The sequence below is a fragment of the Paramisgurnus dabryanus genome, chromosome 23 (genome assembly GCF_030506205.2).
Source record: "Paramisgurnus dabryanus chromosome 23, PD_genome_1.1, whole genome shotgun sequence".
Lineage (NCBI taxonomy): Eukaryota > Metazoa > Chordata > Actinopteri > Cypriniformes > Cobitidae > Paramisgurnus > Paramisgurnus dabryanus.
The window spans coordinates 20,438,638-20,509,544 of record NC_133359.1 but is presented as its reverse complement, the minus strand read 5'-3'; the positions used below and the strand labels follow the sequence as shown (position 1 = coordinate 20,509,544).

At 38.4% G+C, this 70,907-nt stretch overlaps 1 protein-coding gene across 1 annotated transcript; it reads left to right on the top strand.

Moving 5' to 3' along the window:
• The first annotated feature begins 10,203 nt into the window (after positions 1–10,203).
• On the top strand, positions 10,204–60,521 carry LOC135787783 (GTPase IMAP family member 8-like). The gene is made up of 6 exons (XM_073813407.1): positions 10,204–10,276; positions 24,966–25,670; positions 49,141–49,845; positions 54,467–55,078; positions 57,358–57,429; positions 59,992–60,521. Exons 1-6 carry the CDS (start codon positions 10,258–10,260, stop codon positions 60,519–60,521), a joined length of 2,643 nt encoding a protein of 880 aa, XP_073669508.1. The 5' UTR covers positions 10,204–10,257.
• The last annotated feature ends 10,386 nt before the right edge of the window (positions 60,522–70,907 follow it).

Genomic DNA, 70,907 nt, shown 5'->3' with positions numbered 1-70,907 from the left:
TGGGAAAAATTTCTTCTGAGAGGAATCGAGCGAAAAAACTACAACCACATATAAACAGACCCATTTCTGTTTCCCGGCGGCGGAGTGATATATCAGCGAGCATTGAGTCTTCCAAGAAAAGTCAATGGAATTTTACAAAATGCCAAATAAAACAGGACAGAAACTGTATTTCGCTACACAACTTGTTTTTAATCATCAACGAACACCACGAACCACTCGGTGAGTAGCACAGTTTTGAAAATGAACGTTAAGTGTTGTTTTAATGACATGTTTGTGCATGGCCATTGACTTCCATTCTAAAGCAGTCAAGAGACGCTTCTAAATGAGTCAAAAACTCAAGACACGACCTATTGTCAAAATTTCTGTGTCCATCACTGTAGTTCATCCAAAACAAACCAGAAATGAGACTCAAAGTGTTAAATACCGGAATTATCCTTTAAGTCTCTCCACCCTTAATTCAATGTGTTGTTTAGCAAATATTGCCTAATAATACATCTTACATGCTGGCTCTCCCCTTCAATAATCATCTTTATTTCATTTCTCAACAAATAATTGAAGCTGCTCCATGCTTTCTCTGGTGTTCTGACGACACACCTGGTTCACTGCTATTCACATACTACAGGGGTACCTATATTGTAATATAATGTGGTATGTAGAACTTACTGTAGTAGGAAACAATCTATTGGTAATATGGGGAATAATGTATTGATTTTATCTTATATTTTTTAATATATGATACCTGATGAAAGTGTATATGTAGCCTATACAGTCGATGTCTGTCAGCAAAAATATAAATATAACACATCACTTTAATTTCATTATACATACTGTATAACTGATAAGATTTTAATTGCAAAAGTGCAGCTGATTTAATTTGGTTATCCTATGTTTTAAAGGAAGCAAAATAATCTCTGTAATTACAGGGGAAAAATATCCATTTGTTTCATAGGGTAACTAACATTGGCGTTCTGTAATTTTAAGAAATGCTTGAGACCCTCTTGTTCTGTGTAGTTACTGAAGAAGTGTAACATTGTGGGCTGTAAATTAAAAAGGTGCTTTGTTACACCCTTGTTATATATAGTTATAGCCAAGGTAAATACAATAAATATACACACATTTTATTTAGACTCTGTGACCTTTATTTTAAAAACAACTTATTTCAAGGTAAATACAATAAATATACACACATTTTATTTAGACTCTGTGACCTTTATTTTAAAAACAACGTATTTCAGATAAAAAGTCATGACAATGCATTAGCACATTTTCTCTTCTCACACTCTCACAAATTCAGTTGTTCTGCATGATATATTAAAAACATAAGTTTCTTCACTATAACTTGACAATAACTGAGTTTTAAAGGCCAGTTGTATTGTTAACTTTAAGCTATATGATGTAGCTAACCTAACCTGATAGTTGGCATCCTTCTTAACAAAACTGTATTTAAAATGCATGGGTCACAATATAACAAAACCTGTTACCTTATCCAGCATGCTGATTCTGCTCATATTTACAGCTGGACTACACAGTGTAGTGTTATTATTAAACCCTCTTTATAAAGTAAAGATATTTCACAGCATAGACAGCATCACAACAAGTCTCTTGCATGGATACTACAAGTGTTATTAAATGCCATCATGTCACCTTTCTCTTTAGGTCCATTATAAAGAATGACCCCAGAGATATTTTTCTTTTCATGCATTCTGCTCTTTACCTCCTTTATTGGTCTTTCACACATGGCCTGTGGAACAATAGAGATGTAATCAGGAAAATAACCTTATATGTAAGAAGTGAATAAAAAATGAGTAACAGTGGGGACAGGGTTTAGCTTAATACCTTACAAAAAACAATACTGGTGTGCAACTTGAAATAAAACAATGCCACTTATATATGTATGCTATTTAAACGATTTTAAATTAAGGCAGCTCAAATGTATTTTAGTCTGGGACTCGGGTCCGGGAAACCTCCCTGTTCACAGAGCTATTCTGAAAGTGTTGTATGGTTTGGTTTAATAATTAAAACAAAAGAAACAAGCTGCCACCTTACCTTTGCAAGTATGACCATGCTTTCAAAGTCTGAGCCTTAACAGATGTTATGCTCAGCAACTTGTTTGCCAGCGTCTAGGAATTTCCAGCATTTGAATTCATGTAGAACTTATTCCAAAACGAGATTGTGTGAGGATAAATCCCCTCATTTGAATCAATGCATTTGTCTTCATTTGTCCATATAACATTGTTTCCCTTTGACATTCCGTTTGTCCCTGTTCAGCACACTTTAAGTTTATCCCATTACATATGTGACCAGTCACGGAAAGTAATGACACAAGTCGGATCTGGGCCATTTTGAGTTATTCACAGATTCTGAAAGTGCAGTTTCTAAGCTTTCCAAATATGTGTAACACGTGGAAATTTGAATATAGGAACTCAGAAATACTCAAACCGAGAAAATCGAGACAAAAGGGACTCTTCTTTCCAACTGGGGGAGACAATAGGGCTCATTTACATCTCATTTAGCTAAGCCATACCCCCTGTAAAGCCGTTTTGAGATACAGATGTTCTTGCATCATATGTAGTATTTTATGACAGATGTCCAAATGACAACATGCAAAAATAAACATGACTCTTTTTACCTTTGTGGGGATCACAAGTCGAATCCAGTCTGTTTCAGATTATCCAATGACCATATTTGTCCACAAATGCGTATAATCCGTTAAATATAGATGTATAGTCTATTGTTTACATCAGATTTTGCATGAACATCTGGTAATACAATATAATAAACAATCTGAGGACTATTTACATCGTAACATGTAAGGGTATATCAGATTACACTTCGGTATTTACGTTCTGTCAAACACATGAACCCGCCTTCAAATTTTGTATTTAAAATAGGGGGGTAGTATAATAGGTAATCCAAACAGCGCCGTCGAAAATGTGACGTCCTTTAGAGATGTTACCAATCGCTCGCTCGTTCCTCCATCAGCCAATGACTTCATGGAAAATATTGATAGACAAAACATGTAGCCAATTATATAAAGAATACAAAGATCTCTGTGTAACTTCTGTGTGTTTGGACTCATGCTGCGCTGCAAGAACTGACAGAGAGATGATGACAAAGTACCACGAGAGCTAGTCCATATTAAACTACTCCGTAAGATTTCTTGAAGAGCTCTCGCGGTACTTTGACGGCATCCGACTGCGGCGCTGCATAAAGTCAGTGACGCGGCTGACGTACGATGCGGCGACTGTTATTTGTTCCACCCCAGCTTCTTTTATTTTTCTTTTGTTTTGTGCGCTCGAGCTTTACAGTCTGGGGAGACGCACGCTATAAGTTTGAAAAAAAAAAAACTTAGCAAACATGTCTGAGGGACAGGTCAGCCGCGTCACTACAGTCACGTGACTTCACGCTTGAGCCGGAAGAGAAGACAATGCTGAAAAAAGTCGTAATTCTTGCTATTTTTGGACCAAACTGTATTTTCGATGCTTCAACACATTCTTACTGACCCACTGATGTCACATGGACTACTTTGATGATGTTTTTATTACCTTTCTGGACATGGAAACCGTACATAGATTTTCAATGAAGGAGACAGAAAGCTCTCGGACTAAATCTTACGTTAAAACATCTTAAACTGTGTTCCGAAGATGAACGGAGGTCTTCTGAGTTTAGAACGACATAAGGGTGAGTCATTACTTACATTATTTTCATTTTTGGGTGAACTATCCTTATTTAGTCGTCATGCTGTTCCCTTTGGGGGCGGAGGCGAAAACACAAGCTTATACAGTATGTAAATATACACACAGACAATGACGCCGCCCGCTGCACGCTAGAATCTCCGGAAAAACAAGCCTATTTGAACCGCAAAATGTACGCTTTTAAATATACAAAAACTGCTATCTCAAAGATTGAAAGGCTTCTTCGTGATCTCAACTATCAGATTGTGCAATAAAACTAAAATCACAAATTTTGAAAAAAAAACTTTGTTTCTCATTTTCTCAAAACTTGTGCTGCCGACTTGTGTCACTGGTTTCCGTGACGGGTCACATATTTTTCTTTCTCCATCAAGATTATTTAAATACGTTATATATAAAAAACATTAGAAAGACAGACAGACCGACAGCAATCAAAACAACAACACTAGCAGAACGCGACCTTCCTAATATGGCGTCAACGTGAAGCATTTTTATGCCAAAAGCGCCCCTTAGTGGTAAGGAGCATATCCGTTGACGCTTGTTTCCGTTGTGTTGTGGCTTTATTTCATTGTATTGTGGCTTAATTTCGTTTTGTTGTGGCTTTATTTCATTTTGTTGTGAGCTTACATTTGCTTTTCAAATATTGCGGTACTTGCCTGAATGGGCCACCGTATTATATAGCCTAGATTAGAGTTTATTTTTCAGTTTGCACTGTTTTTACAAAAACGCCCTATTTTTATTCCTGAATTAATGTAGTTGTTATTAGATTTACTGTGTTGGACTGCATTGGAGCCTTGAACTTGAAAACGTGACCCGCATCACGCTTCACACCCACCGACAGTGCATGCACAGATGAGTTCATGTTCGCATCTTTTTGGCTTAAACCGAAAAATCCTTGAAGGTCAAAATAGCTGTAGTGAGTAATTCATGTATGTTATGTCTTAAAGGAGCATTTCACCCGTAGAAACATTAATCTTTATTGAAAGTGTGTTATATTTGTAGTCGAAATGTAACATACATTTAGAATTTGGTGCCTATTTGACCGAGAAAAGGGGTGTTTGTAGTCTCACTCCCTCAACAAAGATATTGGACTTCCTTCTTTCAATGATGCAAAATGATGATTTTTACATCATTGAAAGAAGGAAGTGCAACACTGAAATCTGTATTTCAAATCCAAATCCACTTTATTTATATAGCACATTTTATAAACACAAAGTTTCCAAAGTGCTGCACACAAAAATCAGAATGTACGAAACAATTTATAAATATAAAATACAGAAGATAAAAATAACAAATACCACAAAAAGGACCACATGACTCAAACGCAGTTAAAAGCTAACGAATAAAAGTGAGTCTTTAGACGAGACTTAAAACACTCAACTGTAGGAGCAGTTCGGACATGGAGGGGCAGAGCATTCCATAGTTTAGGTCCTATGACAGAAAAAGCCCTGTCCCCCCGAGTTTTAAGTCTTGTCTTAGGGACTGCAAGCTGTAGCTGGCCTTCTGACCTCAGTGTCCGCGCTGGCGTATAAATTTGAATGAGGTCCGAGATATACATTGGGGCAAGTCCATGTATAGCTTTAAAAACAAACAATAAAATCTTAAAATCAATTCTAAAATGAACAGGAAGCCAGTGCAATGAGGCAAGGATTGGAGTTATATGGGTGCGCTTTTTTGTTCCTGTTAAAAGACGTGCTGCAGAATTTTGGACTAACTGTAAGCGTGAAAGTGCATTTTGATTTATACCAGTATAAATAGCATTACAGTAGTCTAAACGAGAAGAAATAAAAGCATGAGTAACTTGTTCAAAATTTTTAAAAGACAAAAACGGTTTTACTTTGGCTAAAAGACGAAGATGATAAAAACTAGATTTCACTACTGCATTTATTTGTTTGTTTATCATGGGGTTTGTGGGGCCAAACTGCATAATCTCTGTTTTACTCTCATTTAGTTTAAAAAAAATTTGGGCCAACCATGCTTTGACATCATTTAAACATTCAAGAATGGGTGTCAGGGGGCTGCCTTCATGCTATCTGATTGGCATGTAAATTTGACAGTCATCAGCATACAAATGATAGGAGATGCCATGCTTTTTAAAAATCATTCCAAGTGGAAGAAGGTACAATGAAAAAAGAATTGGACCGAGAATTGATCCCTGGGGAACCCCACAATTTAAAGGTGCAGTTGATGATGTATAGTCCCCCATTTTAACAAAAAAGCATCTCCCTGAAAGATAAGACTGAAACCACTTCAGGGCAGTGCCCTTGACACCCACACAGTTTTCCAAACGTGATAAAAGAATTTTGTGGTCAACTGTGTCAAAAGCAGCAGTGAGATCTAAAAGCACTAAAATGGCTGAAGCACCAGAATCTGTCATTAAAAACAAATCATTAAAAACCTTTAAAAGTGCAGACTCAGTGCTATGATATACTTTAAAACCTGACTGGAAAATATCTTGGATGCCATGTAAATCCAGAAAAGACTGTAACTGCAAAAATACACATTTTTCCAAAATTTTCGATAAAAAAGGAAGCTTTGAAATAGGACGATAATTTGAAACATTTGTTGAGTCAAGTCCAGCTTTCTTAATTAGTGGCTCAATCACAGCTTTTTTACAAAAAGCAGGCACAACTCCGGAAGACAGGCTACTATTTATAATTTCCTCAACATAAGAGCCAATCGTTTCCCATACATCCTTAAAAAAGTGTGGAGGGACAGGGTCTGTAGAGGATGTAGAGGGTTTCATTTGATTGATAATCTTTGTAAGAGATAACAATGAAACTGGCTGAAACTGACAAAGAGTAGTGGAACATTGCATGTTTAATGATAGGTTTAAAGGAAGGGGCAATATATTGTCTCTAATATTCAAAACTTTACTGTTAAAGAAGGCCAAAAAATTCTCACAAATATCGGGTGAAGATTCAATAGAAATGGAGTGTGGAGGGTTCAACACAGACCCAATAGTTTTAAAAAGAACTCGTGGATTTTTTACATTTTGAGAAACTATTTCTGTAAAATATTTTATTTGTTGGACTTTAACAATTTTTTGATAGTTTCTCCAGCTGTCCTGTAAAATCTGATAGAACACCTGCAACCCTTCCTTTTTCCACCGACGCTCTGCCCTTCTACACTCTCGCCTGGCTGCGCGCGTGACTTCACCGTGCCATGGCTCAGGCTTAGGTCTAGAGCTGATTGCTCTTATTGGAGCTACAGTGTCCAGGACCTCAGAACAGGTTGACAGAAAAACATTTGTTAATTGTTCTGTATCATAGGCAGCGGAGCTGTTGTTTCCTTGCACATGAGCAGCAAAACAGAAAGAAAAGCATGAGAAGGTGTCGGACTTAAAGATGCGGCCATAACGCACAGGGGCAGGTGATTTTGTTAAATTGTTTAAAACAAAATCAAACATTACAGGACAGTGATCCGAAAAAATAGCATCAGACACTAATACATTATCAATAGGCAACCCATAGGACAATACAAGATCCAATAAATGGCCATGTATTTGTGTAGATCCTGCAACATGTTGAATTAAATTAAAACCATCAATCAAATCTAAAAACTCTTTCGCCATAGCTTTTGAAGGGCAACATACGTGCACATTAAAGTCACCGACAATTAAAATCTTATCATAATTTGTCCGTATAACAGCAATAAAATCAGAAAATTCCTTAATAAAGTCCTGATTAGGCTTTGGCGGCCGATACATCACCGCGCACAGAACAGGATATTTAAAAGCTCTATACGATCATACGTTAGCAGAGAGTCATTGGTCTTAATGATATTCAAAAAACAGTACAAAACTTGCAACAGTCAGGAGAGCCAAACGGCGAGCCAGCCATGCCGGCGCCATTTTTATTTTTTTTTCTCCTGTCTCAGCGGCAACTGAGGAAATGATGCATGACCATTCAAAAACATGACTGGGGTTCTAACTATACAAAGCTTGATGCAAATGGGTGAAGTGTCCCTTTAAACGAATGTAAACATTTTACTGCATTCGGTCTTATGTCAAATAAACAGTAGGCTAGCCTACCTGTTGAGGTCTCTGTCATTAAAGTTAATTATAAATAACAAAAGAAGAAGAAAAAATAACTCCTGACTGACTGACTATGACTAATGTGGGAACATTAATTTAAACACTTTTACTTATCATTTAACACTTTTTGTAACATAATTTTAAAAAATTAGTCCAAAAAAATCTCATTACCGCAACAGTCAGAAAACATCAACACTGACATATTTTCAAAATGACATGACAAACCTGAAAGAACGTAATTTGGAGATTCTGCACATGCATTTAAAATAAAATATTATGCTTCTATTAATTAAATTAACATTTAATAAGCATCTGTTGCGGTAATGATAATCAAAATGTTGTGTAAGCATTCTGACAAGACAATATTTCAAATTAACTGTAAAAAAAATGATCTTACCTGGTAGCCATCTTGAAGTAACTGGTCCATGTGCAAAATCAAACTTTATTAAAATTCTGTATGTGTGCTTAAACTGTTCTCAAAAAGTGTTGCGGAGGATGAGAACATTAGGCATGGACACATCATTTTCCTAATTTTTCTTCATTATTATTATACATGAATATTCAGTAAATATTTTTTCTGTCATCTAAAGTAGTCTAGCAAAACATCCATTTATTTTTTTTTTCTAAATATTTTTGTGTTAATTTGATTAAATTACAACATAACGCATGTTCAAACACAGCCGGACACATTGCGGTAATGAGAATTTCACCAGAAAATGAGATAAAATTGACAAATTATAAATTCTTATGTTGAAATCACACATTGTGCAAGGTAGAACACAGTTTTGTGTTAATTCTGATGCTTTTTAATATTACTATATTACACATTTTATAGCTAAAATCATTAGTGCCGTGGTGTTTCAATGGTTTCGTGAGAATCACCCATTAACTATTAAATAAGTTTATCATATATTTCCTAAACAACTTATGTGCTGGTAATGCATGCATATTTATCTAATTGGGTAATGTAAAGTAATCAGCAATCATGAGATTAATTCATGTTTTTTTTTTTTGTTACAGAGGTTCATTACACGTTATATTGATACCGAGCTGCATTATGCATTGGAAAAGTGCCATAAAAGTATGTACTGAGAAGTTCTCAGTAACATACAGGTGAAAAATTAAAACGAGTACAAAGTCTCCAATGGGCTATCAAGTAATAGTTTGTGTAGATAAGAGTGCAACAGTCTCAACAAATGTTTACACATGCAAGACTGGAAAATTGAGCGGACAATATAAATAACATTTCTCATAGTTTACACAAATTCATAGCATCAAGTGTGGAGAATCAGCTTTAAAAATGTCAAACATAATTGAAATGTATTTAATGCACAGATGTGTTTTCACAGGACATTGGTTCATTCAGTTTTCATTCAGTGGACTTAGATATGGATGGGATCTCTATTATTCGGATGAGCTCTGAACTTGATTCACTAACACAAACACATCATCAACAGACAACATAAATCTACGTCTGTGCCACCTACTGTAAATATTAAACTGATATTAATTCTGTCATTTTTTTTTTTTCATTTTTTGTGTATTTCTTAAATACAGTACAGTTTAACATTGATAATTATAATGTTTCACAAAAACAAAAAATATATATTTAAACATTGCACAATATCATCTCTACCAATGTTTCTTTGTATTAAATGTGAAAGAATTGGGCATAAAATATTTTTCTGTTATTTTCAGGGTGTTTTAGTTTTGGCTTCTGCATGTACCATCTTTTAATCATAACTTTTAGTATATTATAACAGATAATAATCTGCCCCAGCCTTCTTTGAAAATCTGTTTTTAATCTGCTTACTTTGCTGCTTTTTTAATATTGCGATCAACTTTAAAAACAAATATAATAACTAGTAGCTTTGTTGTTAATGTTACCACAATTATGACTAAATCTTGACATTTTATTTTTGTTTAAATGAGTTTCAGAAATTTTAACATAACATACAAGAAAAAAATTTTGGGGGGAGGGGGGTTACAGCAATGACCTGTAAACAATACTGTATAAGAATCGTCACAGATGTTGCTTCGTTCTATGTCAGAAAAGCTGAAAATCTGATGCTATAAAACAGACCTCTGTACAAGCAATTTTTAATTGAATTATAGACATATATTTATCTTATATACATTTTATTTTTTGATGCATGTCGTTCAGTATTTATATGATTAATATGACTTCTCAGTAATGAGAAGTCATCTTTATTACAGAGGCTGCTGCCTTTTACATATTGCAATGAATTCAAAAACCTGAATATCTGCTTTAAAACAATTACATATTTATTAATTTCTAGTCATCGATTTATTGTTCTTTTATCATTACCTCAGTCAGATCTGATATGCTTTCTGATGTTTTATTAAGTCATAGAGTTTTAAACATGTAATAAACATTCAGACACACCCTTCTGTACACCTGTAAACCAGATTAGAAGCGACTTCAGCCATTTATGTAACTAAAAAACTGAAAGTAAAAACTGCCGGTGGGTGAAACTGGATTTACTCTGAAACTTTTACTGGGATAAGATGTCTAAAACGGACTCAGGTAAGCAATATAACTAAAACAATTTACATTATTACTTATCATAACACCATCAATGGCTTAAAAATGCACTAAAGCGCAAAAAACTAAACTTTGAGGGCAAAGTTGATGATGACAGACAGTATGACTGGCTTCTCTTCTGATATTTGTGACGCAAACGCGATAAAGTATACTGAATAATAAATTAATAAAGTTACTTTAACCTAAGTGGAAAATAATATGACAGCTAAAATATGAACACTCGTCTTAAATGTAATAGAAATACTTTAACTACATTTTTGCATATAAGCCTGACATCTTCAGAAGTTAAGTTTAAGTCAATAATGTATCAATACATACAAGCAAACACATTTAGCCTACGTTAACATTGTGTGTTCAGTTTTACTTTTGCAGTGTTTTCATCATATACTATAATGTAATATTACGTTGTTCATATTTGAACAAATTTATCAATTTAAAGGGTCACGTGTTTTTCAAACATCTGCTTCTTGTGGTGTTAAACGCGTAAATTCTGTAAAGTGACACTCTTCTTTGGGCAAAAACGCATATTTTAGCTTATATACTTGTGGTGTAAGTAAAACGAATAAAAATGGGAACCAACACAAAAGCTATTAAATGCCAGATTAGCATTACAATATAATAATAAATTAAATATGACATTCTAGCACGTCCCTTTTGCTTATTACACATAATGTTTACATTTCCTATAGGGATAGAAAATTCTGTCATTTACTCACATTTCTGATGAACATGAAGGAAGATAGTTTAAGGATCGTTTGTAACCAAGCAGTTTAGAGGCCTCATTGACTTCCATAATAGGAATAAAGGATACTAATGAAGTCAATGGGGCCTCTGATCGGTTTGATTACAAACAATCCTCAAAATGTCTTCCTTCGTGTTCATCAGAACAAAGAAATTTATACCGGTTATACATGTCTATGCTCCACTGTCCATTCTAACACATGCCACTTTGTGTTTCATTGCACACAGTGTTTACCAGTGTTAGGGGTTACGCATTAAAAGTAATGTGCATTACGTAATTGTGGAGGCCAACCTCTAAGCCTCAGCATAGTGTTCTCAACACGTAGCAGAAAGAAGTCCAGACTCTTTAGCTCTCTTTGGGTGGTGTTCTCGTTTATTATAAATATATCAAAAGAGGTATCATAAAATAGTTCTTTGCTCAGTGTTGATTGATAAAGTGCTGTTGTGCTAATAAATAAATTATTGTGGCAGACTCACGGCTATGGTAAGAACCATGTGTTCCCACCATCCACACCTTTCTCACTAATTACCACACCTGTAGATATATCTACTTTCCAGTGACGTGCTACACCATAGCTGCCAACTTCTGAGTTCAGCTTGGAGTGAGATTTTTTTTTTTGGGGGGGGGGGGGGTTGTGGTAATAATTTTTAAGTCCTTAACCAATTGATAATAGTGTGGATTTTAGCTATTTCTGTATAAAATAGTTGGAAAAACTGCATAAAAATGGATTACAATACAAATCTAATCATATTTTACAAATTAAATTGAAATAAAAGCTTTTACTGAGTTTATATGACTGAAATTAGAGTCTTTATTATTATTTCATACACTTCTATTATGCTTTCCTTCTGATAAAAGTGCCAAAAAAGTTCTTAAAATCTAATGAATAGGCTACTGGTCTCTGTAAAATGTATAACTGCAGATAACAGCAGCTTTGATTCAGTTTATCCACTGAGAAAGAGAAGCGTAAAGTGATGATTTGTGATTGATTGGTGATAGAGGGACTGTCACAATCAAATAAACCAAATGAGTACTTTATATTAAACTAAAGCAACAGATAATGTGCATGTCAAGACCATATAATTATATTTCGTATATATTATTGTTTATAGATGTCAAATATCAATTGACTTTTTTCTCTTTTATTAAAAACTGTCACAGCAAACATCACACAGGCTTGTACTGATTACAGACATGCACACGCGGGTGAGGGTTGATTAAAATAGCTGTTTTCTGAGGGTATCTGTGTGCGTGGAATCCGGGCAGGTCTCTGCTTCTCATCGAGACCTTGACGCTTTGTGTGTTCGACTGGTGCGGCGCTGACTGATCGGCTTATGACATCAGAGTAACGCGAGAGCAAAGGTAAAGGCGGACCCTTTTGTAACATTTCAAATGGCTCTCGCGGTACTCTGATGTCCTCGCTGCCGAACTTCCTGCGCAGCGCCACATAAAGTGAAATGCTCTTTGACTTTTTGCAGCAAAGTACCAGCAACATGAGAAGTGGTGGCACGCAAAAGACAGTAGGAAGGTACGCTTAAATATAAAAGTGTCAGTACTGCGAGCACTGGTTTAGCTACTTACATCGTGCGTTGCTCTTTCACCATCGCGCAGCCGCGCACTCGCTCTGTAGTTTGTAGCTGGCGCTCAGGCATCTGTAAACAATAACTCCACCTTCTTTGATTTGATTGGCCTTCGCATCATTTTGACTTTGACGAGCGCTTTATGTTGATTGAGGCAGGCCAGATAGAGATAGCTAGGCGTTTTACAGTAAGTACAATTAGGTATATTAGGCAATTATTTCATGACTTTTATTAAACTCAATGGGAATGTCAATGGTGGGCACGAGCCTGCGTGAGAAAATGGATGTGTGGCGTGAGAGCGTGAGAATGGGGTCAATTGCGGGTGTCTCACGGTGAATGCGTGAGAGTTGGCAGCTATGTGCTACACACAGTCAAAATAAGCAATAACTAAATTAACCAAACTAAGGGTGAATATAAATGGCTCCTACACCCCGGCCCCATAATTGTGACTATTTACTTTAACCACAATTACCCAAATCCTCTAATTTAAGCTAAAGGAGCCATTTTGCAGAGCCAAAAAAAATCTTCTCTTAAGCCTAGGACATCTGTATTCAGGTCATCTAGTGAGGTCCTCATCTATGACACTTCGGCTTCCATCAATAAGCTTTTGACTTTAAAAGCAAGATGTAATTGGGTGTAAGTGCTTCAAGGTAATTCGCATCATCAGAGGCCTTTGTGATGGGACGACTATTAAGAATGGCTTCAACTTCGCAAAGAATAGTATGAAAGCCCTCATCATCCAATGTTTGAAGTCTGAGTGTGGAAGAGAGGACCTTTTTCACAAGACGAATAAGCCGTTCCCCATCTTTCCTTGGAGGCGGCGACACACTACACACTCAGAGATGACCTTCCTACAGGCAGAATTGGCATGGGTAATCCAGCAATGCTTCCTAAAAGAAGACAGCATGCGATTTCTACCTGCATGACCCAGCTGTTGATGGAAATGCTTCAAGCGGAGTTTGGACACATGTTGCTCTTTAGAAAAAATGACAGGATGTTTCTCCACTTCAGGCATAGCAGCCCTACTGAGCCTTCCTCCCACCTGCAGCAATCCGCCCTCCAACACTGGATCCAGCTTGTAGAGATCGCTGTTTCGTTTAATAGTTCCTCCATCTTTCAAAACCGCAATCTCATCAGAAAACCTCTCTTGCTGGAAAAAGCCGATAATGGCACTTTCTGCCCTCTCAAGGTCACCTGTTGTCAGTGACGGGCCACGAAGTGCCAATTTTTCCTGTTGCATCTCTGCATAAAGGTGATTGTTTCTTCGGCCTCCATTGTTATGGCCAATGCTTTCAGAGGATTCAATAACCTTTCTCCTTTGGGACAATGTTAAAAGTACATCTCTAAGTCTAAGCATCCATGCCACAGACATTCTCAGCTTCTTAAAATCTGAAAACTGACTTAAAAACACCTTTGTTGTATTCAGTGGACTATGGGAGACAAAGGCATTCACCAGCAGGTCTTTCTTCACCTCAGGGTCATCCACAGGAATCAAAGGTTGTTCCATGATAGTCTTAGGCCATTCGGCTTCCCTCCTCAAGAGAAATTCTGTTCCCTTCAGCCACCGCTGACATGCAAGGAATTCTTCAACACTTAAACCTCTGGATGCCTCATCTGCTGGATTCAGTCTTGTACCAATGTGTCTCCACTGTGCAACATATGTTTCATTTCTGATTACAGTCACCCTATTAGCCACGAACATATGAAATCTCCTGGTCTCATTTCCAATATACTTCAAAACAGTTGTGCTACCTGTCCAGAACACTGATGGGCGTAGATCCAGCTGCATCTCCTTCTTCAGCATCTTGTCCACTCGGACAGCCAGGACAGCAGCAGTCAACTCAAGACAAGGAATTGTTTTTTGCTTTAAAGGAGTGACCCTTGGCTCTTTAATATTTCCCATGGTTCCATGAGCTTTGGCGCATTGGTGCCTATTAATAATTCCACCTCTGCCTCAAGACTGGGAACATTAATGCCTTCAAGGTATTTCCATCCCTCTAGGTCCTGTCGGGTGAGAATATTATATTATTAGAGTAAAGACTTCAGGTAAGTCCAGGAAGTTTTCTTCATTCAAGCTAGAAACCTTAACACTCTGGGGTCGGCTGCAGCGCGGGCGCCGCAAACTCTTTATTTTTCGATCACTCCCCAAAGAGACTTGGATAACTCTGCTGATTTTTGACATACAGATATGATTTATACATCATTTAAAACGTTAAATTGTCTAGTTTTTTTCTGTCCACTCCCAATAAAAACAGCATGTTGTGCTTTTCGCAAAATTAAGAAAATAAACATGATGCGCGTTTTGTTCTCTCTCCCTCAGTGAAGTCTTTTCAGAAACACGTCAGAAAAATGAACTGTAACTTAACGAATATTTGTCATATAAACAAAAGATAAATGTCTACATAATGCTTGGAATGTCTGCTTTTGGAAGATGTAAGTGAAATCGAAAACAAATATTGTAATTCGTTGTTAACTGTATTAGAAGAGAGAGATGTACCGTCTTTCTTCTGTTGCTTCATTATCTATAGTGAGCCACGCCCCGCTCCATTGAAGAAAAGAGCAGAGATCATCCATATTCATTAGTCAACCCCACAGTCAATGGACATTCCATTCCGTCTCTGCAGCCATTCACTGCTGTGTTGAGTTTTAATCCGAGTGCTGGAAACATGACATCTACTTGTTTACTCGTGACTGTAACTAAAGTTATCTCCAGACGCGAGTGTGACTCGATCGACGTCCAAACGCACACACAAACACACAATACCTCATATTTGAAGCGCTTTGTGGTATCATTATAAAAGATGCTTGCACACATCACATACTTGTTTACTCGCGCCTAAATCTCCAGACAGACGCGAGTGTGTGTGCTTTGTCAGTGTGACGGGATCGATGTCCGACATATAAATCCTTATTTACTTGCTTTCATGATCAACACGTGAGGTGGCGGCGGCTGTAAACAAACATTGATAAGTTTATTACGCGTGTCCACGCGTGGTTGTGTTTCTACTATTATGATTACAAAAACACAAATAGGAGTCCAGACAACGATAGGCAGTTGTTCTTTTGAGCTTTTTACTGCACAAAAGTAAACCTCTCGCTGGCCAACCAAACACAAACCCTGTGTTCACTTTATGATGGCCAAACAGTACCTTTACCATGATTAGGCTACTATGGTTTTTAAAAGGTAACTTATACTTGTGATATTAATAGAAAATATTTCTATATATATATATATATATATATATATATATATATATATATATATATATATATATATATATATATATATATATATATATATATATATATATATATATATATATAAATACATATAATGTGTGTGTGTGTGTGTGTGTGTTTACATTATATTGAAAAGTAAACCTTATCATGGTTTTACTACAGAGAAAGTTGCATTCCTGTTGAACATCCCCACAAGGCTTATTATGTGGCTCATTATTCAACTCTTTTGTCTCTCAGCTGTCAATCACTGATTATTCAGGAGCTTTCCCGCCTCCACGCATACAGCCTTTCCCAAGCAAAAGTGTCTTAGAAATTGTAAATCAATGTATTGCTTTATGTGATTGAGTAGGCCATATGATTTTCACATCATTTTGAAGAAAAAACTCTAGACTACTAGATCCAGTTTGGAAAGTCTTGGGAAAACATGTTTAGAATGAGTTTTGTGGTGTTATATCAGTGACTTAAAAATTTTGCTTTTTCAAAAACCACGCATAAACATTTTTCTCTCAAAAATACAAACATGTACATACATGTTGATTATATGATATTGTAGCCCAGTTTGTGATGAACACAGTGTTATGAGACTTTTGCCATTAATATGTTTTCAAGCAACTGAAAAAAGCACAAATGTCAGTGCATGTCAAAACTTCCCCAGGGCCCTAAAAACCCCTTAGACCCCAGAGGGTTAAGACCACTAAGCAATAATGTGTTTACAGACCTCTCTTGACCAAGGGTATGAAGAAGAATGTTAGTCTTGACTCCTGATAGATTTTGAGGACAGAAAGAGGCTGAACTTCCAGGGTCTAGAAAGGCATAGGTGTTCACAACCGTGCTTCCGGACTTAGCCTTCACCTGTACAGGCACAATAGAGAGAACACTTTCTTCACTTCCGGCCCCAGTATGGCCACATGTCTCCACTGTATGTTGGCTCTTACACACACAGCATAATTCTTCGTTGTTTTTCTGTGAAGCTGGCCCTCTGCCCTGTTGGTGCCAAGCTGCTGATGTAGTTGGTCCTGAGGCAGTATTAATAGCAGCAATGGCAGCTTGACCTCTTCCAGTATGTCTGCCCTTAGATTTAAAGTAAGGTTCTGACGGCATACCCTGTAGGTCACCAAAGAGAGGGTCAGACAGAATCTTTACCTGACGCTCAATGAAGGCCACAAAGTCTGGGAACATAGCTCTGTAACCACGAAGCTCCTGTCGCTCGCAGACAACAGATCTCCATTTTTCCCTCAGTTTATATGGCAACTTCATCATCATAAGGCGAAGATTAGATGGAACGTTCATCTCCTCCATATGCTGTAAATCTTCCATAACATTGCAACAATCCCTTAAAAAGAGTGAGAAAGACTGCAGAGCATTAGTGTCATCAACCCTCATCGTTGGCCACTTCATAGCCTTCTCTATATAAGATACAGCAATTTTCATTTCGTTGCCAAAGTGTTCCTTTAATAGATTCTTTGCTCTCTCATAGCCCTGGCCAGAAACCATGTTATAGCAACTCCAAACATGTTCTCTTGGCTGCCCTCTGGTGTATTGATCGAGATAATAAAGACATTCTTGTTTATCTGTAGTTTTCTTTTCAATAGCTTGTTCAAAAGCTCTAATGAAGGCAGCATTTTTTAATGGATCTTTGTCAAACTCTGGGATAGCCCGTGGAGGAAGAGAAGCTAAAGCTTGGTTCTGAACTAGCTGAGCAGTGATGTTAGTTTGCTGTTGCATAAGGTCATACAGAGCAGGATGTTGAACATTGTCCAGACAGGAATGAGGACGCAGATGTAATTACATACGTGTGCTCCCTAGTGAAGTCGACGGCTGAAGTCCTGGTGCAGCGTTGGTGGATCTAGGTCCCGGAGCATTCCCCTGCACTCTGGACCTGTAACAAGATGGCACATATGACACTGAGGACAAAGTGTTACTAGATCTTCCTGAAGGCTGGGCTTGTGGAATATGTAGCCTTTCTTTCGTACAGTCAATGGCAGAGAAACCGTCCTGTTAGAAACAGACAGCTTTATGAAGTTGCGAGACAGAAGCTGTGTTCAATAAACTTGATGTTTGTGATTTTAAATGAGCATGCAGATAGGTATTCATAGCATCTTCTCCATTATACTCTTCATACTCATCCACATCTTTAACACCACATACATTTTCAAACACAGTCAGTTTAGTTGTAGCACTAGCCAACTTGGCCTCAACCTCTAGCTGCTCTCTTTTCCTTCTCAGTTTTGCCTTTTAAATTTGAAGGGCTGCTTCTTCAGCATCAAGTTCATGCATTTTTCTCAAAGCTGCTGCAGACTGTAAAAGTGCAGCCCTTTCAGCCTTTGCCTTTAGATGTACAAAAATAAAACTGGAAGCTTGAATAAACAGAAGAGCGACCTTTCTGTTTTGACCCTTTAGTTGAAACATTGGATATACTATCTTCAGGCCTTATATCAAAATGTATTATAGACAGCACATCAAGAGTCTCATCATCCCTTTTCACAGCAGTATCAGCCAACCATTGCTTCACATCATTCTCAAATGTATTCATTCCATTTAGTTTCTGTGCAAACCAATTTTGTTGTTTGTCATATTCAAGGTCCGGCATAGGGATTTTCAACCACGTAGTTTGAGTTTCTAAAACCTCCTTACACAACATGGTATATTTGTTTAGACATTTCTTCACATCAGACAATGTTTGAGATGTAATTTTCCAGTAAGGAGCTCATTAATCCTTTGCTTAATTTCATTAATTTGCACAATTTGAGATTTACGGTTTTTCTGCAGGTTTTCAAACAGCATTGTAAATCCTTTAGCAGTTATTTTTCTTGTGCATTTCCCTAAGTCATCAACAACCGAACTAGGTTTATCAGGAGAATTATTTTCACCTGTAGCCACAAAAGTGCCTTTGGCATTGTCAAGCAATTGTTCTTCCTCTGCACTCATCTTTGTGCGTTAAGGGCATTAAGTTCAAGCGCCTGATGAAACAGCACAATAACCTTTCTTATGCGGAGACAGCCTATAGAACTCACAACACAGCACTTAATAATCCGAACGTCGGAATTTCTTTCAACTAACAGCACAGGTAGCCTAATTTTACAAAGCACAGCACTGAAACAGTATTTCAATTTAATTTCAAAGGTCCAAGTTTACTTTCCAATTCCATCTGCAGAAAATAGGAAAGTGTATCCACCAGCTTTCCGTGGTTGCAGTATGTACTAGGTAACAATGTGAAGACTTACAGATGTTTAAATTAAGACTCCCAGGCTCCGCAACGGGTAAACAATAAAATGAGACGAGCGATCCTTTCAATATCCAAATCCAAACAATCGGGAAAAGGTTCTTACGGTGTGGAGACTAACCTCTAAGCCTCAGCATGGATGGCATGGTGTTCTCAACGCGTAGCAGAAGTCCAGACTCTTTAGCTCTCTTTGGGTTGTGTTCCCGTTTATTATAAATATATCAAAAGAGGCAGGGGCGTTGCTAGACATAAAGCTCTACTGGGGCACAGGCCCCCCATTTTTTGCTGACTTTTTTTTGAAAGCCTGCTGTGTGCAAGAGGTGTGCAACACTTCTATACAATGTCCTTTGCTTAACCCACTATTCTACAGTGCAAAAGATACATATACATGTGTAATCTTCATTATACCTAACATTATTAACATGTTTGGAGGCATAAATGGCATAACATGTTTGGAAATAATGATAGCAGAGAAATATTTTCTACATTATACAATGATAACAATGATTAATAACTTATTTTTACAAGAATATTTAAGAAACCAGTCATTTTATGACTGCTAAACTATATAATCTCAGTCAAGGTTACTGCTAACTGTTTGTGTTATGTCCTAGAGTTAAATATTTGTAAACTTAATATTAATTTCATATCTGAAAATACAGAACAGTATAACACATACATCTGTTGATTTTCTCAGCAACAATGCAATTCTTTAGACTTGACAAGAGGTTTTCCTGAGATTTTTCCTCTAATGTTTGAGACCTGACAGGGTCAGGATGTAGTTTGTCTAACCTCCCTTAAACGTTTCATCTCTCCTTTCTTCTTCTCTTTCCCTGCTTTGCACAAAACATTTCTGATGTCCATCTACAGAAGCCAATAATGATGGAGTCAAAATAAGATTAGCATTATTATTTAGAAACTTACTTTAGTTTCGTTATGCTTTCATAAGCACTCGTGTGGCGTCACCTTTTGAATGCGGTTGTGCGCGGTGAACGCAAACGCGCGCGGCCATGGATACGTGCGTGCACGAGTCAATGCGAATGCTTCGTCGCTTTTACAAGCCTAAATTGAGTAACTACTTTGCATAAAGATCTGTTTTTGCTGCGATTGTCTTTGTAAAGGATTGCACTAGTTAACTGCTAAAATTTTAACTTGAGATTTACACCGGGGCACAAAAGATTTACACTGGGGCACGTGCCCCAGTAAAAGGGGTCTAGCGACGCCCCTGAAAAGAGGTATCATAAAATAGTTATTTGCCCAGTGTTGATTGATAAAGTGCTGTTGTGCTGAAAAATAAATTATTGTGGCAGACTCACGGCTACGGTAAGAACTGTGTGCTCCCCACCATCCACACCTTTCTCATTAATACCACACCTGTAGATATTTCTACTTTCCAGTGACGTGCTACACCCAGTGCAATATTCCCCTAGTGGCCAAAATAAGCAATAACTAAATTAACCAAACTAAAGGTGAATATAAATGGCTCCTACAGTAATAATATTACTTTTCTAAAGTAACAAGTAAAGTAATGCATTACTTTATAAATGTACACATTAATATTTGAGTCATGCGAGTTACTTTTCAGTTTAATTAATTCGATTAAAAAAAATTATGTACTGAATTAAACTGAACATATTCATGTAGAATTACGCACGGAGAATGAAAATGGACACATGAATGACAGACTCAGAGTTTGAATACCTCATTTATTGAACATGAACATTACAAACATTTAAATAAACATATCTTAAAATAAACATTTAAATGGATTCTCCATAAGTTAATATAAAATGTAATTTCTGAATTGTGCAGGTGTTGTCAGGACTCTGCCACGAGAGTCTTGTTTTATATTTATGTTTTATAGTGATGGCAGGGTTCTGACAGTCTCTTGTTTCATGTGGAGGCTCATGCCTTGTTTATTGTGGCATGTGCCTCTGGTGTCTCGTCTCTAGTCCCCGCCCTCCTTGTTCTCCCTGTTAATTATTCATTATCCGTTCATCCCTCTCACCTGTGTTGCCCTCGTTATCTTGTTTAGTTTCCCCTATTTAATCTCCTCTTGTCTTGTGCTGGTTCATTGTGATCATTCGTGTCGTGTCATGCAGTCATTATTGTTCAGTAGTGTGTCATCTTAGTAGTTCATCATGTTTAGTCAGTGTTCGTAATATCTTGTTTAATGTTGTCTTGCCCCCTCATGGGCTTTTGTTTTTCATGTTTTATGTAAATAAACGTTCTGTGTTCACTCCCCGACATTGCCTGCGCTTGGGTCCTCTTGTTTCCCGTGTCAATCCTCACAGGTGTAGTTTTGTCAGACGGAGAGAAAGAGCTGCGGTCATCTTCACGTTCCGGTAACGCTGCTCTACCTTCACCAGTCCAAAACGCCAAACGTGTCACACAAAAATTTAAAATAAAGACAATAAAATAAATAAAGGTTAAAGAACATCTACACGTTTTCATAAAAATAAATTTATTTGTTGTGAAGTAGTATCATCCCTTATAAAACGAAATAAACGAAATTTCTTTTCAGATGTACATTCAGGGGCGTAACTATCGGTAAGCGGTGCTGACGGGGCCCACCCGACTGGAAGATTTTGATTGACAGTCGGGGGGACCTATCGCATATTCAACACTCCCGGGTTTTCTCACGGGTTTTCAATGCTTGGCAACGTGCAAACTGTGTGGTTGCATCGCCCAGTGAAATCACCGCTAGCGATAGAGCCCAACCAATCAGAGCCCACAGTTTCTGTGCACGTTTGAAATCGTCTGGTTTGTATCTTTTGGTTTTTCAACACAAACAAGAAACACTGACGCTTTAAAAACTCAAACACTACACTGGACACCTGAAGCAAAGCACAAAAGTGCAGCAGTAAGTAAACAAATGATTTTAAACAGTATGGATCTATCTTTTTGCGTATGTAATGATTGAACTGTGTTTTTGTCTGAACAATCTCCGCTATCGCGGCTGTCAGGATCATGACGCACACTGGAGTTTTACCACCTGCAAAATAGAAAACAATGGAACAAAATAAGGTGATGATTTTCGAGTATCAAATGGCCAGTATTTTGTTATTCTTGAACCCATAGACTTGATGTCGTTTTAAAGTTTTTTTCAAGCTCTTTCTATCTGAACAACTAGTTTTAGCATTTAACCATGTTTAACATTTTTGTCACATACCTACATCATGCCATCCAGAACTGAAGCCCTGGAAAATGCCGCTATAAATTATAATGTGGTTATAATGTAACGCTATAGCCTATAATGTGAGTGAGCATCTTTTCTTATATATTTAGACCTAGACGTATGTGTGGATAGTGCTGCCATGAGCAGTGTTTTTTCATATGGTGCGCCGTCACCAGTGTTTTGTTTTTGTTGTGGTGCGCGTAGTCTATATCTGATTTTGTCAGTAATCTCATCTCTTATGCTGTGTCTCTATGATCCTGTCCTATTCATTGTAGCCTGCTTGTGGACATTGCGTCATCACGTACTGTAGTAGAGGGCCCGCCTTGATAATCCTGCTTAGGGGCCCGGTGTTGGCTCGTTACGCTACTGTGTACATTCCTGTCGGTGCAGCATAAAATGCGGTTTATACTGTCGGGCGAGATTCTGTGAGCCTTAATAAGTGTGTTTAAATGCTGTTTTCATAACTCTTAAGCAACTAAAATAAGTTTTTGTGAAATTTAAACGGGTCTCAGTTCAGAGAAACGACCGGTCCTGTCCAACGCCGTGCACTGGCGGTTGCCCGCTCTGATTGAGTTCAGCTGGGCGGGAGGCCTGTGCTGTTTCATGTTTCCTATGTGAATGGCAGTTTGTGTGTATTTAATCTATTTTGACTTATTTAAGGGAAACTTTGAGACCAAAAAGTTTTAATAAGCTAACCTAAATAGAAAAGGAAATTAATGTTTATATAATTGTAAAGGTAATGAAATTACCTCCCTGGGATGTAAAAGTTATGTTGCCTGTATATTATGAAATTACCAAAATAGTACGAATTTATTACGTAACTGGGACGTAGTTGGTTATCTTGCGACGTTAGGAGACCGTACTGGCGACGTGGTAATTTGGTACTGTAATGGTAATCAATTACCTCCCTAGGAAGTAACAGTTACATTGCCAGCTGGTAAGTCATGAAATTACAAAAATTACCAATAAATTACGTAACTAGTAGGTTGTGTGTTAGCTGGGTAATCGATTAATCTAGCACTGAATCGATCGATTAATCGAATAAAAGTTTTTTGTGTTTTTTTAAACAACCAAAACAAATAATGCATAACGAAAATGACGTGGCTGTTAAATGATCAAGCATTTGGCTTTTATTTTAAAAAACAGAGGTATTGAGATTTGGCTCCAAAAATAAGCCTATTTATTTCAATTTTTACCCATTTAGTGTTTATAAGTGCCAGTGCCAACGATTAAGCAATTTAATTTATTAATATGCACAGCAGGTTTCATGCTGTCATCTACCCCTGACGTCAAAGTAAATGTCTGGTTTATGTTCATTTGAACACCTGCAGCATTTACCATTAGGCTACTAACAAATTATATATCATTTCTGGGGTGAGCCTTTTTGCTATGGTACGTGTGTGTGTGTGTGTGTGTGTGTGTGTGTGTGTGTGTGTGTGTGTGTGTGTGTGTGTGTGTGTGTGTGTGTGTGTGTGTGTGTGTGTGTGTGTGTGTGTGTGTGTGTGTGTGTGTGTGTGTGTGTGTGTGTGTCTGTGTCTGTGTCTGTGTCTGTGTCTGTGTGTGTTTGTGTGTCCACGTGTGTTTGTGACACCCCAGTCAGACCAGTTGCTTCATTGCAGTTTGGTACGGCAGAATTACATACATTCATTTTCAATAACGCTGCATTTGGTTTGCATCACTTGCATTGCGGTGCATTTTAGGTGAAGCATCCGTTCGAAAAATCACAACATCACGTCCTAGTGTATACAGTGAATGCATGCTGAAATTACTGTTGCCTGGCTACATAAAAGTTTAAGCATATGTGATGCATTGAGCGATTTGCATGAAGCTAGCATGATGCTAGCATGATTAGCATGAAGCTAGCATCATGTTAGCATGATTAGCATGAAGCTAGCATGATGCTAGCATGATTAGCATGAAGCTAGCATGATGATAGCATGATTAGCATGAAACTAGCATGATGTTAGCATGATTAGCATGAAGCTAGCATGATGCTAGCATGATTAGCATGAAGCTAGCATGATGCTAGCATGATTAGCATGAAGCTAGCATGATGCTAGTATGATTAGCATGAAGCTAGCATGATTAGCATGAAGTTAGCATGATGTTAGCATGATTAGCATGAAGCTAGCATGATGTTAGCATGATTAGCATGAAGCTAGCATGATTAGCATGACTTGCGTGAGAGAGACGAGGGTGCATGTGTGTGTGTGAAGGGGTTCTTTTTTAGGCTATACTCTCTTGCAATTGAACGTGAATACGTTTACTACTTAAAAACATCAAAGCTAAACATCATATCTAGTCAAACCGCATAACGACTTCGCTACAAATACAGTGTGGGATTAAACTCAGTGAACATCAATAGGCTTAGGCTACGTTACCTTGTTTCAGCGACGCTTGATGAAACAGCAATGGATGTTGTCGGTTCAGATGCTGAATGTAATAATAAGAATGTAATGATCCTAAACTTTAGACATTCTCTGCCGTTTATGGACATATTTACTCTCCGCCATCGCGCCAACTAAATTAAAAAATTATTGCGCGCTATGATGTGCTTCCTGAACATTGAATAACGGTCTGTGTGAGACAATAAAAAGTTTAATAGTTACATCATATGTTTATCCTTTTCAACTGTATCACAGATTAATGTAATGTGATTATCTTCATGCAAAATAATTTTAAATAAGTGTTTTGTGTATTTGTAACAGGTGGCACCCAGAACCTCTCAGATCTGAGGATTATGTTATTAGGGAACAAAAGATCTGATAAGAGTTCATTAGGAAACATCATCCTGAACAGAGAAGAGTTTGACTTGAAGACATCTGCTCAGTGTGTGAAGAGACTGAGAGAAGTAGCAGACAGACACATCACTGTGATTGAAGCTCCTGGATGGTGGATTGATGAACCTGTAGAGGAGAGCACTGAGTTACTGAAAGAAGAGATTTTATTCAGTGTGTCTCTGTGTCCTCCAGGACCTCACGTTTTTCTTCTGGTTGTACGTGTGGACACCAGATTTAAAGAGGATGATAGAAAAGTATTTCAGGGTTATGTTGATCTTCTCAGTGAGAGAGTCTGGAGTCACACTATAGTGCTCTTCACTCATGGAGACTTTCTAGGAGACACAACTATAGAGAAACACATTGAGAGGGAAGGTGAGGATCTCCAGTGGCTGGTGGATAAATGTGGGAACAGATATCATCTTCTCAATAATAACAACAGAAGTGATGAGACTCAGATCAAAGATCTGCTGAAGAAGATAGAGGAGACGTTGACAGAAAACAACGGTTGCTGTTTTGAATTGGACAGAAATATTTTAAGGGAGATGGAAGAGAGAAGGAGAGCAGAGGAAGAGAGAGCAGAAGAACGAATGAAGAGGATGAAGAAACAGAGAGAGATGATCAGATCACAGATGAGTGAGTAAACATTGCTTCTTTAATTTATAGTGAATGTTAATGATGAGGGCAGTTGGATATATCACAAACCAGATTTAATCTCGTGTCACCAGCATGAGAACTGTTGATGAGTGATATCAAATTAAGTGACTCTAATCTACTTATCAATAACATATTTAATAGGGCTGCACGATGCGATATGCAATAACTAATGGTTTAAATCAGTTTAAATAATAATAAAATTTAAAAACTAAAAGTCATAAAACAACCTAAGTTTCACATTCTTTCTGGGAAAAGAGACATCTGTCTCTTTGTCTGATCAGTCCATCTGCTATCTGCATTCACCCAAAACTCAGACTATGCATAACTTTTTGAAGTATTAAAATAATTTGGTTATTGCAAAACATTGCCAGTTGTGTATTGCGATATGCCCACTTGCGGTATTTGGATTATTTCAATGTATCTTGCAGACCTTATATTTAGGTTTTGATTATTTAGTCTGGATGTACAACCCCAAAACAGAAAAAGTTGGGACACTGTAGAAATTGTGAGTAAAAAAGTAATGGAATAATTTACAAATCTCATAAACTTATATTTTATTCACAGTAGAATATAGATAACGTATCAAATGTAGAAAGTGAGATATTTTGAAATGTCATGCCAAATATTGGCTCATTTTGGATTTCATGAGAGCTACACATTCCAAAAAAAGTTGGGACAGGTAGCAATAAGGGGCCAGAAAATTTAAATGTACATATAAGGAACAGTTGAAAGACCAACTTGCAACTTATTAGGTCAATTGGCAACATGATTGGGTATAAAAAGAGCCTCTCAGAATGGCAGTGTCTCTCAGTGGTCAAGATGGGCAGAGAATCACCAATTCTCCCAATGCTGCGGTGAAAAATAGTTTTCTGAGTTTCTCAGAGAAAAATTGCAATGAGATTGAAGTTATCATCATCTACAGTGCATAATATCATCCAAAGATTCAGAGAATCTGGAACAATCTCTGTGCGTAAGGGTCAAGACCGGAAAACCATACCGGATGCCTGTGATCTTCGGGCCCTTAGACGGCACTGCATCACATACAGGAATGCTACCGTAATGGAAATCACAACATGGGCTCTGGAATACTTCCAGAACACATTGTCAGTGAACACAATCCACCGTGTCATTCGCTGTTGCCAGCTAAAACTCTATAGGTCAAAAAAGAAGCCATATCTAAACATGATCCAGAAGCACAGGCGTTTTCCCTGGGCAAGGCTCATTTAAAATGGACTTTGGCAAAGTGGAAAACTGTTCTGTGGTCCAACGAATCAAAATTTGAAGTTCTTTTTGAAAAACTGGGATGCCATTTCATCCGGACTAAAGAGGACAAGGACAACCCAAGTTGTTATTAGCGCTCTTTTCAGAAGCCTGCATCTCTGATGGTTTGGGGTTGCATGAGTGCGTGTGGCATGGTCAGCTTACACATCTGGAAAGGCACCATCAATGCTGAAAGGTTTATCCAAGTTCTAGATACATATGATCCCATTCAGACGTCGTCTCTTTCAGGGTAAGACCTTGCATTTTCCAACATGACAATGCCAGACCACATAGTGCATCAATTACAACATCAAGACTGCATAGAAGAATGATCTGAGTACTGAAATGGCCAGCCTGCAGTCCAGATCTTTCACCCAAAGAAAAGATTTGGTGCATCATAAAGAGGAAGATGTGACAAAGAAGACCTAAGACAGTTGAGCAACTAGAAGTCTGTATTAGACAAGAATAGGACAACATTCCCATTCCTAAACATTGGTCCTCCTCCAGCTGTTCCTTTATATGCACATTTAACTTTTCTGGCCTCTTATTGCTACCTGTCCCAACTTTTTTTGGAATGTGTAGCTCTCATGAAATCCAAAATGAGCCAATATTTGGCATGACATTTCAAAATATCTTACTTTCAACATTTGATATGTTATCTATATTCTACTGTGAATAAAATATAAGTTTATGAGATTTGTAAATTATTCCATTCCTTTTTTACTCATAATTTCTACAGTGTCCCAACTTTTTCTGTTTTGGGGTTGTAATAAATATAAACTTATTTCAAAATCTAAATGAGAAAAAAAATCTAAGTGCGTTCCGTATCAGTTCAAAACGGAACAAGAACTTTATGGGCCATATGGGCAATTGACTTTGTCAGTGACGCTTGTATCATTCGTATTTTGCACCGGCGCACAGCGGGTTTTTACCTCCACAGACGCACGTCGGCAAACTAGGGAATGAACTTGCGCTCCCTGGGCGGTTCAGCGCAAAAAAGGAGGCGTGTTGCGGCACAATACATACCTGATGCTATTTTGCAGTTTCAAAAAACAATTGCGCCACTGACCAAAAAAAAAGTAGTCTAAAGTCAGTGGTGCGTTGCGCGTGGTTCATTATGCTATTTTAAAGGGATAGTTCGGCCAAAAACGATATTAAACCCATGATTTACTCACCCCCAAGCTGTCCGAGTTGCATATGTCCATCGTTTTTCAGACAAACACATTTTCGGATATTTTAGAAAATATTTTAGATCTTTCTGTTGATTAAATGTAATGTTACGGGGTCCAGCAATAGTCCACGACCTTCAAGTCCAAAAAAGTGCGTCCATCCTTCACAAATTAAATCCAAACGGCTCCAGGATGATAAACAAAGGTCTTCTGTGGGTAATCCGTGCGGTGTTGTTGTAGAAATATCCATATTTAAAATGTTATTAACGTTATAAACTACCTTCCGGTAGCGCCGCCATCTTAGAGTGATGCGCATTCAGGATGAGAGCTTACGCAGCGTACAGAGTTTCTCTGCTGCTGCTCTGTCCCCCCGCCCTCCGAATTTGTCATACGTCAGTAGTTGTAACGGGGCAGCATTCGTCAAACTTTTATGACCCCCTCCCCCACCCGGTGACAGTTGCTGTCTGACAGGTCGTTTTTATGACCCCTTTGACAGGGGGGCGGGACCATCAATCAAAATCTGTACAAGTTGTCAACTTTAGACAGAAAGTATTTAATGGTTTTATTGCCGGTCATTTAGAGTGATTGTTTTTCCTGAGTGTGTTTTATGTCAAGCGTATGGTGTCATGTTTAATGACGGCTCGTGTTTCGACATTTGCTGGTTATTGACATTTGATGTCAGATCTCAACCATCCTCCCTCCTTTGCTCGCCCCGTGCGCTTCTCAATACTGACTTTCACACCGCGGGTGTGTTGTTGAATCTAAAGTTTTGCAACAGCATAAGTTTATTTAAAGGCAATCACTAATCATATATATATATATATATATATTAGATGTACCTGGCTACGCTTAAAGCCGATGTTTTCTATCGAGCTATAGTTTCTGATCAGACACAAAGTCTGAACTAAATAAAATTTTAAACGGTTCATGAAGTCCGGGAATCTTTTCATGACCTGGTCTACAGTTTCACGCGTATTAAAGATCCGGCGGTGTCTGACAAAGCGTCGGGTGATTGTTCATATCTGTCATTTAAAATAAAGTTAATAAATGTAATTCTGTCCACTATGGCAAAATAGGAATTTATTTTAGATTTAGGGGATTCTTTAACCATGTCTCTGATTAAAACTTTGATTGTAACATCACAAGTTATTTAATTAAATATTCCGTATACGGGTATAGTTTAAGCAATGACCTGAGCCATTACCTTCGGAGCCGTCAATACTACAATCTTTAGACGATAGTCTAAACTAAATAAATTTTTTAAACGGTTCAGGAATTCCGTGAATCTTTTCATAACCTGCACTATAGTTTCACGCGTATTAAAGATCCGGCGGTGCCTGACAAAGCGCCGGGTGAGCGTTCATATCTGCCATTTTAAAATAATGTTAATAAATGTAATTCTGTCCACTATGGCAAAATAGGATTTTATTTTAGATTTAGGGGAATCTTTAACCAAGTCTCTGATTAAGACATGTGTATACGTGCACAGATGGTGACAGAGAAACTGTATATATGACGTTAATAAACTTTTAAATGTTTTTAAGAAGTATTAACCCCATTTTGGGGTTTTATTTTTAATTAAAGGCTTCTTAAAACATGTGTGAATATGTGTATATTATACAATATTGTCTGCTCTGACAAAAATAAATTATTATGTAGATTTTAGGTCAATTGCCTGCGTGTATCTTATAAATACAAATTGATAATACGTTTGTATTGGCAAGAGACTTCTTTAAAGTCACGCAAGAATAAATATTTTAGTTGTAACTGGTTAACCTTAAATGTACTATTATCTATTTAACTATAAGCTATATTTTACTGAACAGCCTCAAAGTTTCTGATGCTGAACTTATGACCGTATGTGATAGATATTTCACAGCAGGGTCGGTTTGTAATCTAGGTAGAGTCTTTTAAAACTGTAATGTTAAAATGTAATATGGACACTCAAAAATCAAAAATAAAAATAATAAAAATCAAAAATAAAGCATTTGTTTGTAACAAATTATTTAATGAAATATTCAGCAGCGGTATAGCGATGAACAGTGCTAAAACCACCGGGGACACCAATAACACATTCTTTAGACTAAAGGCTATTTATTTTAAACTAAATAAAAGTTTAATCTTTTCAGACATAGTATTCTGATCACACCATTAGATCGCGCTCCGGCGTTTACAAACATACGCGGATGAATGTTCATATCCACCGTTAAGAAACTTTTAAACGATTAAAAACACTTTCATATCATTTTCTGAGTTTTGTTTTAAATTAATGACATCTTAAAATCAACTGTGAATATGTGTTTATTACACAATAAATTGTAATTCTGTCCGCTCCGGTATAATAGGGGTTTTATTTTAGATTTGGGACTTTCTTTAACCAAGTCTCTGATTAAAACATGTGAATGCGTGTACCAACGTTGCCAGAAAACGTACGCTGATGCGCACATATATCTGGCGTTAAGAGCCTTTTAAACGTTTTAAGACATTTCACACCCTATTTTGAGTTTAATTCATTAATGTCATCTAATATCGAAGTGTGTACATGTCTATTTACGATAAATGTAACACGGTAAACATTGTCAAAATAAAAGGGTTCTTGAACATGTTATATGGGTGTTTCTTGTTTTGCGAATGTTCGACATATTTATTGATGTGGAAAAAGTTTGTTGTTTGGACGAACAGTTTCAGTCTCTCTCTCTCTCTCTCTCTCTCTCTCTCTCTCTCTCTCTCTCTCTCTCTCTCTCTCTCTCTCTCTCTCTCTCTCTCTCTCTCTCTATCACCAGTCCGCTATCAACCAGCAGACAACCCCCAGATGTCTGGACAGAGGGAGTGTTGGTAAAATAAAAGAAACTCAGCCCCCATTGACAAAAAGTAATAGGTTTATTTTAGATTTCAGGCTTCATTACTCAGATACAGATTAAAGCATGTTATTTCTTATTCGTAATTTAAAGAAACTTAGAAGTTTTAAGACATTTCATCACACATCCTATGATGACATAAACCCTTGTGTTAGCCCTTAGAGGACAACAAAACGGGTGCAAATATTATTTATCAACGTTTGATGTTGTTATAAACCAGGTTGTCACATACGTGACAACAATCATTGCTTTAAAGACAAAACATTTAACAAATTTGACATTTTGTTAAACATGGTTGTGTGCGTCCATAAACACAACAACAGTTAGGACATGGTTCTACATAATATTAAAATCACGGGCTTACGTTAAATAGGTAAACCTTAATTTTTACTAAATAAAATAAAAATAAACTATTTGAACATATTATCTGATATTAGGTTAGGTTTAAGATCGTAACATCGTAAAACCCCCAGCGGATATGGTGTGTGCGTGTGTGTGTGTGTGTGTGTGTGTGTGTGTGTGTGTGTGTGTGTGTGTGTGTGTGTGTGTGTGTGTGTGTGTGTGTGTGTGTGTGTGTGTGTGTGTGCAATGGCTGTTATCACGTGGTGCGGACCAAACGACCAACGCTGCGGGGGTTGTGAAGCGAAGAATGTTCTGTATAGATGAGAAGTTTTTCCTTCTGAACACAGAACCTTTACCAAAAACGTAACCCCGGATTAACACATCACAGAACAATTTGAACAACCGTGTCGGATTCGTACACACCAGAGGTCTGTTTTATGTTTTGCAGAAACTGTGGAAACTTTTGATGCTGCAAAGGTGTCCGAATTCGCAAACAAACTATCAAACGCAACGCGGCAGAAACAGTGGACACGAGCCTTTTGTTGCTGAGAAGGCGATTGAACTCAGAAACAAACAAGCAAGCAATGTTGTCTACGAAACTACAGATTCTTGAAAAAGATGGCACAAAGATCATTCGAACGACTACGCAATGGCCAGATGGGGTATGTGTACGGGACCGACCTTTTTAAAGATATGCTTAAAAAGAACTACAAGCGCGAGATGTCCAATCTACTATGTACTGTGATATACAAAGAGGCCAATGTGTGCATGCCTCCAAACTATTGCGAAGCTAACGCCGAGTGTGTTACCAGACTCAAGGAAAAAACAGATGTTGTGAAAAGTATAGATGACACGCTCAATAGCATGGTGCAGACGGTGGTACAGGCCCAAGAGGAACCCAGTGTGATTATTAGAAAGGCCCTAGAGATATTTTATGAATGTGACGAGGTCGAGTTTTACGTTGTCAATATCATAATAATGATAGCATTTGTAATTGATGTATGCATTGATATGCTTGTAAAGAAACGAGAAATTAATGTGTGGGAAATCATAGAAAATGCCGTAGATTTCATGTTTTGAAAAGGGTCTTGGTTCATGCATGCACGTTCTATGGTATCTAGACAATATCATAACGTTTAATAATGATGATGCCTAAAAACCATTCGTGTGAGCCAGTGGCATATCTTACGCAAGTTTTTACAGTTGTTTTTTAGTTTTACCAAAAGTTTTAATCTGATTTTATTTTTTACTCAACATTATGATTGATAATCCATGTCCGTCAACAAATGTATACTTTAACAAAAACTACGTTCTAGTAGTTTCAATGTATGGTAACTGTTGTTTTTTCATCATTGATTTTGTATACTGCTTATGTTTTTGTATGTTTTGCTGTACCGGTTTCATAAAAACAAAATATACAAGGATTTTTTGGTCTTAATGTCTGTTGCTACCATAAGATACAAACATTAGAACATTTAGACATCTTGTTCAGACAACGTGTGACATTGCTCATTCTTCATATGTTTTTACAACACCACACAGAGAAACGTGAAAGATTAATAGAAATTACATGTGACTACATCACATGTCTTTCAGAGGCGTAAAATAAAGTCACCAATGTTAGTATGGGATGCTAAAACAGCACAGGCACAAGCTGATCCTAATTTTGATACCTGAAGTCTGTCACATAGTCAAAGCTCATATACTTCATGTCTCTACGAATCCTGACAGAGTTTTAGTTTCATATACACAACACATCAAATGTAAACCACGGTAAACTAAATACATTTGACAGCAAAGATCTCTAATTTTCTGACAACCCCAAAAAAGATGATGGGGTCATCATCAAACATCACTCACTTTTTAGGTAGCGAAAGGTTTTTGTTTATTTTAGTTTAACTCGACACTGAAATTTTAGTTAAGCACACAGAAATGCACAGATTTTACGTTTTAAGTATACATGTGTACATCACATTGCGATTTCAGTCTCAACTAGATCGATGATCTATCAATATTAGCTACAAATGTTGTTAGTATGCTTGCTCTGATTTCACAAAACATCCATATACATTCAAAACCTAGGGGTTCAACGCCTTAAAGTCATCAATTTTATTTCGTACACATCAACCACACCAAAATTTTTAGAATGTGCAAACTGTTTTACTTCGTTTTAAACATGTTTGTGTGGTTTCGGTCTAGATTTTATAGAAAACTTCAGAACATGACACCGTTTTAACATTTACAAAATGATGAAGCATTTTACTTTTAAGTGTCTCCCATGATCATGTGGGGGTGTGACAATTACTTTTGTTTGTTTGGAAATTATATGAATGCAGAGAAACAACACAAAAGTTTTGAACTTTAACATAATTTTATAAGGGTCCTGATTTTTAAAAACAGTAATCTGTAATGTTTCTTACACACAAATCTAAACACATCACAAGTCTCAATGTTTAATAGTATGCAAAGGTTTGTTGGCGTATTTTAAACACAAGCTGTTTATCTTAATCTTTAAACAAATGTGTATGACAAAAGTTGTTCTGCCTGAACTGGCACTAAGGATCGATGCCGAAATGTTAAATCTAAGTATTTGCAAAACAACCTTCACCGTCATATAGATGCTTTCAATCTAATGGTACCTGTTTAAATGTGACCATACTATTTCAAACATTACCAAGTTGTAGATGGTTGTGACTCAAGTTACAAAGGTTTTAACAAACATTACTGTTTGTCACGGGGTGTTTCATCGCATTGCTGTTGTATGCAACAGACTCTCAAGTTTTATGTTAAAAGGCTTACTAAATAAAAACCTAAGCACTCTGTATTATGTTGCCACTGATGATTTTACAAGTTTACAGTTTCAAACATTTTTTGCTATATTCGCTGTGAAAGATTTAGTAAATAAATCTAAAACATAAACAGTGTTGAAGAGTTACCTTAATCTTCTAGCAACAATTTTCAAGAGATTACCAACATGTATGATGTACTAACTGTCAGGGGATCTGTGATATTATTTTCTGAAGTAATTAGCTATCTAATGGCTACTGCACAATAACTTAAGCGATAAAGAGGTTGCCAAATGTTACATAAACTATAGAAACGAAACAAGATAAATTACAAAGTCACTGGCATGAGGTTTACACTTAAATAAATCACGCAGATGTTTAAAGTGCAGTTGTTACGCCCAGAGAGGGGTGTCCCTAACTCCAGGACACCTATCTCCACCTATCCATTACAGTCATTAAATCGGCGCCAGTATGATTCATTCAAACACAATTGCCTAACAAGTTTCAAGAAACTATGGACTCCTACTGCTACACCATTCGCGCTACCCCCACCCCAGAGCAATATGTATATGAGAGAACCTACAGTTGGACCTGTGCACTCAATGGTCTCGTACACACTACAAACTTTCGGGAGTGACAACCGCATTAAAATGCGGGAGTGAATCCCCTAAATGTTCGTTTCATGTCTGTACGGAACAAGACTCACTCCCGAAAATGCGATGATTGACACAGAGATAACCATAGCAACGTTCTGCCGTCTCGCGTGCTTATCACAGATTTGACCAAAATAATAACAGCATTGTGTTTTGCAATAAACCTCCATCTTGGCGTTGTGTATTTTATGCTTTTGTGAGGCTGCTTCACAGCACGGAGCGCGCGGTCTTGCAGTGTTGCCAGGTCCTCGTCTTTTTTGTACGTAAATACCGTTTTGGTGCTTAACCGTTTATAGCTTTTGGCTCATGAAGCGATCAAGTTTTTGATGTTAATAAAGCGTGACGAGGCCGGTCCCAATATTTTGATCTTTGAGGTAAAGCATTTAGATTTATTTCGGTTTATTATTGGATTCTTCTTGTTCGCTGTTTTTTTTTAGTGCAAGATCTGGCAACACTAGTCAGCAAACGCTTGTGCATCTGTCATTTTCTGAACCGCGCATACAGAAGACTTTTTCCCCTTCTAAGCATTTATTTTTTTCAGAAGAGAGACCTGTCCTGTTTATGATGAACGTTTAAACACTTGATTAACTACTAGTTGTTCAGTTCGGTTATGTACACACTGTGCAGAGTTTCTGTAAATGCGGTTGTCACTACCTGCATTTTGCAGGAGTTAATTCGGTTGTGGAATTCGGTTGTCAGTACCGTAAATTACTGAACTGTGTGTACAGAACAGGATTAAGCATTAAAAGGTGAAGTGACAACCGAATTAATATGCAGTGTGTACGGGACCTATAAGTCCTCCACAGTATCTGATGGGGGACCATCAACCTACAACAACAACACACCCCTTTGTACGGCTCAAGTAATGTCTGATGATGTTCCAATGGACCTGTGTCTCCAAGAAGGATACGACAATGCCTGATGAATCAATACACATTGCGTGTATCGATTCCACAGACTGTTTGGTTTCAAGATCATGAAACAGGCTTCGTGATACATCTGTTACAAACTTGATGACAAAAAGCTAATGGTATTCTGTAGAATCTTTAGAGACTATTACTGTGTGTTTGTGTGTGTTTACAATATCAAATAATGATCAAATTGCTGTTTGTGAAATGAACCGGTCGTGAAAAACGTTGTGATATTTCTACAATGATAACATATGATGTATTTCTTTTACTTGATGAGAAATAAAAAAACATGTACCACTTTAAACATCTGCGTGATTTATTTAAGTGTAAACCTCATGCCAGTGACTTTGTAATTTATCTTGTTTCGTTTCTATAGTTTATGTAACATTTGGCAACCTCTTTATCGCTTAAGTTATTGTGCAGTAGCCATTAGATAGCTAATTACTTCAGAAAATAATATCACAGATCCCCTGACAGTTAGTACATCATACATGTTGGTAATCTCTTGAAAATTGTTGCTAGAAGATTAAGGTAACTCTTCAACACTGTTTATGTTTTAGATTTATTTACTAAATCTTTCACAGCGAATATAGCAAAAAATGTTTGAAACTGTAAACTTGTAAAATCATCAGTGGCAACATAATACAGAGTGCTTAGGTTTTTATTTAGTAAGCCTTTTAACATAAAACTTGAGAGTCTGTTGCATACAACAGCAATGCGATGAAACACCCCGTGACAAACAGTAATGTTTGTTAAAACCTTTGTAACTTGAGTCACAACCATCTACAACTTGGTAATGTTTGAAATAGTATGGTCACATTTAAACAGGTACCATTAGATTGAAAACATCTATATGACGGTGAAGGTTGTTTTGCAAATACTTAGATTTAACATTTCGGCATCGATCCTTAGTGCCAGTTCAGGCAGAACAACTTTTGTCATACACATTTGTTTAAAGATTAAGATAAACAGCTTGTGTTTAAAATACGCCAACAAACCTTTGCATACTATTAAACATTGAGACTTGTGATGTGTTTAGATCTGTGTGTAAGAAACATTACAGATTACTGTTTTTAAAAATCAGGACCCTTATAAAATTATGTTAAAGTTCAAAACTTTTGTGTTGTTTCTCTGCATTCATATAATTTCCAAACAAACAAAAGTAATTGTCACACCCCCACATGATCATGGGAGACACTTAAAAGTAAAATGCTTCATCATTTTGTAAATGTTAAAACGGTGTCATGTTCTGAAGTTTTCTATAAAATCTAGACCGAAACCACACAAACATGTTTAAAACGAAGTAAAACAGTTTGCACATTCTAAAAATTTTGGTGTGGTTGATGTGTACGAAATAAAATTGATGACTTTAAGGCGTTGAACCCCTAGGTTTTGAATGTATATGGATGTTTTGTGAAATCAGAGCAAGCATACTAACAACATTTGTAGCTAATATTGATAGATCATCGATCTAGTTGAGACTGAAATCGCAATGTGATGTACACATGTATACTTAAAACGTAAAATCTGTGCATTTCTGTGTGCTTAACTAAAATTTCAGTGTCGAGTTAAACTAAAATAAACAAAAACCTTTCGCTACCTAAAAAGTGAGTGATGTTTGATGATGACCCCATCATCTTTTTTGGGGTTGTCAGAAAATTAGAGATCTTTGCTGTCAAATGTATTTAGTTTACCGTGGTTTACATTTGATGTGTTGTGTATATGAAACTAAAACTCTGTCAGGATTCGTAGAGACATGAAGTATATGAGCTTTGACTATGTGACAGACTTCAGGTATCAAAATTAGGATCAGCTTGTGCCTGTGCTGTTTTAGCATCCCATACTAACATTGGTGACTTTATTTTACGCCTCTGAAAGACATGTGATGTAGTCACATGTAATTTCTATTAATCTTTCACGTTTCTCTGTGTGGTGTTGCAAAAACATATGAAGAATGAGCAATGTCACACGTTGTCTGAACAAGATGTCTAAATGTTCTAATGTTTGTATCTTATGGTAGCAACAGACATTAAGACCAAAAAATCCTTGTATATTTTGTTTTTATGAAACCGGTACAGCAAAACATACAAAAACATAAGCAGTATACAAAATCAATGATGAAAAAACAACAGTTACCATACATTGAAACTACTAGAACGTAGTTTTTGTTAAAGTATACATTTGTTGACGGACATGGATTATCAATCATAATGTTGAGTAAAAAATAAAATCAGATTAAAACTTTTGGTAAAACTAAAAAACAACTGTAAAAACTTGCGTAAGATATGCCACTGGCTCACACGAATGGTTTTTAGGCATCATCATTATTAAACGTTATGATATTGTCTAGATACCATAGAACGTGCATGCATGAACCAAGACCCTTTTCAAAACATGAAATCTACGGCATTTTCTATGATTTCCCACACATTAATTTCTCGTTTCTTTACAAGCATATCAATGCATACATCAATTACAAATGCTATCATTATTATGATATTGACAACGTAAAACTCGACCTCGTCACATTCTTAAAATATCTCTAGGGCCTTTCTAATAATCACACTGGGTTCCTCTTGGGCCTGTACCACCGTCTGCACCATGCTATTGAGCGTGTCATCTATACTTTTCACAACATCTGTTTTTTCCTTGAGTCTGGTTACACACTCGGCGTTAGCTTCGCAATAGTTTGGAGGCATGCACACATTGGCCTCTTTGTATATCACAGTACATAGTAGATTGGACATCTCGCGCTTGTAGTTCTTTTTAAGCATATCTTTAAAAAGGTCGGTCCCGTACACATACCCCATCTGGCCATTGCGTAGTCGTTCGAATGATCTTTGTGCCATCTTTTTCAAGAATCTGTAGTTTCGTAGACAACATTGCTTGCTTGTTTGTTTCTGAGTTCAATCGCCTTCTCAGCAACAAAAGGCTCGTGTCCACTGTTTCCGCCGCGTTGCGTTTGATAGTTTGTTTGCGAATTCGGACACCTTTGCAGCATCAAAAGTTTCCACAGTTTCTGCAAAACATAAAACAGACCTCTGGTGTGTACGAATCCGACACGGTTGTTCAAATTGTTCTGTGATGTGTTAATCCGGGGTTACGTTTTTGGTAAAGGTTCTGTGTTCAGAAGGAAAAACTTCTCATCTATACAGAACATTCTTCGCTTCACAACCCCCGCAGCGTTGGTCGTTTGGTCCGCACCACGTGATAACAGCCATTGCACACACACACACACACACACACACACACACACACACACACACACACACACACACACACACACACACACACACACACACACACACACACACACACACACGCACACACCATATCCGCTGGGGGTTTTACGATGTTACGATCTTAAACCTAACCTAATATCAGATAATATGTTCAAATAGTTTATTTTTATTTTATTTAGTAAAAATTAAGGTTTACCTATTTAACGTAAGCCCGTGATTTTAATATTATGTAGAACCATGTCCTAACTGTTGTTGTGTTTATGGACGCACACAACCATGTTTAACAAAATGTCAAATTTGTTAAATGTTTTGTCTTTAAAGCAATGATTGTTGTCACGTATGTGACAACCTGGTTTATAACAACATCAAACGTTGATAAATAATATTTGCACCCGTTTTGTTGTCCTCTAAGGGCTAACACAAGGGTTTATGTCATCATAGGATGTGTGATGAAATGTCTTAAAACTTCTAAGTTTCTTTAAATTACGAATAAGAAATAACATGCTTTAATCTGTATCTGAGTAATGAAGCCTGAAATCTAAAATAAACCTATTACTTTTTGTCAATGGGGGCTGAGTTTCTTTTATTTTACCAACACTCCCTCTGTCCAGACATCTGGGGGTTGTCTGCTGGTTGATAGCGGACTGGTGATAGAGAGAGAGAGAGAGAGAGAGAGAGAGAGAGAGAGAGAGAGAGAGAGAGAGAGAGAGAGAGAGAGAGAGAGAGAGAGAGACTGAAACTGTTCGTCCAAACAACAAACTTTTTCCACATCAATAAATATGTCGAACATTCGCAAAACAAGAAACACCCATATAACATGTTCAAGAACCCTTTTATTTTGACAATGTTTACCGTGTTACATTTATCGTAAATAGACATGTACACACTTCGATATTAGATGACATTAATGAATTAAACTCAAAATAGGGTGTGAAATGTCTTAAAACGTTTAAAAGGCTCTTAACGCCAGATATATGTGCGCATCAGCGTACGTTTTCTGGCAACGTTGGTACACGCATTCACATGTTTTAATCAGAGACTTGGTTAAAGAAAGTCCCAAATCTAAAATAAAACCCCTATTATACCGGAGCGGACAGAATTACAATTTATTGTGTAATAAACACATATTCACAGTTGATTTTAAGATGTCGTTTAATTTAAAACAAAACTCAGAAAATGATATGAAAGTGTTTTTAATCGTTTAAAAGTTTCTTAACGGTGGATATGAACATTCCTCCGCGTATGTTTGTAAACGCCGGAGCGCGATCTAATGGTGTGATCAGAATACTATGTCTGAAAAGATTAAACTTTTATTTAGTTTAAAATAAATAGCCTTTAGTCTAAAGAATGTGTTATTGGTGTCCCCGGTGGTTTTAGCACTGTTCATCGCTATACCGCTGCTGAATATTTCATTAAATAATTTGTTACAAACAAATGCTTTATTTTTGATTTTTATTATTTTTATTTTTGATTTTTGAGTGTCCATATTACATTTTAACATTACAGTTTTAAAAGACTCTACCTAGATTACAAACCGACCCTGCTGTGAAATATCTATCACATACGGTCATAAGTTCAGCATCAGAAACTTTGAGGCTGTTCAGTAAAATATAGCTTATAGTTAAATAGATAATAGTACATTTAAGGTTAACCAGTTACAACTAAAATATTTATTCTTGCGTGACTTTAAAGAAGTCTCTTGCCAATACAAACGTATTATCAATTTGTATTTATAAGATACACGCAGGCAATTGACCTAAAATCTACATAATAATTTATTTTTGTCAGAGCAGACAATATTGTATAATATACACATATTCACACATGTTTTAAGAAGCCTTTAATTAAAAATAAAACCCCAAAATGGGGTTAATACGTCTTAAAAACATTTAAAAGTTTATTAACGTCATATATAAGTTTCTCTGTCACCATCTGTGCACGTATACACATGTCTTAATCAGAGACTTGGTTAAAGATTCCCCTAAATCTAAAATAAAATCCTATTTTGCCATAGTGGACAGAATTACATTTATTAACATTATTTTAAAATGGCAGATATGAACGCTCACCCGGCGCTTTGTCAGGCACCGCCGGATCTTTAATACGCGTGAAACTATAGTGCAGGTTATGAAAAGATTCACGGAATTCCTGAACCGTTTAAAAAATTTATTTAGTTTAGACTATCGTCTAAAGATTGTAGTATTGACGGCTCCGAAGGTAATGGCTCAGGTCATTGCTTAAACTATACCCGTATACGGAATATTTAATTAAATAACTTGTGATGTTACAATCAAAGTTTTAATCAGAGACATGGTTAAAGAATCCCCTAAATCTAAAATAAATTCCTATTTTGCCATAGTGGAGAGAATTACATTTATTAACTTTATTTTAAATGACAGATATGAACAATCACCCGACGCTTTGTCAGACACCGCCGGATCTTTAATACGCGTGAAACTGTAGACCAGGTCATGAAAAGATTCCCGGACTTCATGAACCGTTTAAAATTTTATTTAGTTCAGACTTTGTGTCTGATCAGAAACTATAGCTCGATAGAAAACATCGGCTTTAAGCGTAGCCAGGTACATCTAATATATATATATATATATATATATATATATGATTAGTGATTGCCTTTAAATAAACTTATGCTGTTGCAAAACTTTAGATTCAACAACACACCCGCGGTGTGAAAGTCAGTATTGAGAAGCGCACGGGGCGAGCAAAGGAGGGAGGATGGTTGAGATCTGACATCAAATGTCAATAAACAGCAAATGTCGAAACACGAGCCGTCATTAAACATGACACCATACGCTTGACATAAAACACACTCAGGAAAAACAATCACTCTAAATGACCGGCAATAAAACCATTAAATACTTTCTGTCTAAAGTTGACAACTTGTACAGATTTTGATTGATGGTCCCGCCCCCCTGTCAAAGGGGTCATAAAAACGACCTGTCAGACAGCAACTGTCACCGGGTGGGGGAGGGGGTCATAAAAGTTTGACGAATGCTGCCCCGTTACAACTACTTACGTCACTAAGAAAAGTGCGTACACTACGCTAATACTCTCTCCTGAGTCTAAGATGGCGGCGCTACCGGAAGGTAGTTTATAACGTTAATAACATTTTAAATATGGATATTTCTACAACAACACCGCACGGATTACCCACAGAAGACCTTTGTTTATCATCCTGGAGCCGTTTGGATTTAATTTGTGAAGGATGGACGCACTTTTTTTGGACTTGAAGGTCGTGGACTATTGCTGGACCCCGTAACATTACATTTAATCAACAGAAAGATCTAAAACATTTTCTAAAATATCCGAAAATGTGTTTTTCTGAAAAACGATGGACATATGCAACTCGGACAGCTTGGGGGTGAGTAAATCATGGGTTTAATATCGTTTTTGGCCGAACTATCCCTTTAAGGGCGCATGCTTGACCATAATGTATAGCGTGCACAACGCGCAAACAATTTGGTTATCTAATCTACACAGATGCAACAGTTATTTTTGCAAATCATAAATTGTTACAATAAAAAATATTAACACATTAGATAAGGGGAATCATAGTGGTGAGCATTGTGGTGATAGTTTTTATTTATTGTGTGGCTGCATTAAAAATTTCTCATGCAAATAACAATTAAAATATTTTCATAAGTTTGTTGTGTGGCTGTATTACGTTTATTTTATGTAAATAATAATTAAAATGTTTTCATAAGAAACCTTAATGTAAATGAACTTGATTTGTAAGTGTTCTTTTGGGGTTGGACCTTGCTTGCGTTTCTTGGGTCCGATTTCAAAGCCCTCAAACCCTTTCAGCGGTGAGGGTGGACGCAGATCTGTGTAGAGGCAGATCCACTTCCCATTACACGGCGTGCCTGATTTATGCTGGCAAGCTTGGGATTCCCCCGTCTCCTGACATCATTGTAGCGCTTGGTGCAACGATGGGGATGCCAGCTGATGAGACAATTGTGGCTATTTCCTCTCACGCCTGTTTAACCTACGCTGATTTGGGCGGGTTTCTCTTATCCCCATACAAAACAACTTCTCTGTCTTTGACTGCTCTTACAAGAACGTCGGTCTCCTCGGCTGTGAACCGCTCCTGGCGTGCGCCTGGTAAATCCATCATAATAATAGAAACCCGCCATGGAACTTGCGCCGTTGCGTTTAAAGGGAATGTTGGATAGCGTTCTGATTGGTTTATTTGACGTTATGCCCAAACCACACCTATGAATAATGAACCTACTTCAGACCAACCCCTTATTGATTTGTGCCTGGCGCAAGAGTTATTTCTCCTGCCGGGAAAATAGCAACAGCACCCAAGATCCGCCCACAAAGTCACTTGCGCATTGCGCTTCGCACTTGCGTTTCAGATCGTTAAAATAGAGCCCTATGTGTCAAATACAGGACGATTCCGTACGGAACGGTTGGCAACCCTACGACCATGCTCATAGAGAATGAGATGTGGCCTGGGAACCCTATGCTCATTTTCCCATATTTGAGGTGTAGTACAGCTGGTATATAATAAACTTTAAGTTTATTTATGAAGAGACACTGTAAAACAATTAAACCTCAGGTGGTTTTTTTAACCCAAATTTGACCCTCAGGTTGAACTGATTACAGACATGAAACTCTTTGTGCTCCTAATCTCTTCATCACAAAGACTTTTGCACTGTTAGCCTTCAGGCTCACATCACTGGGTATCTGCTGAAATACAGTATATGATGTAATGCATACACATTATGTTGTTACATATTAAGACTGTAATTTTATATTCATGTTAAGTATTATTTTAAAGGTCATGGTGCAATGAGTAAAAAGGTCTCATTTCTATAAGTCTAAGATAAGATGGATCAAGGTTTTAGAACTTAGGATAGAAGATGCATTTCTTGTAGAGGTGGGGTTTTGCCAAGATACTTCTGGCTAGTTTGACCAGGTGTTCTTAAGCATCACTTGGCACAGGTCAAACTTGATCTTGACCAGGTGTTGTTTAGTATCAATTGGTACAGGTCAAACTGGATTTTTGTAGTTGTACGATGTCTTTGTCTCAAGCTGTGTATAAAAGGTGGCTTGGCAAAATGTTCTGGGAGTCATTCTGTTCAGAGGCTCCCACTCTATGTGTGTATCAAAACATTGTGGTAGAAATCTTTAACAAGAATCTTCCTAGACCACTTTAAGTGTATTATATTCATGGTGGAAATTGCCAGAGTGTCTATTGCCAGGTTTGACTTTGTAACTTTTGCAAGTGTTGATCATTTTAATTAATTGGAATTGAATCATATTCTGTATGATGTTCTTTAAGTTGGAACCTGCCTGGTAAAATAAATTGTTATTATTGATTCATTTTAAATTCTTCAGAAATTGTATTGATTTATTTTATTCTTTCAGAAATTATTATTTCCAGTAGATTAGAAGGAGTCTGGTATTACCGCAAAATAAGTATGTCAGGATATGATCACACTGGTGTTTTGACGTTGAATGGAGCATGGGGCACATTCACCAGGACTCTCAGATTTATGTCAATCACTTGACTTAGCAAGTTGCATGATCGTGACTAAAGTAACTATTTTTATGATCAGAGCAATTATGGGGCGGCCAGACATAAAAGTATTAGTTTACCCAGCAACCTCTGACTAAGATCAGAACTGGCAATTTTGTGTCCGTGAGATATACGCAACGGCCAACGTATACTCGGGTCCCTAATGAATGAATAATTAAGACTATGGGAATTAATAAATAATCAAACATCTAAATTATGATAAACAGATAATTGGAATAATGCACTAAATTCTTACTATATTAAATTGGAGTCAGATTATAATTTAACCACAGAGATCAGAGAAATTAATTAATTAAATAAATGGAATTATTCTTCTAGAAGCTACGGACGGAAAGAACATGTGATCCCTTCACCACGCCATTGGATGCCTTCGTTGGGGCAGTGGGTGGCGTCTTACAGAGGCGTGGTTTACGAATGCCCAGAGCTGTTTATTGGGTGCTACGAATGTCTATCAAATGCGTCTGTACGTAGCTCATAGCCAATCGTTTCAATTATACCAAATGATGTATGTAAAGCGACATAAATTCTAACATCAACAACTGTTATTGGGTACGTGTGTGCAACGCTGAAAGCTATGCAACTAACTTAGTGGTACTGTGGCAACCACAGTAGTTAGGCTACAGGCATAATGACAATATGATATTAATAAATACCACTTACCATTTATAAGTTAAATGGACTTCGTGGACGACAATGCCTAGCAGGTTGGTCCTATAAAACTCTCTAGCTAACATGTCTTGCCATATCCAAACATCCTTCTGGGATATGAAATTGTTTAATGCCAAAACTTGCTTTATTTTTAAACTACTTAGAAAACTATCTCAGGCTGCATTGAAAAGTAACTTTGTGTCTGCTGCCATGTTGGATAAACAAAACTGCTTCGGTGTGTCGCATAGATGTGTCACAGGGTGAAAGGGCGGAACCAAAAGCGGCGGAGATTGGTTCCGCCTGAAGATGGTTTCCGCCCAGACAGAATTCTTCGAACACCAGTGCTTCCTGGTTTCTGGGGCAATACAATCGGGGCTTTATGAGCAGCAGGTGATAGGAATTAAGTTGGCGATTTGCGATTGGAGGATGGGCTGACAGATAAATAGAGCAGTAGAAGCACCAGAGAAAGTTGTTGATTTCGGGGCGAGCTCCGCTCCGCCAAAGGCGAATCAAACACCCACTCTTCTGAAGAGTCTGAAGGCACCGTTGATCCAGGGATCGCTTAAAGCGAATGGAAAGAGTGCGGTGGCCGAAGTAGGCAAAAGGAAGGAGTGGAGGCTGTTTGGAAAAGGAGCACCACGGAAAAAGGAGAGCTGTTGGGCTGCTGTTGGGTGCTGTTATTGTGCTGTATCTCGTCTGGATCGCTGCATTGTGTGCAACCACGGAAACTGGTCTTGTGAAAGCTTGAGGAAAATCTTCTTAGAAGAAACCGAGTCGCCAGTGATTGAGCGAAGGACGAATCAAAGATACGATCGACTAGGCTGAGTACGTAACGAATACTTACTGTTGTGCTGTGGGTGTGCTGTCATGTGTTGACGTTGTTGGAGCAGTCACACTGAAGAGCCTTCGCTAAAGGCCTTGTCGAAGACAAGTTACAGCCGTGGGTAAGCTAAACGGGGAAGCAGAGCAACAGAGTGTCATCTATAGAGTGAGTACCCAGATGTGTTTATAAAGTATTGAGGAGATTTCCTTACCTGATGTGTGTTGTGAGTTTACTACTCACTGTAGAGAGAAGAGTGGGCGAGCCGAGGAGTATAATCAGGAATAAACACAGGAGGTTCGGCGTTCACCCTTTAAGCACTTTTTCCCCCTCCACTAAGAACCACGCCCAGCCAAGCCACACGACGAACCCGGGTCAAGTTTTGGCTCCGTCCTTAGTCACGAAAAGTGTGAGGAGTGCTGTGGGTGAGTCATTGCCTTTATTGTGTGTGTGTGTGTGTGTGTGTGTGTGTATACTTAAGCTTGCAAAGGAGTGCTGTGCTTGTGTCGACAGGGGCCACTACAAACCAGGGAAGTCGTGAGGAGAGAACAGCCCGCTGAGGCTAGAGGAGTGTGGGCTTAAAGCAGATATTTATTGGACCTCCTGAGTGTAATGTGACGGATCCTTTCTGACTGTGAAGAAGGGCAGTGGTGAAGTATACCTACGAACTAGAGTGAGTAGACCATCTGGTAGTTGTTACCTTTGGACGAAGGGTGCCTGTGATTTCGCTGTGTGCTTTAACTACTTTTGTGTGTGTGGAGCCTCTTCAAAAGTTCGCCACACGAGCATATTGGCCGTCCCTTCGACCGACAGTGAGCCTTAGGTGGGCCGTGTGTTACCCCAGCCCTTCTGGAGGCCCATAACACCGAATGCCCACTGTGTTGGAACCTCACCCCCTCCAAACCTGGAAAGAAAGTTAAAGTTGCAGTTACCTGTGTAAACCCTTACCTCTGCTTACAGCTCCAAACCTGGAAAGTTCAAGTTGTAGTTACCTGTGTAAACCCTTACTTCTGCTTGCAGCGCCAAGCCTGGAAAGAAAGTTGAATTTGCAGTCACCTGTGTAAACCCTTGCTTACAGCTCCAAACCTGAGAAGAAAGTTAAAGTTGCAGTTACCTGTGTAACCTCTTATCTCCGCTTACAATCGGATCCAAAGAGGATCCAAATGCCCCCCCCCTGCTACGAAGGCCCGAGGACTGGGATGTTCTTTTTTTATATTTAAATCCCCCTACTACATTTTTTATATTTAATAAAAGTTGTTCAATTTTAATACTCTGTCTGTCTGGTCATTGGGGTGTTTTGGGACCTCCTCGGGGTGGAACTAGGAGGAGCGTGACCCGCGACAGGGGCGGTCCGCTTCTCCGGCCTGTGACAGACGTCTTCATCGTCTTGCTGCTCCTCCCCGTTCTGTGATTGGTTCCCTATTTCAGGGGCAAAATTGGTCCATAGTTTCCATGCTAGACTTGCAGCGTAAATAAATTTGCGCGCAAGGCAGCATGGAGAAACCCAGGCTAAGTATGCATATTAAACTTAACTAAACTCAGAGAATCTCCTAAGATGGTAAAAAGTGAATCGCCCCTTATAGATACTTTTACAACGCACGTGATCAAATAGCCTGCTCGCGCATTTTGGCAACGGAACAGAAGTGGTGTTATTCCTCATTGGTTTTAACATGTTAGCAACTCAGAAAGTTTATTAAAACAATTTCCCAGCATCAAAATGTCTGGTTGTTGCGTTTGGTTGCAATAATATAATATACTAAAATACGTATATGTGTATCTGGCCACTTTATATTTGGCCATCTGCTAACATCTTCTATCCACTCCACTATAGTACACAGATTTGGTAGCTGAGTTGAAAAAGTTTCTAAAGTCAACTTTTTAAAATAACTTTGTCTGTGCTGTTTCACTGCTGATTCTTGCCATACTTCTGTTGCCAAGATGTGTGCACATACGCTGCCACGTCATCATTGTGTACAAAAAGTAAAAGGGTCTATACAGTAGCCTATTTCTGGAGGTTGCGCACATTTAATTGTGTCTGACGACGACAAAGTCGCGCGTATATTATGGCGATACACGTGTGAAGTTTTGCTTTTTAGTAAATAGATAGTAGATTCATAATATCCACGTCATACAGCACTGTTTATGTTCTTTCCTTTAGCATACATTATCCTACGTACATTCGTTACAAAATTTAACTTTAAGTTAAACGTGTGTTTAAACTACACCTGGGGAAACTCACTGGACTCGGTCACTCCAGCCGGGAGTTGCAGGGCCACTGCCTCACCGCAGCAGACTCGCTGTGTGTGTGAGCTAGACTCGATGCGAACGCCGCTCGCATGCTTGAATCAGGGGCGTGGCTAAGTATTTGAAGGGAGGGGGGCTAAGAATACATTTAAAATTACAAATTTAATTGTTCATTTTTGGTAAATGTATTGTTTAGTTCAATGTTTTGAGAAGCTTTAGGACATAGTGTCGGTTTGTTTGTTTTTACAAGTACAGTTTTTGGATCACCCAAGTTAGATCTGCCCCTGTTGTGGGTGGTTATGGTCAGAAATTCAAAGGGGAGCAGGATTCGTAAAACAGTCCCTTGCAAGGCCCTAATGCACATTACGATATGATTTATGGATTTTCTGAATCAATATTGTTTTGTTAAATTTAATATTGTTCAAAATTGGAAAATGTTTTTACCCAGTCCTGTTTTCATTATCTGTTTTTCCTGTCCATTCCTTTCAAAATGCATATTGAATGAATGGAAGATACAGAGATAGTTGGGCCTATTAATCAAAAACATAAAGACTTCATAAAATAGCAAACAATAAAACAATGTAATAAAATTGTTTTAAGTATTAACCTATCTGAATTACATGTACAGTAAATGAATCAGTTATAATGCACATCTGTTAGTGCGGTGTAACAGGTTTAAATTTGTTACAAATGATAAAAGTTTCTTCTTTTACATTTTCAACCAGTATTTATGTCCAATTATTTTCTTTCATGGCATATAGCCAAATAAATGTGGGAAAATGTACATCCATTTGGTTGTTCTCAAAAAATAAACCCCAACAGGGTGATCACGACCCTGAAGCGAAGCAGATCAGTCTTGTATTTAACATGTGTGTAGCTTTAAATGTTATATTAATTTCACTTCAAAATATATGCTCATACCTTTTTCATATAAGTGTGTTTTGTTACAGGTGAAACTCAGAAGCTCTCAGATCTGAGGATTGTGTTAATGGGGTATAAATGTGCTGGTAAGAGTTCATTAGGAAACATCATCCTGAACAGAGAGGAGTTTGACTTGAAGAGATCTGCTCAGTGTGTGAAGAAACAGAGAGAAGTAGCAGACAGACACATCACTGTGATTGAAGCTCCTGGATGGTGGAGAAATGAACCTGTAGAGCTGAGCACTGAGTTACTGAAAGAAGAGATTTTACTCAGTGTGTCTCTGTGTCCTCCAGGACCTCACATTGTTCTTCTGGTTATACGTGTGGACAGAAGATTTAAAGAGGATGAGAGAAAAGTATTTGAGGGTTATGTTGATCTTCTCAGTGAGAGAGTCTGGAGTCACACTATAGTGCTCTTCACTCGTGGAGACTTTCTAGGAGACACAACTATAGAGAAACACATTGAGAGTGAAGGTGAGGATCTCCAGTGGCTGGTGGAGAAATGTGGGAACAGATATCATATTCTCAACAATAACAACAGAAGTGATGAGACTCAGATCAAAGATCTGCTGGAGAAGATAGAGGAGACAGTGACAGAAAACAATGGCTGCTGTTTTGAATTGGACAGAAAGATTTTACAGGAGATAGAAGAGAGAAGGAGAGCAGAGGAAGAGAGAGCAGAAGAACGAATGAAGAGGATGAAGAAACAGAGAGAGATGGTCAGATCACAGATGGGTGAGTCAAAAAAAAAAAAAAAAATAGAAAATCTCTTGTAAAGGTCATAGACAGTATAATAAATGTAATAATTTTAATTGTATACATTTTGTTTTAAGTAAAGAAACATTTTTATTTAAAGTCATTTAATCAGAATGGATTCATTATCTATGTCATGACATATATGATGGTGATCCAAACACAAGAATCCCTAACATTGTCTGAAATACGATCTACTGGAAACATTTTGAAATGTTTAACAACAGTAAGATAAAGTTCAAACTGCATGATTTTTTCAGTTTTTTTTTTTGTATTAGTGCCACAACAACACATGACCATGGTTCACCAACTCTTCATGTTTTTATATTTTTGTGGTTTATGTTTGTAGTAATTAATCCCATATAGACAGATTATAATGTCACAAAATGTTGTAATTTTTTTTATATTATTAGATTTAGAGTAAATAAATGACAAGACACAGCTTTCAGTTTAATCTTATTTTAGGTACTTAAGGTATTTAAGATGTGTATTAATCTCAAAGAAATTCACTAAAACAAATGTGCTATAAAAAGGATACAACACAATTATTGACATCAGCATCAAGAACCATACCTTTCCATTATATAATTAAGCAATATTTGCTTGAGTAGGAGGAGTGTGATATAGGTCTATATCATCAAGGCTGTGATTAGGCCAGAGGCACGAGGCCGCAGGTCGAGTATAGGAGGCAATCACAGCTGTGATGATATAGAGCTATATCACATGTCTCCGAGAGCGATATTGCTTTTTACAATAGATCGACGGCACAAGTTAAATGAAAAATGAAAACTAGAAAACAAGAACATAGTGTTTTTAAAACCCTCTTTTGTGAGGAACTACTTTCTTCCGCCATTCATTTGTGAACAGAACCCTTTCCGGTAAATCAGTTCTGCCCATTTACCAGTAAGAGAGGTTGTAAGATTACTAGTAATTTACCGGTAAGTGCTATGTGTGAACGAAAAATATAGATTACCGACGTCAGTCCGCGCTGACAGCTTTGGGTCGATCATAACGTTTTGATACAGATGACGCTTTTACCCCCTCACTGTGTACGGAAGTTCCCTTTTCCATTGGTCACTACGACGTCACGTTGTGACTGACGAATTGGGAACACGCCTCGCAGGACCAATCTACTTCAAGAACTACTAACATGCCAATGAACTTGGCATGCATATATTTGCATCTGCTGGCGCCGCCCCGCCGCTCATGATTTAAACGAGAGGCAGGTGCAATATCATCAGCTTTTCACTTCGAAAGCTGGCAGTAATCTGCTCACGAGAAGCTACACTCTCTGCTCTTTGTAGAACACTGCGTGTTCGAGTTGGTCTGGCAAAGGCACTGACCTGGCACTACGAGCGACTTAGGTTCTCCGCACATGTTGTCGGACATGCTATGCCTGTCCTAGGTGGTCCTGGAACACCATCTCTGGTTGTGTCTTGCGGGCCTTAAGTAGGTCATCAAGAATCGTATCCTAATGCTCCATTTTAGACCAGCCATTTCGGCGACGCGGCTGAGAGCGTCCAACAATTCTCGGCCGCCCTAGAGCAGACTGAGGCATCGTGCCACATCAGAGCCTAGCTGCCCCCTCCGTTACGTCAGTAACTTGGTCTGCTTCTCGTTGAGGGCGTCCTGCTATGGCCTTTTTTGTTCCTCCATCCCGGCAGCTCTGAGGAACCTGTCGTAAGCAGGTCTCCCTGCCCACTCAGCCCGCTACAGAGGTGGAAAACGAAACCCAGCGGCCCTGAGTCAGGCGACCTGGAGATGGAGGGGATCGGCCTTCAAGAGTTGGTGAAAGCACCACTCCTCCCCCCGGAGGCGGGCCGAATGGGGAATCCTTGGTTTCGTTTTGTTCTGTTCCGCCGGCTTCAGTCGGCACCCACTAAACCTTAAGAGCGAATTCCTCTTCCTTCTCCAGGTCCGGAGGCATGTAGGAGTGTCAGACGGGCTCAAAACCCTACGTTCTCCTCTTCCTTGTTCGCCAGCGGATGTGGCGAGCGTCCCGGGACATCTACAAAAGACCCCCTTTGCTCAGCCATCCATCAGCAGGGTCGAGTGAGTGTTTCATTACACACAACGTCTCACAATGCGGCCAAAGCGCAGGCGTCTTTGAGTTCCCCCGACTCCGCTCGCCGCGGGGAACACCTATCGTGCCGTTAATTTCCCCTCGCTCTGTATCTGGGGGCCTGGGAAGAGCTTCCCAGCCCAACGCGTTGGCTTTTACGCATCGATCCGTCTCGGTTATGCATTCAGTTTGCCCGGCTACCTCCCAAATATTTAGGCATTCGCTTCACCACGGTGAAGGCTGCCGATGCACACATACAGCGTGCAGAGATTGCTGTCCTATTGGCGAAGGACGCGATTGAGCCGGCCCCTCCAGCCGAGATGAAGTCCGGGCTTTACAGCCCTTACTTCATTGTACCCAAGAAAAGCGGCGTGTTGCGTCTGATCCTAGATCTGCGCGTACTGAATCGAGCACTTCACAGAATGCCGTTCAAAATGTTAACGCAGAGGTGCATATTTCAATGCATCCGCCCACAGGATTGTTTTGCAGCCATCGACCTGGAGGATGCACACTTTTATCTACTCCCCAGACACAGGCCGTTTCTCCGCTTTGCGTTCGAGAGGAGGGCATATCAGTACGAAGTCTTACCGTTCGGGCTCTCTCTCTCCCCGTGTATTCACAAAAGTTGCGGAAGGCGCACTGAAGCCCCTGAGAGAGAGCGGTGTTCGCATTTTGGCGTATCTAGATGATTGGCTCATAATAGCTCAGTTTCGTTAGATGCTGTGTACACACATAGATTGTGTACTTAAACACCTCGCCCGTCTCGGTCTTCAGGTCAACTGGGAAAAGAGTAAACTTTGCCCCGTGCAGAGGATCTCTTTTCTCGGTATGGAACTGGATTCGGTCGATTTAACAGCACGTCTCACAGAAGCACGTGTTCAGTCTATTCTGGCTTGCCCCAAAGGCAGGGTTGCAGTCCCTCTGAAACAGATTCAGAGGCTTCTGGGGCATATGACAGCAGCTGCAGCTGTGACACCACTCGGGCTGCTCCATATGAGACCGCTTCAGCGTTGGCTTCGCGACCAAGTCCCATCTCACTTTCACTCCGTGGTCAGTCCCAGCGTTTCTCAGGGTGGGGGTGCCACTGAGACAGGTCTCCAGGTATGTCATTGTATGCACAGATGCCTCTACCGTGGGGTGGGAAGCCACGTACAGCGGGCATAAATTGTCTCGAGCTGTGGACTTTTATATCTTGCACTCGTCCGTTTCATCAACGAGATTCGAGGCAAAGATGTATTAGTGCGCACACTGTGACAACACTGCGGCTGTAGTGTATATCAATCGCCAAGACGGTCTACACTCTCATCACCTGTCTCATCTCGCCCGTCATCTCCTCGTTTGGAGTCAGAAGAATCTGAGGTCTCTTCATGCCATTCACATCTCGGGGTTGCTGAACACAGCGGCAGACGCGCTCTCACGAGCAGCGTGCTCCGACAAGTGGCGACTCCAACATCAGTCGGTTGAGCTTATTTGGAAACTTTTCGGCAGAGCGCAGATAGATCTGTTTGCATCTCCAGAGACAACCCATTGTCGCCTGTTCTATTCATTGACCGGGGAACACTCAGCGTGGATCCACTTGCACACAGCTGGCTGCGGGGCCTCCCGCAAATATGCGTTCTCTCCAGTAAGCCTTATTGCGCAGACACTGTGCAAAGTCAGGGAGGACGAGGAGTGTAGACAAAGCCTTAGTCTTTTGGACGAAAATGCTTTTTAGTTTTAGTCACATTTTAGTCACTTATAAACTTGATAGTTTAAGTCAAGTTTAAGTCAATTTTAGTAAAAAAAAGTATTCTTTAACAAATTAATTTAGGTTAAAAAGTGTGGTGTATTTAATAATATTAAAATGTGCATTAAGGTTATCCCTGAGGGCTTGCCGTTGTTTTAGTCGGTGTGCCTTCTGTCGTAACAAAAATGTTGAGTCTGATATACCCTCAGGGGATGACATGCATTGTGAACGTCAGACTTATAATAATTTTCGTTCCGTCTCAACTCGTCAACAAAAGTTTGAAAGAGTCTTGTCATGTTTTCGTCACCTTAAAGCCATTTTTAGCTAGTCATCGTTGCATTAGAGTTATAAAAAAAGGTTTACGAAAAATAATTTCGTTATTGTCACTGTTGGTGAAAACAACACTGATTAGTAAAGATAGCGCACCTATTCAAACATTTGCTTTAAAAAATCGTACATGTGAGTTACAGCGCTACCACCGAGTGTCAGTGTTCGCATACGCTGCGTACTACATCCTCTCCTCCGACACTTCTATTTGATGCTGGCTCTGAGGTATCTGTGTCTGATGGTCAAAAATTAGATTTTATTGGTTTGGGGTTGATCAAACCAGCAGTTTTTGGTCTCATGAATCTATGATTGTTTTTGTTTTTATTCATATTTAGTCTCTTTCGTTGCTATTTGATCTGATTTTCGATTTAATCTTAATGAAAATCCTCTGTTAAATTTGTTATTTTAAACCTACGGTTGTGTTGTATTTATATCTTCTTTTCAGTACAATATAATTTTGAATAAGTGTGTTTGTGTATTTGTTACAGGTGAAACTCAGAAGCTCTCAGATCTGAGGATTGTGTTAATGGGATATAAATGTGCTGGTAAGAGTTCATCAGGAAACATCATCCTGAACAGAAAGAAGTTTAACTTGAAGACATCTGCTCAGTGTGTGAAGAGACAGAGAGACGTAGCAGACAGACACATCACTGTGATTGAAGCTCCTGGATGGTGGATTGATGAACCTGTAGAGAAGAGCACTGAGTTACTGAAAGAAGAGATTTTACTCAGTGTATCTCTGTGTCCTCCAGGACCTCACATTGTTCTTCTGGTTATTTGTGTGGACTACAGATTTAAAGAGGATGAGAGAAAAGTATTACAGGGTTATGTTGATCTTCTGGGTGAGAGAGTCTGGAGTCACACTATAGTGCTCTTCACTCATGGAGACTTTCTAGGAGACACAACTATAGAGCAACACATTGAGAGTGAAGGTGAGGATCTCCAGTGGCTGGTGGAGAAATGTGGGAACAGATATCATCTTCTCAACAATAAGAACAGAAGTGATGAGACTCAGATCAAAGATCTGCTGGAGAAGATAGAGGAGACAGTGACAGAAAACAACGGCTGCTGTTTTGAAATGGACAGAAAGAGAGCAGAAGGTGAGAGAACAAGATCACACATTAGTAAGTGAATACAGTCTATATTTAATGAATCATTAACAAGATGTTTGTCATTCCACATTTGCCAACTGCTAAGCACCAGTGCTTTTAAAGTCTAAGGGGTGGTTTCCCGGGCAGGGATTATCTTAAACCAGGACTAGACCTTAGTTTAATTAGGAAATATAACTAGTTTTAACAAACATGCCTTTCTAAAAACATTACTTTTGTGCATTTTGAGGCAAAACAAAGGGCACTGGTGTATTTTAAGATATGTCAGTGCAAGTTGTTTTCAGTTTGGACAGCTCTTACATTTATTTTAGTCTAGGACTAGTCTAATCCCTGTCAGGAAACTGCCCTAAATGTTTTTATAAATAGACCCCTCCCACTTCCTGCTGGCCACTACGATGTATTTTTCCTGTCGCTTAGGGATTTGCCATGTTTTATTTTTTTAAACATTGATTATTGCCATGTTCAAATGAATTTATCAACTGCTAAAGCAAATTTCAAGAAAGGCTACACATTCTTAGGTTACCTGCACAAATATGAGGTAAGATGTATTGTTGCAATGGTTAGCTGTGAGCTAACTCCTTTGAATTTTCATGGCATAGTGTCAAAAAATGGTCAGGTCCTGCAAATATCCCTCTCATCTTTAAATGCTCAATAGTCAAGGGTGATAAGTTATAACACATTTTTATTATCACAGAACAAACTGCAATCGCAGCACATGCGCAGCAAGATAATGAAAAGCTAATGAACCTCGTAACAGCAATGCAGTAACAGTCATAAAAATATCCTTGAACTTTCAGGAAAATTGCTCCTATTGAACTTTAAACAACCTCAATACTATGCAGCTTCTTTCTCTCTCATATTCACCATGTTATGACATTAAAATTCAAAAGATTTAGCTAACTTCTACCCATTCCGAAAATTCATCTTATCACCTTACCTTTATGTTTGTGCAGATAACTCTTGACAGAGAACCTTCCCTTTTATTTATGCTTTTTATTATTCTGTTGTGAATACTTCTAAGTAGGGATGTCCCGATCAGGTTTTTTTGCCCTCGAGTCCGAGTCATTTGATTTTGAGTATCTGCCGATACTGAGTCCCGATCCGATTCTTCTATAATTCATTATGTCATGCCGCACACATTGCTGTTTCTGTGTGGAGTCAAAAGAGTCTAACTCTGTGCCAGTACATAACTATTGATGTATTAAAAAAAAATAATGAATATATACTATATATGTTCAGGGGTTAAATTGGGATTTGTTTTGTGGGGATGCTCTGTTAGGAGGGAGGGTTCGAGAGGTAACATGTTTAATCCTAATGACAGCAAAGCCACTGGTCTGTTTCAATGACATTTTGACACCCTATATGCATTTGTTGCACATGTCATTATGCACAATTGATCAAACTTTTAAAGAAAGTTATAAGAATCAACCTCCTTGACTAATTCTAGGCATAAGATAGGCTACCCAAAAAGACTCAATTAACAAGAAAAACAACGTACTGATTCAGCAATATGTCTTATAAATTAGCCATAGAGATTCCCTAAGCTGGTCAGCAGTTAGTTAAACAATCACTATAGTTAGGTTGTAATTTATTTGTATAATCAAAATACACTATTTTATTAAACAATACAACAAGTTGTATCCAGTTATCCAGTTAACATATTGTAATAAGATGATTGATATGGCTATATATACTTTAATACTTTGTTTCTACACTTCTATTAAGTTTTTTCAAGGTTTGCACCCTTCTTACCTCTCTCTATCGCTCATCTCTACAATGTGTAATGTGATTCTCCTGCGCGAATGCGCGTTCTTGAGGTTCTGAGTGAGACACGGAGCTGCGTGACGTTACTGATGCAGATTAACTGAGCACATAGTGACAAAAACGATCAACGCGTCGTTTAAATGAGCGGTAAAAACCCGGTTTTGGGTGCACCGCATGCACGAGTGTGTGAAGCCTATGAATGAAAACAGTTGATTATTCGCTCAGTTCATACGCACCAGCGCAGCGCGTACACTGAGCAGAGCGAGACCTTCAGTATGTGTGCTGGCCCAATTTAAACCCTGCATATGTATCCGAGTCCTGATCGGAAGGTAACGTCCAATTCCGATCGAGTCTGAAACCACATGATCGGGGCTGATTTCCGATCACGTGATCAGATCGGCACATCCCTACTTTTAAGCAGGAAATAGTTGTTTTTTTCTCATTTATAAGTATGAAAAATTTTTCATACTATCTTACAATCTTCTTTTCTTGATCATTATTTCCAGTGCCTTTAGAGAAGATGTTTGATACAGTCTTTCTGATGAGTTCTGCTTACGGTTCTGTCAGATCGAGATCAGGTGAGGGCAATACATCATTTTTGTGTCATCACACTCATTCACTCACTATCTATAGCACCAAATAAAATATTTTGAATAATGTTCACATTGCTATACCATACAGAATATTTTTTTAAGGGCAGGGGCTCAAGCGAAAAATTAGGGCAACACTTTCATAAATGTTTTTTTTTTTTTAAAGTTACAATAACACATCTTTTATTTACTTAATAATTAATTTTTAGAGTTACATCAATTCATGTCAAATTCTTATATTGAATAAATACGTTCATTTAGAATAATAAGACACATATAGTGTTATAGTGTCAAAAAAAAATCTGTGTTTGCATATCAAATGAATTTGATAAAGAACTCTTGGTTGTTTGTGTCATGCAGTGGCGGAGCTAGACTTTTAAAACAGGGGTGGCAAAGGGGTGTCAAGGTATTATTTTGGGGGGTCAATGTACAAAGTGTTTACTTACACTAAAAATAAATCATTTTCCACAAAATGTATATAGATTAAATTAAAGTTGTTTATTTTCCAAAATGTACACAATTATATATGTATTAAGTATACAGCAAAAATAGAACAACTGGGATCTGTTTGGCCCTGATCTGCACCTGACTTTTGCTTCTTTAGAAAGAAGTTGGTAATTTCGCTGTCCCTATAGTTACACACCTCATGAAGAAACCAAAATTTTGAACAATTTGCTTTTTATTATTTACCATAAGTACACCGTTACTAATAATACAAATATTAAAATAATACACTACGACAAAATCTGAGTATATTGAGGTCTAGCCTATTTGACAACACAAGGAAAATTGCTTACAGACGTCTAGACATGTTATGTTAAGGGAGGAGGGAACGAGTTTCCGTTACCTTTAATGTAATGGTGTAAATAGACTTCTGTCCCTCACATTAAATTATGGAATGGCTTCAGATGACTTTGTGAAATTATAATCCAACCCTCTCAGACCCAAGTCACCCAAACTGACGTTTAAAAAAAGCGTACTGTTTACATCCTTGTACTATATCCACGGTCGTTTTATTAAGTTCAATATGCTGCATTACACGTGCCAATATGAATAAGCCTACCTTATGTCTGTGATTGTTGCTGAACATTTGCTAACGACATGTTTTTTTATTGTTTTAAGCATCTTCACGCAGGCGTGACAGTATTAGTCAGTTTCACAAGACTAGTAAGGCTCATTGAAGTATTAATGCTAAGCACTACAGTGCAATGTCTTCCTTACTTCCCGTTAAAACAGTACTTCGTTTAATTTAATACCAATAAAAGCCGTACATACCAGCAAAACGCTCTTCATCGATCCTGTGCGTGCTGCCGCGTTATGTTTTGGAGCACCAAGGAGCTCGTGTCAGCTTAACCAATAGGCTTGTTTCGACGTCATGCGGCGCCGCAAGAATCGCTAGCTGGATTACGTCAAAGTACCGCGAGAGCGATTCGCGAAATCATACGGAGGAGTTTGCTTTTAAATCACTCTCGCGGAACTTTGACGTCATCCAGCAGTCGGTTCTTGCCGTGCCGCATGAAGTCGAAAAGATAGCAAATGAAAATGAAAAGATAGCAGCAACAGCACGCTTGTGCGTGCTGCGTATAGGGCAATTTATAGTCGTGCGTAGGTCCTACGCCGTATCCGTAGCCTGTGCGTAGCTCTGCGTAGCCTGACGCGCACCTCACAAAATTCCTAACAGCGCGTCGGCTCTACGCGGACCGTAAGCGCTGTGATTGGTCCACCAGAACCCCTCCCGTCAGGTAAAAAAACTGCGTCATAGGTATTTCCGTTTGAGACGGTGAAAACAAGTTGAGGAGTGATTTAACTCAAACTGCAACATAAGTCGCTGTTTATTTACTTCAGTGGTTTTCAATCTTGTCCTAGGGGACCCACAGCTCTGCACATTTTGTATGTCTCCCTTAACTGACACACCCAGTTCTGTTCATGGATCTCTCCCTTAATGAGCTGATGATCTGAATCAGGTGTGTTAGATAAGGGAGACATGCAAAATGTGCAGGGCAGTGGGTCCCCTAGGACAAGATTGAAAATCACTGATTTACTTCCACCATTGGTGGTCTTCTCAAATTATACACAAGTTGCTATTTCTTCTTCGTTTGTCGGTTAACTTGCTTAGCTTCTTCTTCTGTGACGAGTTCTGCTGCTACTGTGGTTACACGCGTGATTACTGCCAACCAGCGGTTTCGCGTGTGTTTGCACGTCGACGCGGACGGCGACGCACAAGTATAAATGAAAACCGAAGCGGAACCTACGCCGTCGCTGCTACGCCGTAGGACCTACGCACGACTATAAATCGCCCTTAAGGATGCATTCACGTCCGCTGGGAGATTTGAGAAATGTTCGTAAAAATCAAACAGTATGTTTTCAGCGGGGTGGCAACAGGAGTGGCAAGGACTTCGTCTGGGGTGGCAATTGCCACCCCAAATAGCCCTCTGGCTCCGCCACTGGTGTCATGTCCTCGCTCTGATCACTCTGGGTTGGTGTTTGTGCTGTGTGTGTGTGTCTGCTCTCTGTTCTCTCGGTTACGCCCCCCCTTATTCTCTTCCCAAGAACTCGATGCTGCTGTCCCCTCGGCTCTGGCTTTCGTACAGCGCTGCCGCCGCACCTGGAAGAAAGCCAGAGAAATAATGATCTGGTCCTTCAGGACTGTCAAAGCAGCAGCCGACCACCGCCGGTCCTCTCCTCCAGCCTTCGTGTGTGGTCAGCGGGTATGGCTTTCCACCAAGGATCTGCCTTCTCGTAAGCTGGCACCCAGATTCATTGGTCCATACCGCATCACTAAGGTGGTTAATCCGGTGGCTGTTCGTCTCAAACTACCGCCCACCCTCAGTCGAGTTCACCCTGTTTTTCATATTTCCAGGGTTAAACCGTTTTTTTCCTCTAAACTTAATCCGGCCACTAATCGCCCCGCCCCCTCCCTCCCCCTCGTCTTGTGGATGGCTCTCCGGCTTACACAGTCAGACGGTTACTCGACGTTCGCCGACGTGGCCGTGGTTTTCAGTACCTTGTGGACTGGCAGGGGTATGGCGCAGAGGAAAGGTGTTGGGTTCCGTCCCGCGACATCCTGGACCGGTCGTTGATCTGGGACCAGTGTTGTTTTCGTCAACGATGACGATAACGAAATGATTTCGTTGACGCACCTATTTTTTATGACGCTAACGCGACGATGACTAGCTAAAAATGTCTCTAAGGTGACGAAAACATGACGAGACGCTTTCGAGTTTTCGTTGACGAGACGAGACGGAACGAAAATGAATGTAAGTCTGACGTTTACAATGCATGTCATTTCTGCATATTTTGCGTGAAATCTGTCTGTTTTTAGCTAAAAAGTATCAGCAATGCTGCCGTTTCCTATCCTTGTTTTGGGTCAACACAGTCACGCCCACCACCCGGCTGCCGCCATGCCGCGCACGCGCACCAGATTTCAAACAACAACAACACACCTGCGGCTGTGGCGAGTTCGAAGGACGTAGCGGAGGCGCCAATAAACGGAAACGACGAGATGATTAATGGACATACTTTCAGTATAATCTATCAGACAGAAAAACGGAATGCATATTGGGAGACGACGGTAAATGTGGCCACAAATAGGGCAAGAATGGGAAGAATACCACCAACCTCAAGCGGCACCTGAAGGCTCATCACGCTAATATTTTTTTAAAGGTAACTAACCAGTCATGCTGTTAACAATCATATACATTTTACTCGACATTCGGCTTGTGACACATTTCATGGTAAGCTTAAGGTTTTACATGTATCTACTTGTCAAACCTAAGCCCATTTCCTATACTTTTTGTGGTGTATTTAAAAAAGGCAAGGCACGCGTTTCTCAAATTTATAAGTGAGGTCTCAGCGTAACACACAAACTCAACATGAGGGTATATCAGGCTCAACTTTTTTGTTATGACATGCGCAGAAGGCACATCGACTACAATGGCAAGACCTCAGGGAGAACCTTAATGCACATTTTAATAGTATTAAATACACCACACTTTTTAACCTAAATTAATTTGTTAAAAAATTCTTTTTTTTACTAAAATTGACTTAAACTTGACTAAAACCTTTTTGCGTTTTCGTCGACTAAAACTTGACTAAAACCTTTTTGTGTTTTCGTCGACTAAAACGTGACTAAAACTAACAATTTCATAAGTGACTAAAATGTGACTAAAACTAAAAGCATTTTCGTCCAAAAGACTAAGACTAAAACGAAAACTAAAAGGGCTGCCAAAAACAACACTGTCTGGGACTTCCATCGGCGACAAGGTGAGCCTCCTCCTGGGTCGCCCAGTGGCGCCCGTGGGGGAGGGGGTACTGTCATGTTCTCGCTCTGATCACTCTGGGTTGGTGTTTGTGCTGTGTGTGTGTCTGCTCTCACCTGTTGGGCGTGTGCGCTGTTTTGACGGCTCGCGCTGTTTTAACAGCTCGCGCTGTTTTGACAGCTGCCACGTGCTCCTCTGTCTGCCCCGCCCTTCTCGTCTCCTCTGTCATTATCTCATTAGTTTCACACCGGTGCTCCCTTCTCTCTCTAATTCCCTGTTCTTTTATTCCCCGTGTTTCTTTCGTTCCTTGTCAGTCCGTACTGGTTGACTCCTGTGATTTGTCTCCCAGCTAATCATAATTTTGTAAATTTTCAAGTTTCTAGAAGTCAAGTTATAATCATAGTTAAAGTCAAGTCTTGTTTGTTATCTGTCTTCTCGTCCCGTGATCTTCAGGCTCCAGGATTGTGCTTCGGTTTTCTTTTTCTCTCGTTTGCTGTCTTCTCAGTGCATCTCGGTTTGGAGGAGCATTATCTGAGTCTACCAACATCTCACCAGTGACAGCAGGAGCTCTGAACTTTCTGCCCGCTCCGGCGGAGTTAAGACGCTGTCCAGCGTGTCCGTGCTGAATGTTTTTCCTCTGTTGGTGACTCTGTATCCAGTTCAGCTCGCCTGTGCTTTTTGCTCCCCTCCTGTTTTGAGACTTTAGATTTAATAAACTGTTTTCTGCTCTCCCGCATCTGAGTCCGTTACTGCACCCATGACAGTTTGATGTTACTTAACCAATGGCGTAACTTTGGGTCTACCATTGGGGGGGGGGGGGTTAAACTCGCGACATATTTATTTATTTATTGAATCATTTTCTTGTGTAAAAGGTAACATGCTAATTTGCCTTTCCTGTATTAGAAATACATTAGTAATACTTTTAGTCCAGGATAAGAAATAGCAGATAAGAAACTGTTCACACATTATAATTAGATGATTCTTTCACCTTCCACATAGTCTGGTATAGTAGTTTCTCTTGTAAACTATCTTTTGGAACAGCTGATTTGCAACAGGTAGTGTAGGCCAGAGTATGATAACATTATATATTTTGGGTGACATTTTACAAATATTGCAGGTAGGCCTAATACATTAATAAAAAAATATATGAATACTATATTCTAAAACATAAAAGATGAGGGAAGCATGATGTTTTAAGAGATTAGTTCATAGTTGTTAGTTATAGTTTATTAGTTTTTTTAACAAACTTTAATATTCTGTATATTTTGTAATGCACTGTAAGTCGCTTTGGATAAAAGCCTTAATATTTTCATAAAAATATAAAAATAACAGTATTTAATCTGTATTTAAATACATTTTACAACATATGACAATCTTAACCCAATACAGTGTTTCTAAATTGATATTTAGTCAAGGAACCTAATGTCAATTACTGTAGTTGGGTAGTGCAGCTCTAAATATGACATAACAAATAACTGATTTAATGATTTTAAACAGATTCATTGTCAGTGCAGTTTTGACATACGACGATGGCCGGGCAAATTGTAATTTCGAGTCCTGCGATAAGTTATTAACATAATGTACAAGTTCCTGTTATTTAACAGTGCTCACTTTGTTTGACGTCTTTGCTGGAAGCTGTTGCGGGTCGGGCTGCATCTCTGTCGGCATCCTCGCTGACTTGGGGTGTGGGAGGCGGATGGAGCGGACGAGGGCGCTTGGCAATCGCTGAGCTGCTGGTTAACAACACTGATGTTGATTACTATCGTTAGCTTGAACTGTTAGATAAAAACGGGGATGTAGCATTGCGATGTTGTTTGTAAATCTGAAAAAAGGTTTCAGTAGTTCGCTTCATCTTTCCTATAAATGATGGCAGGCAGTGAACCAGGTAGTGATTGACAGTTCTCTAATCCAATTGCGTTGGACATTGTCAGAATGATGGCAACCTAGCCCAATGGCATTTTGGCTAATGATATTTCAAGAGAATCCGGTGCCTCTGTCCTCCTCTCGCATAGTAACTTATTTTACTGAGTGTTTTAGGGTATATTTGCGTTTATTCACATCATGCGATTGGATAAGCTACAAGAGAAGTGGAAATACGCCGTATACCTGCGTATACCCTGCACTAAATCACTGTTTAGAAGTGGGTATACGCATATCCGACTGAAAAAGAAGTGAGAATACAACGTATTACCTGCGTATACCCTGGACTACAGCACTGGGTCATACCAAGTAGTCGGGGCAGGGGGGGTACATTACAGATTATTTAAAATATAATACTATCTTTCTTGCTGTCAAATGAAATTAATAAAGAAAATGAACAAAAGTGTTCATTTGGAACATTTCATATTTATTTTAATCTGAATGACGTGATTATATTGGGGGGGGGGGGGTTATATTAGCTGGATTTGATTTTTGAGGGGGTCATGACCCCCGTAACCCCCGTGCAAATTACGCGCATGTACTTAACTGTATTATGTAATAAACAAAAAGCAACAACTTTTACTGGTGCAAGTTTAATTGTGACAAAAATTGCTACTATTAAATGTTAAGACAACATATAAAAATATTGTTTTTACTGAGTTTACATACTGGCAGCCCACCTCTATTACCACTAGGTACGTTAACATGCAACCAAATAATCTGTTTGTAATCGTATTGATGGCTCAATCGTATAGAAAAGCCTTCATGTAAACACCTTAATCAATACGATCGGATGCAAATTTGGATTGTATTGAAGGTGGTAACATGCCAAGTAACATGAAAATAGCCAAGGTAATCCCTATTTTTAAAAATGGTGATAGACATCTTTTTTCCAATTATAGACCCATTTCTCTGCTCTCCCAATTTTCAAAAATCTTAGAGAAATTATTTGTGTGCAGGCTTGATAATTTTATAGACAAACATAAAATATTGAGTGAACATCAGTATGGCTTTAGAGCAGGGGTGTCAAACTCAATTTCATCCTGGGCCACATCAGTATTACGGTTAATCTCAAAGGGCCGGTTGTATTTGAACGACTGTATGAATGTATCAACTCTTTTATTACTGTACATTGCATAATTTTCCATGCATTTGCTTACTATTGGTTTTGTTAATAACTCAATTAATATCTAGCTTTGAAAGTAGAAGCCCAGGCAAATAATGACAAAGTGTATAGAGTACAACTATTCTACAGATTATTTAAAAAATAATTGTGGTGACAAAAACGCATGTTGTATGTGAGTACAGTACACACAAAATATTCTGTTATCCTTCATTGTGCAGGTCAGAAAATGAGAGGCATTTTAGATACTAATAAAGAGTTTTACAATCTCCACCACAAAATTATGCATTTATTAAACACATCTACCCTCGCTTGTCATTTCTTGCCCTCTTTACAAAAAAGCTCTGATTTTTTTTACCTGGCTTTGAGTGTCTGACTGATTGACTGACGTGAAAATGAGTTCAGTGTTGTAGGCTACAGATCAATAGTTTCAATCGTTTATTAAAAGTAATCAGTTCAGGTGAGTCATTAGTTCGCGTATTTAGCGGGAATAGACGCGTAAAAAACTAATCCCAGCTGGACATCGCGAAACATTTCTGTACACGAGACGGAAAACATTTTTTCGCTGGATCCGCGTGAGCATGCGCGAGAGAGGGAGAGAAAGAACGAGCAGATACTGTCCGTTTCCATATGCGGAGGTCGCATAAGCAGCGTCATCAAGCCTGGTTTATTTAAGTTAACTGACCATTACATTCGCAAGTCATACGCATATTACAACTATTTACTATAAACAAAGAATAATATTTAACTTTATAATTGTTAATATTCTGAGTCTTGATGACGAATGCAGCCTGGAAATGCGATCTCCGAAGGCTGCAGCGTTCGCATTCAGACACACCCACTCTAGTAGTGCGTGCGTGCGGGGCACTGCTCGTTCTTTCTCATGCAATCATCAACATTACCACTATAATTACATTACAAAAAGACTTTGGCGGGACAAAAATTAGTTTTGGTTGCTGCTAAAAAAATCTATATAGGAAATAACCTGCAAAAATAAAATTTATAATAACAATAAAATAATCTGTAAACTCTCGCGGGCCACATAATTAACATAATTTGTAAACTCTCGCGGGCCAGATGAAATGAGGGGGCGGGCCGGATTTGGCCCGCGGGCCTTGAGTTTGACACCCCTGCTTTAGAGCAAATAGGTCGACCACAATGGCAGTGATGGAACTGGTAGAGGAGATTTCCACTTCTATGGATAACAATGAATATACTGTAGGGGTGTTCTTAGATTTAAAAAAAAACTTTCGACACTATTGATCACAGTTTATTAATGAGGAAATTGGAGAGATATGGTATAAGAGGAAAAGCCTTTTCTTGGTTAAGCAGTTACCTTAAGGATAGATATCAGTTTGTACAAATAAAGAATATTAAATCTGATCTAATGAAAGTTACATGTGGTGTTCCACAAGGTTCGGTGTTAGGTCCCAAATTGTTTGTATTGTATATAGATGATATTTGTAAAGTGTCTAAAAAATTAAAAATGGTATTGTTTGCTGATGACACAAATTTATACTGTTCGGGGAAAAATTTGGAGCATCTCCTGAAAACAGTTAAAATTGAATTGATGGCTTTAAAAAGTTGGTTTGATGAAAATCGACTTTCATTGAATTTGACTAAAACAAAGTTCATAATATTCAGCAATCGACAAAGTAATATCAAAGCTAAAATTATGATTTGTAAGACGGAAATAGAAAGAGTATATGAATATACATTTTTGGGTGTTACAATAGACCATAAATTAAGCTGGAAATCACATATAAACCATGTAAAAACAAAAATGTCTAAATCCATTGCGATATTAAATAGAATAAAACATATTTTAAATGAAAAAACATTATATACATTGTATTGTTCTCTCATAGTTCCATACGTTACTTATTGTGTGGTGGTGTGGGGACATGCATATAAAACTAATACAAAACCAATATATATGTTACAAAAGAAAGCAATAAGGATTGTAAAACGGGCTGATTATTATGAACCAACAAATAAATTATTTATAAATTTACAAGCTTTAAAATCTGTTGATTTAGTTAACCTTTATACTGCACAGGTCATGTATAAAGTTTATAAGAATTTACTTCCAAATTGTGTACAGAGGATGTTCAAAATAAGAGAAAGTCATTATAATCTTAGAGGAATGTATATGTTTACAAAAGTAAGGGCAAGAACCAATACAAAAAACAGATGTATATCTGTTAAAGGAGTTAAACTATGGAATAATTGTGACAAGGAATTAAAATTGTGTACATCACTCACTACATTTAAGAAAATGTTAAAGAATAAGGTAATAAATAACTACAAAAAACTATATGAATAATTAAGTACGATATAATTTATATATATATATATATATATATATATATATATATATATATATATATACAACCCCAAAACAGAAAAAGTTGGGACATAGTAGAAATTGTGAGTAAAAAAGGAATGGAATAATTTACAAATCTCATAAACTTATATTTTATTCACAGTAGAATATAGATAACATATCAAATGTTGAAAGTAAAATATTTTGAAATGTCATGCCAAATATTGGCTCATTTTGGATTTCATGAGAGCTACACATTCCAAAAAAAGTTGGGACAGGTAGCAATAAGAGGCCAGAAAAGTTAAATGTAGATAAAAGAAACCGCTGGAGGAGGACCAATGTTTAGGAATAGGAATGTTGTCCTATTCTTGTCTAATACAGACTTCTAGTTGCTCAACTGTCTTAGGTCTTCTTTGTCGCATCTTCCGCTTTATGATGCATCAAATCTTTTCTTTGGGTGAAAGATCTGGACTGCAGGCTGGCCATTTCAGTACTCAGATCATTCTTCTACGCAGTCTTGATGTTGTAATTTATGCAGTATGTGGTCTGGCATTGTCATGTTGGAAAATGCAAGGTCTTCCCTGAAAGAGACGACATCTGAATGGGATCATATGTATCTAGAACTTGGATAAACCTTTCAGCATTGATGGTGCCTTTCCAGATGTGTAAGCTGACCATGCCACACGCACTCATGCAACCCCAAACCATCAGAGATGCAGGCTTCTGAAATGAGCGCTAATAACAACTTGGGTTGTCATTGTCCTCTTTAGTCCCGATGAAATGGCATCCCAGTTTTCTAAAAAGAACTTCAAATTTTGATTCGTTGGACCACAGAACAGTTTTCCACTTTACCAAAGTCCATTTTAAATGAGCGTTGCCCAGGGAAAACGCCTGTGCTTCTGGATCATGTTTAGATATGGCTTCTTTTTTGACCTACAGAGTTTTAGCTGGCAACAGCGAATGACACGGTGGATTGTGTTCACTGACAATGTTTTCTGGAAGTATTCCTGAGCCCATGTTATGATTTCCATTACAGTAGCATTCCTGTATGTGATGCAGTGCTGTCTTAGGGCCCGAAGATCACGGGCATCCAGTATGGTTTTCCGGTCTTGACCCTTACGCACAGAGATTGTTCCAGATTCTCTGAATCTTTGAATGATATTATGCGCTGTAGATAATGATAACTTCAATCTCTTTGCATTTTTTCTCTGAGAAACTCAGAAAACTATTTTTTTGCCGCAGCATTGGGGGAATTGGTGATTCTCTGCCCATCTTGACCTCTTAGAGACACTGCCACTCTGAGAGGCTCTTTTTATACCCAATCATGTTGCCAATTGACCTAATAAGTTGCAAATTGGTCTTTCAACTGTTCCTTATATGTACATTAAAATTTTCTGGCCTCTTATTGCTACCTGTCCCAACTTTTTTTGGAATGTGTAGCTCTCATGAAATGCAAAATGTGCCAACATTTGGCATGACATTTCAAAATATCTTACTTTCAACATTTGATACGTTATCTATATTCTACTGTGAATAAAATATAAGTTTATGAGATTTGTAAATTATTCCATTCCTTTTTTACTCACAATTTCTACTGTGTCCCAACTTTTTCTGTTTTGGGGTTGTATATATATATATATATATATATATATATATATATATATTCTATTTGTTTTCTCTTTGTGTACCTTTGTATTTATATCTTCATAAATTGTCTTATGTAACTGTATGTTTATTTTGAATGTACCAGTTTTGCTTATTGCGTAATTATGTATAAAGGGTAGGCAAAATAAGCATAAGCTTCAGCCTGCACTTTTTTCGGTTGATATGTATGTATACATTTTGTTTGTTTTGGAAATTATGTGTGAGGACCGAAATAAATTGTATTGATTGATTGATTGGTGGTGTACTCTGATCTGTGATCTGATCCGCAGTAGAAAAGTATGCATGTAAACGCGTGAATGTTACTCAACATACTCAAAAATGTCACTCAAGTGAGAGTACAAGATCTGAGTGTAAATTTTACTCAATTAAAAGTATAAGTATCTGGCCAGAATCATATTTCAGTAAAAGTAAAAAGTACCACATTAAAATTGTACTTGAGGATTAAAAAAGTAAAAGTATCAGGAAGAATGAAAACTAGAGATTCTTGTTTAAGCTTTTAATCTTTAATGGTTTAATGAACAACATAAAAGGTTATATCCTGCTTTACAACTGTTTGTATTTAATTGTATTTATCAGGATCCTGCCAATGAGTCTTGTTTTGTATTTATATTAGGAATCCAGATTTTTTGGGTCCGAAACCGAATACCGAATCCTACTCACATCCTTATTCCATTAACATAGTAAAACACATTAATGAAATAAACAACGTCCACAGCAGTGTATTTTTCATTTTGTTTGATTTTAACTGTAAAAAAAGGATAGGCAACATTATGCCAGGATGAAAAGTGGGAAAAACTATTTTGACAATTACCATAAGCCTATGCATAATGAAAGCGATGCGGTGTGATGCGCTAGTTTTTTCCAGGTGCGTCCACGAAATGTGAACCGCCCCTAAGGCTCACCGAAAAAAATGCTTATCCCCACGTCAGCACCCGATCTGTGTAATCAACAGCCGCGTGACGTCGACCAGCGTAGCGCAAGCCTAGGGTTCAGTTCGGTGGAAAAAAATCGAAGATTCGGCCGAATCCGAATCCTGGATTCGGTGCATCCCTAATTTATATCTAGTCATGTTGGCAGGTTTCTGGCAGTCCCATGACCTATGTGGAGGTTCATGGCCTTGTTTATTAGGAAAAAAACCAAGATGGTGGCATGTGTGGTTTGATGTGTGTTTGTCCTCTTAACCTAAACTCATTTGATTGTTTTTATGCACGTATATGGAGTAAAAAGAAGAAAAAAAAAACTTTTTTATTGGATTAAGGACAATCTTGCTGCAGAAAAGCCACCACCTCCAGGCTCTACTTGGATTCTGAGGCCTTGTTAGCTTATAGGCCCCAGCAGTCAGCTTCTATCTCTAGGTCCCAGGCCCTGGTTGCCCAACTACCATCTTTAGGCTCCAGTTCCTCCCAGCTCAACTACTATCTTCAGGCTCTGCCTGATTTCGGAGGCCTGCCTAGCATCAGGCACTAGGCACCATCTTCAGGCAACAGGCCCTGGTAGCCTATTAACCATCTTTCTTCACTAACCCAGTCCCGGCCCAGCCTAGCTATCATCTCCGGACTCTAGGCCTTAGCAGCCCAGTGGACATCTTCAGGCTTTATTTTGGATCCAGAGGCATTTTTGGCCTCTTCAGGCCTTAGCAGCTTAGCTACCATCTCCATGCTCTAGGCCCTAGCAGCCTAGCTGCGTGGATATTGAGACCCTGTCAGCTCTCCCAGGTTTTGCTAACATCTTCTGCTAACATGGTTCTTCTCTTAATGCTGCTTTGCTCACTGTTTGTGCAGAATTTAAGATCAAATGATTCACACTGGGTGAGTACATCTTACAACATTTGTGGCTCATTGGATATGGTTTAAATTATTCAGCCTTTGTGCATTCCCCTCAGTTGCCAAAAGAGTTGTCAGATGACTTGATCTTGGGCGGGTTGTTGCACAGAGATATTCTTCAGCTTCAAAGTTTCTTAATTTTAAATGACTTTTTTGCATTTGATGGCAGATATTACTGGGACTCTCATTTTAAAAACTCTACAGACTTTTCATATACTGTTGGTAAACAGAGATGGTTAATATTTTTATTGCTGCTTTTATCTGGTAATGTGCAACCAAATCCAGGCCCTGAGTTACAGCGTATCTCATTACCATCTGATGTGAAATCCATGTCTGGTTTGAGAGTAATT

Coding starts and splice junctions, on each gene's coding strand:
- LOC135787783 (XM_073813407.1), top strand. Junction 25,671..49,140: donor GATGATCAGATCACAGATGA/GTGAGTAAACAT, acceptor GTTTTGTTACAG/GTGAAACTCAGAAGCTCTCA. Junction 55,079..57,357: donor GGACAGAAAGAGAGCAGAAG/GTGAGAGAACAA, acceptor CATTATTTCCAG/TGCCTTTAGAGAAGATGTTT.